The sequence below is a fragment of the Bos indicus genome, chromosome 7 (assembly GCF_029378745.1).
Source record: "Bos indicus isolate NIAB-ARS_2022 breed Sahiwal x Tharparkar chromosome 7, NIAB-ARS_B.indTharparkar_mat_pri_1.0, whole genome shotgun sequence".
In the NCBI taxonomy this organism is placed as follows: domain Eukaryota; kingdom Metazoa; phylum Chordata; class Mammalia; order Artiodactyla; family Bovidae; genus Bos; species Bos indicus.
This window is the reverse complement of record NC_091766.1, coordinates 9,027,303-9,099,391: the sequence shown is the minus strand read 5'-3', so window position 1 is coordinate 9,099,391 and position 72,089 is coordinate 9,027,303. Positions and strand designations below refer to the sequence as shown.

The window sequence follows — 72,089 nt, the reverse complement described above, 5'->3', positions numbered from 1 at the left end:
CGTTGCGTTTTTACCGTTCTTGAAATAATAAAGAATAGAATTCTGAGAATGTTGCATTTCTCTTCCATCTTCAATATTAAAATAGCTACACAAAAATTCACCAGTTTTGATGTTTTTCTAATGCATGCTGATATGATATCTGTCACAATATAATCGAACACAATTGTTTCAAATGACGTTAAAGACAAATGAGTGCTACTAGATCCATCTTACAGGAAAAAAAACAATGAGCAAATCTTTTGGCCCACCCAATACATGAACTATTTAAAAATATACTGTGAATAGGACAAAAAATTTTAATAACAGGTGAAATGGGGTATACCCTCAAGGACAATTTATCTATATATATCATCTTAACATCAACTTCTTGCCAGCAAAATAGAAATTATAGTAGTTCAGTTATGTAAATTATGCCTGTTCAAGTGAAAATTATTCTTGGTATTTTCTTTTTCCCAATAGTCACTTCCACCACATGGAACCAAGGAACAATACAAAAATTTCAAAATTTCTTCTTCTGGGACTTGCAGAAGAAATAGAACTACAACCCCTCATATTTGGACTTTTCCTCTTCATGTACCTGATCACTGTGTTTGGAAACCTACTTATCATCCTGGCTGTCAGCTCAGACTCCCACCTCCACACCCCCATGTACTTCTTCCTCTCCAACCTGTCCTTTGTAGACATCTGCTTCATCTCCACCACCATCCCAAAGATGCTATGGAACGTCCAGATGCAGAGCCAAGTCATAACCTATGAAGGCTGCATCACTCAGATGTATTTTTACATTCTCTTTGGAGCATTAGATGACTTCCTCCTGGCTGTGATGGCCTATGATCGTTATGTGGCCATCTGCCACCCTTTGCACTACACAGTCATCATGAACCCATGGCTCTGTGGATGTCTGGTTCTGGCGTCCTGGATAATAAGTGCAGTGTACTCATTGTTACACAGCTTAATGGTGTTGCATTTGTCCTTCTGCTCAGACTTGGAAATACACCACTTTTTCTGTGAAACCAAACAGCTTGTCCAACTTGCCTGTTATGACACTTTCCTCAATGACACAACGCTGTGTTTTGAAGCTGTGATTATGGGTGGTGGTCCCCTGACTGGTATTCTTTACTCTTACTCAAAGATAGTGTCCTCTATCTGTGGAATCTCATCAGCCCATGGAAAGTATAAAGCATTTTCAACCTGTGTGTCTCATCTCTCCATTGTCTCCTTATTTTATTTTTCTGGCTTAGGAGTGTACCTTAGCTCTGCTGCTACCCACAGCTCCCACTCAAGTGCAACAGGCTCGGTGATGTACACTGTGGTCACACCCATGCTGAACCCCTTTATCTACAGTTTGAGAAATAAAGACATAAAGAGGGCTCTGAAAAGATTCTTTGGGATGGAAAGTTTTATAAAAGGTCCATTTTCTCTTGGGCTGAAGAAATGTCCATGATACCTGGGCTGAAAGCCTCAGAGCCAAGTATTTTGACTCTTTGATTGTTTTGTGATTCTAGCAATTGTTTCTTCAATTGACTGCTTGGTATTTACTTTTCTTTGATTTCAACTTCTCTATACTTCTGTTCTCTGTCATGAATAGTTTTTATTTTGTCATTTTTTGACTCTCCAATATTGACTCAAAAATGTGAAATATATGTAAATTGCCAATTTCTTAAGAATAAATTCTTCTGATATAAAATACTTTACACTGAGTCATTTTTTTTTCACTTTACTAAAAGTATAATCATGAATTGTGCTACTTATATGGAAAAAAGAAAAAAATATTGACAACAAAAACAATTACATAATTCCATAGAAGAGACAAATATGAAACCAATTTATCATTTTTTAGTTCAGTATAACTTGGAACATCACTACAATAATTACTCTATCTGAAAATGTATTCATAGACATTAGCAGGGAGTGTGTTTCATAACTGGTCATCTGATTTTACTCCCTCACAGTGTACTGTTCTCCATTTAGCTCAGTGTCCATGTTGCCTACAGGAGATACTGGCCAAACGGAGCATGAGATGTATGTCTCCAAATTGTCTATCTGAAGCAAATTTCAATAAAGACTTTGACATTATAAGGTCTTGATTCAAAGAGGATTTTAAGCATGATGTAGCAAAACTTTATGTCAGATTATTACCATGCCAAATAGTTTTTCATGGTGTTCATTCATGAAAGGGTTTATTGTTGGGGTGAAGTAGTGTTTGGTTTAATTATATCTTTCTGTTTCTGCTTGAAATTTTCCATTATTGCTTACAAATATGATTCCTTCCATTGCTCTAAATGAAGTATTTCCCCCATTCCAAGTTCTGTCATTTCCACAAAAAGAGTAGTCAATGAACAATATAAGTCACTCAGTTGTGTCCAACTCTTTGTGACTGTATAGTCCATGGAATTCTCCAGGCCAGAATACTGGAGTGGGTAGTCTTTCTCTTCTCCAGCAGATATTTCTGACCCAGGAATCAAACTAGGATCTCCTGTATTACAGGCAGATTCTTAACCAACTTAGCTATCAGGTAAGTCCTAATAATATAAATATCATATATATATATATACAAAGTGTGGCTCACTAGACAACTTAAACTCCTATCCAGTCCTGTGGTTCAGTCACAAGTTTTGTACAAACAAGTATATCCTTTTAAACTTTCTTGCTTACCTAAAAGGAAACCTCAGTGGAATCCCTCTTTAACACAACTGTATGAAACAAACTTGAATAACAGGGAAATCATGAATGCTATTCAAAGATCACAATTGCCTAGGAAAAAAGCAGTATGTTATTATAACTTCCCTCAGTTTTGTTCACATTGCTTATTGTATCAGTTAGCTCTTGCTACATAGAAAATTATCCTAAAAGCAAATGGTCTAATATAATGGATTTATGATCAAATGGATTTCTATGATGGGGATTTTATCTGAGTTCTGATTTGTCTCCTCATGGGTCTACTGTCAGCTGTCAGGCTCTATGTTGTGTTACAAAGGCTCATCCATGATGTGTGCAGTTGTAATGCTTCTTTGTTTTAAAACACTTTATGTCAAATTCTTCCTTTTATATATGTAGGTTAGTTTAACAAGAAAAAAATGGGTTTCTCAAATGTTAACTGTTTTATCTAAATTTCACCATTACTATATCCGTAAGTGATATTTTGTTTCTTCCTGGTTAGAGGATCTGGTGGGGTTTAGTCAGTAAGTTGTGTTTTGTGACCCCATGGACTGTAGCCCACTAGGCTCCACAGTCCATGGGATTTATCAAGCAAGGATACTGCAGTGGGTTGTCATTTCTTCCCCCAAGGGGTCTTCCTGACCCACGGATCAAACCCAGGTTCCCTGCACACTCTTCACTGGCTGAGCCAATGGAGCTGACTACCACTAGAGCACTTAGAGGAGCTTTCTCTCACCAGTTTTACGTTTGACTCAACTACATGTGCTTGTCATACTATGCTAAACAATGTACCAATGAAATGTATAATTTTTTTCTTTAATTTGTTTATTTTAATTGGAGGTTAATTACTTTACAATATTGTATTGGTTTTGCCATACATCAACATGAATCCACCACAGGTATTCATGTGTTCCCCATCCCGAAACCCCCTCCCTCCTCCCTCCCCATACCATCCCTAATTCTTAACTAACTCATTAAAGTGTAGTTACATATAATAAACTGCACATTTTTAAAATATACAATTTTCTGGATTTCAAAAAATAAAGACATTATTTAATTTGTGTATGATTTCAGAAGGTGCACAAGATGTTTTAATTAATTTTTAATGTTATTGTTAATAATACAATTTGCTCTTAGCCTCAGTTTTGCTTATTTCAGAAGAAATTGTGAGATGATTAATTCTAACTCACTTGAAAGTTGTGAAAAATGAATGAAATCTATAGAAATACTTCGCTGAGTCCACAATTTTCAAGTTTAGAAGTATATGTATGTATTTGTATACACCTTTCTCTCAAACAGCCAAACTCATCCATACATATACATGGACACAGTCTCATTTGTAATCCCATCCTTTTTTTTTTTTTTTTTTTGCCTTTTTTTAAAATTTAATTTAATTTTATTTTATTTTATTTTATTTTCAATTTTATTTTATTTTTAAACTTTACATAATTGTATTAGTTTTGCCAAATATCAAAATGAATCCTCCACAGGTATACATGCGCTCCCCATCCCGAACCCTCCTCCCTCCTCCCTCCCCATACCATCCCTCTGGGCCGTCCCAGTGCACCAGCCCCAAGCATCCAGCATCATGCATCGAACCTGGACTGGCGACTCGTTTCCTACATGATATTTTATATGTTTCATTGCCATTCTCCCAAATCTTCCCACCCTCTCCCTCTCCCACAGAGTCCATAAGACTGTTCTATACATCAGTGTCTCTTTTGCTGTCTCGTACACCGGGTTATTGTTACCATCTTTCTAAATTCCATATATATGCGTTAGTATACTGTATTTATGTTTTTCCTTCTGGCTTACTTCACTCTGTATAATAGGCTCCAGTTTCATCCACCTCATTAGAACTGATTCAAATGTATTCTTTTTAATGGCTGAGTAATACTCCATTGTGTATATGCACCACAGCTTTCTTATCCATTCATCTGCTGATGGACATCTAGGTTGCTTCCATGTCCTGGCTATTATAAACAGTGCTGCGATGAACATTGGGGTACACGTGTCTCTTTCCCTTCTGGTTTCCTCAGTGTGTATGCCCAGCAGTGGGATTGCTGGATCATAAGGCAGTTCTATTTCCAGTTTTTTAAGGAATCTCCACACTGTTCTCCATAGTGGCTGTACTAGTTTGCATTCCCACCAACAGTGTAAGAGGGTTCCCTTTTCTCCACACCCTCTCCAGCATTTATTATTTGTAGACTTTTGGATCGCAGCCATTCTGACTGGTGTGAAATGGTACCTCATAGTGGTTTTGATTTGCATTTCTCTGATAATGAGTGATGTTGAGCATCTTTTCATGTGTTTGTTAGCCATCTGTATGTCTTCTTTGGAGAAATGTCTATTTAGTTCTTTGGCCCATTTTTTGATTGGGTCATTTATTTTTCTGGAGTTGAGCTGCAGGTGTTGCTTGTATATTTTTGAGATTAGTTGTTTGTCCGTTGCTTCATTTGCTATTATTTTCTCCCATTCTGAAGGCTGTCTTTTCGCCTTGCTAATAGTTTCCTTTGATGTGCAGAAGCTTTTAGGGTTAATTAGGTCCCATTTGTTTATTTTTGCTTTAATTTCCAATATTCTGGGAAGTGGGTCATAGAGGATCCTGCTGTGATGTATGTCGGAGAGTGTTTTGCCTATGTTCTCCTCTAGGAGTTTTATAGTTTCTGGTCTTACGTTTAGATCTTTAATCAATTTTGAGTTTATTTTTGTGTATGGTGTTAGAAAGTGGTCCAGTTTCATTCTTTTACAAGTGGTTGACCAGATTTCCCAGCACCACTTGTTAGAGATTGTCTTTAATCCATTGTATATTCTTGCCTCCTTTGTCAAAGATAAGTTGTCCATATGTCCGTGGGTTTATCTCTGGGCTTTCTATTTTATTCCATTGATCAATATTTCTGTCTTTGTGCCAGTACCATACTGTCTTGATAACTGTGGCTTTGTAGTAGAGCCTGAAGTCAGGTAGGTTGATTCCTCCAGTTCCATTCTTCTTTCTCAAGATACCTTTGGCTATTCGAGGTTTTTTGTATTTCCATACAAATTGTGAAATTATTTGTTCTAGCTCTGTGAAGAATACTGTTGGTAGCTTGATAGGGATTGCGTTGAATCTATAAATTGCTTTGGGTAGTATACTCATTTTCACTATATTGATTCTTCCAATCCATGAACATGGTATATTTCTCCATCTATTAGTGTCCTCTTTGATTTCTTTCACCAGTGTTTTATAGTTTTCTATATATAGGTCTTTAGTTTCTTTAGGTAGATATATTCCTAAGTATTTTATTCTTTCCGTTGCAATGGTGAATGGAATTGTTTCCTTAATTTCTCTTTCAGTTTTCTCATTATTAGTGTATAGGAATGCAAGGGATTTCTGTGTGTTGACTTTATATCCTGCAACTTTACTATAGTCATTGATTAGTTCTAGTAATTTTCTGGTGGAATCTTTAGGGTTTTCTATGTAGAGGATCATGTCATCTGCAAACAGTGAGAGTTTTACTTCTTTTCCAATTTGTATTCCTTTTATTTCTTTTTCTGCTCTGATTGCTGTGACCAAAACTTCCAAAACTATGTTGAATAGTAATGGTGAAAGTGGGCACCCTTGTCTTGTTCCTGACTTTAGAGGAAATGCTTTCAATTTTTTACCATTGAGGATAATGTTTGCTGTGGGTTTGTCATATATAGCTTTTATTATGTTGAGGTATGTTCCTTCTATTCCTGCTTTCTGGAGAGTTTTTATCATAAATGGATGTTGAATTTTGTCAAAGGCTTTCTCTGCATCTATTGAGATAATCATATGGTTTTTATTTTTCAATTTGTTAATGTGGTGTATTACATTGATTGATTTGCGGATATTGAAGAATCCTTGCATCCCTGGGATAAAGCCCACTTGATCATGGTGTATGATCTTTTTAATGTGTTGTTGGATTCTGATTGCTAGAATTTTGTTTAGGATTTTTGCATCTATGTTCATCAGTGATATTGGCCTGTAGTTTTCTTTTTTTTGTGGGATCTTTGTCAGGTTTTGGTATTAGGGTGATGGTGGCCTCATAGAATGAGTTTGGAAGTTTACCTTCCTCTGCAATTTTCTGGAAGAGTTTGAGCAGGATAGGTGTTAGCTCTTCTCTAAATTTTTGGTAGAATTCAGCTGTGAAGCCTTCTGGACCTGGGCTTTTGTTTGCTGGAAGATTTTTGATTACAGTTTCAATTTCCGTGCTTGTGATGGGTCTGTTAAGATTTTCTATTTCTTCCTGGTCCAGTTTTGGAAACTTGTACTTTTCTAAGAATTTGTTCATTTCTTCCACGTTGTCCATTTTATTGGCATATAATTGTTGATAGTAGTCTCTTATGATCCTTTGTATTTCTGTGTTGTCTGTTGTGATCTCTCCATTTTTGTTTCTAATTTTGTTGATTTGATTTTTCTCCCTTTGTTTCTTGATGAGTCTGGCTAATGGTTTGTCAATTTTATTTATCCTTTCAAAGAACCAGCTTTTGGTTTTGTTGATTTTTGCTATGGTCTCTTTTGTTTCTTTTGCATTTATTTCTGCTCTAATTTTTAAGATTTCTTTCCTTCTACTAACCCTGGGGTTCTTCATTTCTTCCTTTTGTAGTTGCTTTAGGTGTAGAGTTAGGTTATTTATTTGACTTTTTTCTTGTTTCTTGAGGTGTGCCTGTATTGCTATGAACTTTCCCCTTAGGACTGCTTTTACCGTGTCCCACAGGTTTTGGGTTGTTGTGTTTTCATTTTCATTAGTTTCTATGCAAATTTTGATTTCTTTTTTGATTTCTTCTGTGATTTGTTGGTTATTCAGCAGTGTGTTGTTCAGCCTCCATTAGTTGGAATTTTTAATAGTTTTTCTCCTGTAATTGAGATCTAATCTTAATGCATTGTGGTCAGAAAAAATGCTTGGAATGATTTCTATTTTTTTGAATTTACCAAGGCTAGCTTTATGGCCCAGGATGTGATCTATCCTGGAGAAAGTTCCATGTACACTTGAGAAAAAGGTGAAATTCATTGTTTTGGGATGAAATGTCCTATAGATATCAATTAGGTCTAACTGGTCTATTGTATCGTTTAAAGTTTGTGTTTCCTTGTTAATTTTCTCTTTAGTTGATCTATCCATAGGTGTAAGTGGGGTATTAAAGTCTCCCACTATTATTGTGTTATTGTTAATTTCTCCTTTCATTCTTGTTAGCATTTGTCTTACATACTGTGGTGCTCCCATGTTGGGTGCATATATATTTATAATTGTTATATCTTCTTCTTGGATGGATCCTTTGATCATTATGTAGTGACCTTCTTTGTCTCTTTTCACAGCCTTTGTTTTAAAGTCTATTTTATCTGATATGAGTATTCCTACTCCTGCTTTCTTTTGGTCCCTATTTGCATGGAAAATCTTTTTCCAGCCCTTCACTTTCAGTCTGTATGTGTCCCCTGTTTTGAGGTGGGTCTCTTGTAGACAACATATGTAGGGGTCTTGTTTTTGTATCCATTCAGCCAGTCTTTGTCTTTTGGTTGGGGCATTCAACCCATTTACGTTTAAGGTAATTACTGATAAGTATGATCCTGTTGCCATTTACTTTATTGTTTTGGGTTCGAGTTTATACACCGTTTTTGTGTTTCCTGTCTAGAGAATATCCTTTAGTATTTGTTGGAGAGCTGGTTTGGTGGTGCAGAATTCTCTCAGCTTTTGCTTGTCTGAAAAGCTTTTGATTTCTCCTTCATACTTGAATGAGATCCTTGCTGGGTACAATAATCTGGGCTGTAGGTTATTTTCTTTCATCATTTTAAGTATGTCTTGCCATTCCCTCCTGGCTTGAAGAGTTTCTATTGAAAGATCAGCTGTTATCCTTATGGGAATTCCCTTGTGTGTTATTTGTTGTTTTTCCCTTGCTGCTTTTAATATTTGTTCTTTGTGTTTGATCTTTGTTAATTTGATTAATATGTGTCTTGGGATGTTTCTCCTTGGGTTTATCCTGTTTGGGACTCTCTGGGTTTCTTGGACTTGGGTGATTATTTCCTTCCCCATTGTAGGGAAGTTTTCCACTATTATCTCCTCAAATATTTTCTCATGGTCTTTCTTTTTGTCTTCTTCTTCTGGAACCCCTATGATTCGAATGTTGTAGCGTTTAATATTGTCCTGGAGGTCTCTGAGATTGTCCTCATTTCTTTTAATTCATTTTTCTTTTATCCTCTCTGATTCATTTATTTCTACCATTCTATCTTCTAATTCACTAATCCTGTCTTCTGCCTCTGTTATTCTACTATTTGTTGCCTCTAGAGTGTTTTTAATTTCACTTATTGCATTATTCATTATATATTGACTCTTTTTTATTTCTTCTAGGTCCTTGTTAAACCTTTCTTGCATCTTCTCAATCCTTGTCTCCAGGCTATTTATCTGTGATTCCATTTTAGTTTCAAGATTTTGGATCAATTTCACTATCATTATTCGGAATTCTTTATCAGGTAGATTCCCTATGTCTTCCTCTTTTGTTTGGTTTGTTGGGCATTTATTCTGTTCCTTTATCTGCTGAGTATTCCTCTGTCTCTTCATCTTGTTTAAATTGCTGAGTTTGGGGTGTCCTTTCTGTATTCTGGCAGTTTGTGGAGTTCTCTTTATTGTGGTGTTTCCTCACTGTGTGTGGGTTTGTACAGGTGGCTTGTCAAGGTTTCCTGGTTAGGGAAGCTTGTGTCGGTGTTCTGGTGGGTGGAGCTGTATTTCTTCTCTCTCCTTTCGAAGAGTTGGGTTGCTTTTCTGGGTGCCTGATGTCCTCTGCCGGCATTCAGAAGTTGTTTTGTGGAATTTACTCGACGTTTAAATGCTCTTTTGATGAATTTGTGGGGGAGAAATTGTTCTCCCCGTCCTACTCCTCCGCCATCTTCAAATTTTATTTTATTTTTAAACTTTACAATATTGTATTAGTTTTGCCAAATATCAAAATGAATCCGCCACAGGTATACATGTGTTTTAGAAGAAAACTTGAGAGAAAGTTGGAAGGATAGTCATGAAAGAATAAATGCTTGAATTAACATAAATAGAATATAAAAAGTTTGACAGGAAGATGTAAAGTAGAATGTGTGATCTTAATTTTGATAATGATTTACTTTTTTTTAATTTTTAATTCTTCAAGACCTTAAAGTCAGAGCCATATTTACATTTGTTGTTATTGTTTAGTCCCTAAATTGTGACTGACTCTTGTGACACCGTGGACTGTAGCCCTATAGGCTCCTCTGTCCATGCGATTTTCCAGGCAAGAATAATGGAGACAGTTGCCATTTCCTTCTCCAATATTTATATTGGGGATTGTGAAATTCCCTGTATCAGCTAATAGGGGAAAATTTCTCCAAACTGACTCTAATTTCCTTATATTTAAAATAGGAATTCAACACAGAATGCCTTTTAAGGGAAACTGAAAGACTGTATTGAAAAGCTTAAACTCAGCTCAGAGGGACAATATCTGATTGAACAAATATCTGTATTAGATTCATCTTGCTCCTGTAATAAGTTAACACACCAGTAGTTTAGAATGAGTGTCTATCTTGAAATTCTAGAAGGTCAGGAACCTGAAATGGGTCTCTTTGGGTAGAATTGAAATGTTGGCAGGTCTTTGATCCTCATGGACACTCCAGAGGACAAGTATTCCCTTTCTCATTTTATTTACATTGGCCACCAGCATTCCTGGGCTCATGGTCCTTCCTCTATCCTCAAACCCAGTGCATAGCATTTTTAACTGCCTATCTCACTTCACTTCTTCTTTCCCACTTTTAAAGGGTTATTGTGATTACATTAGTCCAACTTGGATAATCTGTGCTAATCTTCTTATATCAAGATTAATTAACAATCTCATTACATCTGCTATTGTAATTTTTCTTGCAGTGCAAGCTAGGATATTTAAAAGTTCTTGGGAATATGATGAGGACATAGTTTTTGAGGATTTTATTCTGCCTGTGTTTTGTTACTTTGACTCTTTACAACCCAGTGAACTGTAACCCAACAGGTTCTTCTGTCCATGGAAGTGTCCAGGAAAGAATGTTGGAGTAGCTTGCCATTTCCTGCTCTAGGGGATCAACCCAACCCAGGGACTGAAATTGCCTTTCTTGCTTCTGCATTGGGAGGCAGATCCTTTACCACTAGCACCACCTGGGAAGCTCCTTTATTCTGCCTACTGCAAAGTATTTTTCAGACAGAAATTATTTGATGTTACTCATTTATTTTACATAAATAAAAAATCAAATAAATTTACCACTAGAAAGTAAGTGAAACTATTTTCTTTCAAAATTACATACACAAAATATTTTTGGTAAAGACCTAAGACTACCAACACATGAGTCAAATTCAGGACCACTGTCTTGCTGTTCAAATTGTGGTCCCCAGACCAGGATCTTCAGCATCAATAACATTTAGCATCTTGATAGAAATGCAGAGATCCTGGGCTACATGAATCAGACTTATTGAATCATGATTTGAATTTGAACTACAACCTTTAGCAATTTGTGGAAATAGTGAATTAGAGACATGCTGGTCTAGAATAAATTTTCTCACCATCTCACTGTTGACATTTGGGGCAGTATAATCATATGTGTTGAATGCTGTCCTGCACAGATTTTCAGTGACAGCCCTACAGACAAGCCAAATATCACTAGTTGTAAAATGGTCTTTGGTTGACAATCACTGTCTCAGAGTTTGAGAACTGGAAGCATCCTGAGAGAGTCCAGTCAAGATGCATTCTCTTATTTGTTTAAAACTTTGACCAGAACATTAAACCTGTCTGAATCTCTTTTGTACAACAGAGAATGAGGTGCATAAGAGGACAACATCACAGAATGAACTTCTATAAATTTAAAGCAAACTGTAATTTCCAAGGAAGGTAATGGTATATAAAAATATCTAAATATGTCTCATAATAACAAACATTTTGTAATGAGAGGCTAAATGATGGCTCTAACTTCTGAAACCAAGTATGAAATTCCTAATAGCTTTGGGAAAAGATTCAGGAAGGCAAGCAGTGTAGTGCCCAAAGTTTTATATGAAAGGACAATGTTATTCCACTTGTAAAAAGGGGAATAACAATTTTCTAGACCTATCAAGAGCTGTCTAGTCAATGATTGGTATATTCGAGGGACCTAACCAAGAGAGAATTCACAGTCTTAAACTTTGAGGAAATTTTAACTCAGACTGGGAAAATGTGCTGAGAGGTTTATACCTCCAGATGCAGGAGAGTTCATGAAGAAGGAGGAATAAAATCTAAATTCAGCTTCCTTGTAACCTGGTCTCCTAGGAGCAGAGAGTCAGCTGGAAATATTTCCTTCTGTCCAGACCTGTGTTCCACAGGGAAATCATGACATATATGTGGGTTACAACAGAAAAGATACCTAATGAGATTACGAAGTGAGCTATAAAACCCCTCTGCTGCAATTCCCTCAGTCTGAGAAATCTTGGACTTCATAGGATGTGGTTCCTTTGGAGACCTAAGTCTGGCTGGTCTTCAAGTCCTTCCTGCTGTTTTGTGAGACACAGCTTCAGTCTCCAATATCAACCCTCCAGGAGGCATTCGAACTTCCACAGGGAGACCTTTCTCTCAGTTCCCATCCAGGTGTCTGAGAGCTCAGTAGCTATTGCCAGAGAGGATTGGTGTTGGTGCTAAGTCGCTGCAGTCATGTCTGACTCTTTGTGACCCTATGTACTGTAGCCCACCAGGCTTTTCTACCCATGGGATTCTCCAGGCAAGAATACTTGTTGCCATCTCCTACTCCAGGTGACCTTCCCAATCCAGGTATCAAACCCATGTTTTTTGTGTCTCCTGAGATGTTTTACCACTGCACCACCGGGGAAGCCCATGGGAGAGGACTAGAGAAAAAGAAATCCCTGAACCTCTATCAAAGGTCACCTGAGAAAAAGAAATCCCTGAACCTCTATCAAAGGTCACCTGTGAGCCAATCCAGTCTAGTTCAGATATCAAAGGTTATTGGCCAGAGAAGCAAATATTGGCCTCAGTAAGGCAGGCTCAGTGTTGACAATTCAATGATAAAAACATGTCCATTAAGAAGAGGGAATGGGAGGCATAAAATGCTCCTAGTAAAAGTGGAACATAAGTTTTATGATATTACTAAATAACAAGAGTAGAAAAATAACTTTATTAGTGGTTGAGTGACATACAGTGAAATGAGGGCATTTCATTTTATTTTAAGATGGACATTTTGACAGTTTCCATATTAATTAGAAAGATCCTAACCAGGGGATTTATGCAAATATATCCCTACAACAGCATTTTTTGTAACTTATGTATCATAGTATCTCTTCTCTCTCTTTCTGGATACTCACATAAAAAACATGTGAACATGGGCAAACTAAAGAGATTTACTTTGCAGTTATTTTGTTATCTGTGAGGTTGTATATATATTTCCATTTGTTAACCATTTTCTTTCTCCATGAGAAGTTGTCTGTGGGAACCCTTAGCTTTTGTATAGTATTGCTGGATTATAAGCATAAAAAATAATTTGAGGTTTTACTTTTTCACAAAATTATTGTCTGCAGTTCAGTTATTTTATGTATCTATAGATATATTTATGGGGATATTTGAGATTCTAAACTATGTATGGTTAAATTATCAACCATATGGTGTTCTTCCCATTGCTTATAATTTAAAAAAATTTTTTTCTGACTGAAATAACTGACCTATCACTTTATATTCTTCATGTGCAAAACCTTGTTTTAAACAAGAATAATAATAAATGTTCTCATGCATACTCTGAATAAATAAATTTGTACACATATCTCTAACTTTATTTATTTTTCTGTATTGTTCCATTCAGCGTTTGTGATTAAATGCATTTCTAAAAGTTATATTACCTTTGGGCATCATGTAGAGAACATTCTTCTTTATCTTTGGAATAAAAAAGGTCACCTTAATCTTCCATAGGGATTTCCTGGTGGTTCAGGAGGTAAAGAATCTGCTCACAATGCAGGAGATCCAAGCTCAATCCCTGAGTTGGGAAGATCCCCTGGAGGAGGAAATGGCAACCCACTCCAGTATTCTTGCCTGGGAAATCCCATGGACAGAGGAGCCTGGCAGGCTACAGTCCATGGGGTTGCACAGAGTCAGACAAGACTGAACAATTAACACTTCACTTCAATCTTCAGTAAATGTATTTGAATCCACATATCTTTATATGAGAATAAATTATAACTAGACTATTCCTCTGTCCTCACATTTTAAAATCTGTTCTGCTATAATCTTTTATTTCCAAGTCTTTGACAATTTAATATTGAACTGTGGCCCATGTTAATGTCATTAAATTATTCCCATTTTATATCTTTATATAAATGAACTGTAGACTTTCATTCAGTTTTGTTATATTCAATTATTTTGAAATCGTCATACTTAATTTCATTCTCATTGACATTTTCACATAGGTTCTTGGTTTCTTTTAAAATTTCTCTTTCTGTGTTATGTATGCATATCTATTCATACACTTTTCTACAAATGCATAAATGCTCTTTATATTTCAGTACAGTCTTTTTTCTACCTGTTTCCCATTTTCCTTATTTATCAATATGCACCAGGGGCTTTCTTCCTGTACAGTACTAGTTTATTATTTTCAATAGCTGTTTAATAATTCATGGTAGGGGATGTGCTATTTACACTATGAATGATCTTCCATAATCTTTGCCTTTAAAGTGCTGTTGTATCATCGCTGCAAAAATATTTGAGATTGTTAAGTTCTAACTGTTGTTCTGACTGGGAGAAGCTATGTTTCCAGAGAACACTGAGGAATGCTCGTACAAATGTCTGTCTGTCACACTGAGGAGGGATGGCTGGAGGCCAGGGATGCTCTAGACATCCTATAAGTCACAGGACAGACCCCGCCACAGAGAACACCTGCTTGAGAATGTCAATAATGCTGAGACTGAGAAACTTTGAGTTAAAGAACTTCTATACTTGTAATATCTATACCATTCTTCAGAATGTTTTCCCAACATTGTAACACTATAAATTTCTGTCAGCAGGAATAGATAGTACCTGTTTGCTCCTTGTTTCAACGTACCACTGCAAACAGCCTGATGGCTCTTTAAGTGTTTTCCAAGGCTGTGGGGTGTGGAAAACATTGTTGTTTTCTAAACTAGTACTGAATTTGATCAGATTCACATGTTTGATCACCATTCTAGTTTGCCTGTTATTATCATATGGTGATATATTATATGTATATTGCTTGTGTGTGTGCTTAGTCACTGTTGTGTCCGACTCTTGCAACCCCCTGGACTGTAGCCCACCAGGCTCCTCTGTCCATGGAATTCTCCAGGCAAAAATCCTGGGGTTATTTGCCATTTCCTACTCCAGGGGATGTGAAATATTTTTATGGCCAAATATTTATGTTTATGTATACATATACATTATATGTTTATTACTCTACCATTATCAGCCTTTCAAATCAGTTTTTAAAAGCTAGTGTTTTTCAGTTGGCATTTGGAGGATGTTCTGGCTGTACAAATATTTCACCTTTTATTTAGTTAAATATGGTTATCTTTTTACTTGTCAGTTTCTTGCCTTAATTAAAATTCCTTGCTCCACCTATAGATTGTAATATGTAGTTTTCTAGATGTTCACCCAAAATTATTACTCTTACAGTGAATAGATAATCCCTGTGATTTTTTTGGTAATATGAATGAGGGAGGGGGAAAACTTCATTTTCTTCCAGGTACATATCCACTTTTACCAGCTTGTATTCAATAATCTAGCCTTGCCAAATAAACTGAAATATAACCTTACCATATATTCAGTGTACATCTATACTGAGACCTAATTCCTGATTCAGTCAACAAATAATAGCTGAGCATCTACGATATGCCACTATTTCTAGGAACATTGTCTACTATATTCACTTATGCCTATAGCTTTGCCAATTTAATTACTAATCCATGTGACATCATTAAGTCATCACAATTTTTGTCACCTTTTTTTTTATAAATTTTTGCCACCTTTAGTTTTTTTATTGAAATGTATTTGATTTACAAAATTATATTCATTTTAGATGTATGACATGATGACAGCATTATTATAGATTATACACCATATAAAGTTTTTATAAAATGCTGGCTATATTCCCTATGCTGTACAAAGTATCCTTGCAACTTATTTATTTTATACATAGTAGTTTGTGCTTCTCAATTCCATGCTTCTATCTTGACACTTCCCTGTTCCTTTTCCTCAGTGGTGACAGACAAAGCAAATGTTAATGCTTATATGTAGAATCTAAAAAAAGAAAAAAAAAATATACCCAACAGACTCACAGATGTAGAGAATGAACCACTTTCTTGGTTAGGTTTTGATGCTCCATTAAATCTTGTTTAATATAGTTGCTCTGAAACTAATCTATTTAACCTGGCTTCATTCTATCTGCCCTTCTTTTTATTTCATAATTTCACATTTACTTAAATGTTTTCTGTGTAAGTACAGATATAGTCACACATCTTTCTGAAAATAAGAAATGAAAAAGTAGGTGAAGTCTCTAATGATTAAGATCTTACATTATAGTGGCAACATTAGGCATGCTAAATTGCTTTAGTCATGTCTGACTCTGTGATCCTGTGGATGGTAGCCCACCAGGGTCCTCTGTCGATGGGATTCTCCAGGCAAGAATACTGGAGTTGGTTGTCATTTCCTCTTCCAGGGGATCTTCTTGACCCAGGGATGGAACCCGCATCTCTTATGTCTCCTACATTGGCAGGCAGGTTCTTTACCACTAGCGTCACTTTATTTTTAGATGGCAACATCATAGTACAGTGAAATAAGCATGTGTGTGACATAGTGTTCTTGGGCTTAAATCATTTGAAGAAAGTTATCCACAATAAGAGAATGGATATTCAGGATGTGCTCAAGATTTACAGAGCAGAGTCTGGAAAAGTCTTTGCATTTTGGACAAAGACAGGAACCAGGATTAAAGTGTACCCATGTATTTATAAAAGGAAAATCAGACAAAATATTAAACCCAAGGATAACAGACAAGCAATCACCTATAGTCTATAAATTCATTAAATGCATAACAAAAAAAGGGCTTTATTATTCTTTATAAATAACATCAAGTTTCATAACAATGATTAAACACCTGGCCTCTGGACTCAAACTCTTTGGGTTAAAATACCAACTGTCTAGTTTTGAGACCCTGGGAAAGTCATTTCACTGCTCTGTGCTTCAGTTTCATATCATGAAAAACTCAGATAATAATGAAACTGCTTCATAAAGTTATTGTGAAGATTAAGTGAAACAATCCATTTAATGCATTGATTCATGTTAAATATTCAGTTAAGTGTTAGCCATTTGTTGTTGTTAGCCATAAGTCATGTCCAACTGTTTTGCCACCCCATGGACTGTAGCCTGCCAAGCCCCTCTGTCCAGGGGATTTCCCTGGCAAGAATATTGGAGTAGGTTGTCATTTCTTCCTCCAGAAGATATTCCTGACCCAGATATTGAACCCGAGTTTCCTGCATTGGCAGGCAGGTTCTTTACCACTGAGCCTCCAGGGAAGACCTAAATGTTAGACATTAATATCTTTTATAACATCATGCTCAATAGATATTTATTAAATAAATGAACAGTGAGATATTAAATTCATGTTTCAGGTTTATCTGTATTAGATCAATGCTATTTGAAGATATTTAATATGAAAAATATTTACTAAAAATGTTAATTAAAAACATGCTTACAAAAACAAACAAAAAAAGCAGTGCCCTATAAGAAAACTGAGACAGGGCTTGCTTCACTCCATATCAGACTGTTTTCAGAGAGACAGTAGTCTTGAAGCAGGATCTTATTTCCCTGTCCTTGTATTGAATTTAGCTGTTAGTCCACCAAGAAGTGAAAGTGAAAGTGATTCAGTCATGACCGACTCTACGGAATTCTCCAGGCCAGAATACTGGAGTAGGTAGCGTTTCCCTTCTCCCGGGGATCTTCCCAACCCAGAAATCGAACCCAGGTCTCACGCAATGCAGGCAGATTCTTCACCAGCTGAGCCATAAGGGACGCTCAAGAATACTGGAGTGATTAGCCTATCCCTTTTCCAGCAGATCTTTCTGACCCAGGGATCGAACGGGAGTCTCCTGCATTGCAGGTGGATTCTTTACCAACTGAGCTATCAGGGAAGCCCTAGACCACCAAGGCTAGAAGCAAAGTTCCCTGATTCTTACCCCGTTTGAAAGCAAAAATGTTTCAAGGAGGCAAAGACTGAAAAACAGGCACAAAGTTTATTATTAAGAGACACAGCACAATAAATGGAAGGATACCCAGAGAAGCAGTTTATTTATTTAAATCAGCACAGAAATACACCCCCAGAGAGGAGTGCTGGTGTCCTGAATGAGGAGCACAATAAAAAGGTGATTTAAATCATATACATAGGACAGTCCTTCTGGGTCTTTGCTTACACTCGGCCAGTTAACTTTTTTCTTTTATCACACCTGATTGGTCCTAGGACCCTGACCAAGACACATACACAACTTTTTGCTAAGATGGATCCCATCACAGACCTGTGGGTGCGTGTCCACACTTATTTTGGGATGGCACCCCCTCCCTTCTTGACTCCCAAGGAGCCTCCCTGCACATGTGGAGACACAGAAGTCTTCCTTGACCTCAGGAGTGGGCACTTTATCTCTTTACTTCATCAGAAATCAGCTTCTGCCTCTAGCTTTGTCCTTGGAGTATCTGGATGAGAATAAAATTTCAGTTTTACTCCACTTGACCAACACCAGCCATCCAGTCCAGGGGCTGGGCTCATCTATCTCCTACTTCAAGACCACAAAAAAGAAAAAGTCTAAAAATATGGAAAGTCTCAGGACAAATCTTATACTGCTTAATATGAGACATACTAAACTCTTTTTTTTTTTTTCCTTTATTTCTCATGTGTTCCCCATCCTGAACCCTCCTCCCTCCTCCCTCCCCATACCATCCCTCTGGGTCGTCCCAGTGCACCAGCCCCAAGCATCCAGCATCGTGCATTGAACCTGGACTGCGTTTCATACATGACATTTCACATGTTTCAATGCCATTAATGTGTCTGTATATACCCTTTTGTGAACTGTTGATTTATTCCTTTTGCTTATTTTTTCTTGGATATTCAATCTGTATGGTCTTTCACATCATATACATATCACTGTCTATATTGTTGGGATAAAAGTACTTTTTCCTCTTGACATCAAGGAAATCTTACAGAGGCTGGAATTTTACCAAACTGAAGAAGTTATTCTTCATCACATTGTCTTAGAGAACATTTGAGCTTAGTAGATCATTTTCCCACAATATCCATTTCATTTCTTTTAGCCTCTCTTGTATGTGTGTGTGTGTGTGTGTGTGTGTGTGTGTGTATATATATATATATATATATATATATATATACACATACATATATATATATACTTTATGGCACTGCTAGTGCAGAGGCACTACTACTCTTCGTGGTGGCACCGCTACTCTTCGTTGCGGTGCACTGGCTCCTCATCTTGGTGGCTTCTCCTGTTGCTGAGCACAGGTTCTAGGCGCACAGGTTTCAGCAGTTGTGATGAATGGACCTAGTTGCCAAGTGGCATATGGGATCTTCCGGGAGCAGTGCTCAAACCTGTGTCCCTCAGGTTGGCAGACAGATTCGTAACCACTGGACCATCAGGGAAGCGCTCTCTCTTACTTTTTATTATTAAAAATACATGGCAGAAAGACTCATACGTAAAAGGAACCCCTAGTTTATTGATCCATGGAAAGCTTAGAAAGTGGAATTTCTGGGTACCATTTATACATTCTTTAGGAGAAAGATAATCTGATTTGACCAGCCTCAATTGTAATGACACAGGCAGGTAGTTCTAGGTGAGAAGTGCATGGTAGTAACACAGCCCAGGAGGATTTGGTATGTGTCTGTGCCCTGTGGCTTGATAGCAGTTCCTAAAGCAGAGGCACCTGGGCTTATATATTAAAGTGACATAACACAGAGATCAGAATTCAGTCAACAGATAGTATTAAGAAATTTGTTTGAATTCACAGGAAGCCTTGGCAATAAATTAATCAAATGCAAGAAAGTACATACAAAAAGGGATTCTCTGTGGACTGAAGTGCAATATGTAGCAGGGAAGCCAGCTTGTTCCTCAGCATCCCTGACACCATCTCTAATCACTCCCCATCTTGCTTATCCCTCTGCCCCAGTGGCTTCCTTGTTTGCATTTGAACATGTGGAACAAATATCTTCCTCAGGTCCATGGCAGTGGCCATTCCCTCTGCCAGACACACGCTCCTCCTGACATCATACTACACCATTCTCTTTCCTTCTTGAGGTACCTGCTGAATTATCACCTGTTTGCCAGCCTTATTTGAACACTCAGCACAAGATAATATCTCCTACCAAGATTTTTTTTTTTAATACATGGATTTGTTTCCTTCATAGCATTTGTCACCACCTGACATACTTATTTGCATATCATTTTCACCTTCATTGGATGGTGGGGTATTTTTTTTAATTTTATTTTATTTTTAAACTGTACATAATTGTATTAGTTTTGCCAAATATCAAAATGAATCCGCCACAGGTATTTATTTTTAAGCACCCTATGCTTATTGCCTATGTGTTCTTGAAACGTGGTTGGCACTTGAAATATGTTCCTCAAATACATGCAAGAATTTCTTCTTACAGTTGCAACATGTATGCTATTTTTGAGAATATGCTGACAATGGGGCAAAATTTCCTATGCAGAAATGAAATGAGTGGGGCATAATCTCAAGAAGAACTTATCTATAATCAATTAAAATCAATATTGACTGCAAAATAAAAATTGTCCAGGTTAAGTAATATGGATAATGCCCATTGGTGTGAAAATTATTCATGTTCTGTTTTGACACCTTTCTTAATAACTCAGTGATGTATTTTGCATCAGTGCTGCTGGCTGGTGATCCCCTTGTTAAATTAGTATCCTCCGTATATGCAATCTCTTCACCTCAGTGAAAGAATAAAGCATTTTCCACCTGTGCATCTCAGCTCTCAGATGTCTCTTTATTTTATTGTAGGAGCTTAGGAATATACCTTAGTTCTGCGGCTACCCACAGCTCAAACTTAAGTGCAAAAGCCTCAGTGATGTACATAGGTGTCACACTCATGATGGGCCCATTTCTCTAGAGTTTGAGGAATAAAAACATAAATGAAGTTAAGAAGAGTCCCTGTGTAATGACAAAAATAAAATGGACATATATCCTGGGTGTGATGAAGTACTCTCGACTGCACAGTTCAAAGCCTTGGAACTAAAAATTGTGGTACTTTGATCATTGTAGAATCAGCTTTGCCCTGTCCATTTACTTCCTGGGATTTTTTTTTTTTTTTAATTAAAATTCTTTATGCAGTGTCAGTAACTCATTTTATTAAGCTTTCTCCTCAGTCTAATATAAAGCAGGTTTTTTTTTTATTTGTATATTTTTAAATTTACAAACTTTGCCCATCTTTGCATAGAAATATATGGAAATTTTCAATTCTTTATAGGGTGAGACATCAATTTCTCAATGATAATTTCTGTTCTAACGTTTTTCTTAATAACATGGTGATGCATTTTGAATCCCAAGTAATTTTTTCTTGTTTTCCTGAAAGAGTAGTTGTTGTTATATTACTCATTTAAAAAAATACAATTAAAAACCAAAATAATTTGTAGAATTTTTTACTAGAGGAAAATCTGAGACCATGATTTTTTTTCACCTTTGTGTAAATCATTCCTTTGCATGTCATATTTTAACTGTTTGTTCTGATAAAGTAAAAGTGTTAGTCTCTCAGTCGTGTCCAACTTTTGTGACCCCATGAACTATAGCCTGCCAGGCTCCTCTGTCCATGGAAATTTCCAGGCAAGAGAACTAGAGTCGGCAGTCATTTGTAGACTTAAATAATAGTGTGTGTATATGTGGGCATTGAGTTTTATTCTCCTCAAAATGATCCTATTGTCTTATTCAGCTCCATGTCCACAGTGCCTGCTCGAGTGACTGCTGAAATGGTCACCAAATACACATCAGCAGGTGGAGTCTACACTGAAACAAATTTGAGTAAATAAAATTTATTTATTTAATGCTACTTATTATACTTAATATGGCTTTTGAGTTAGGGAAAACATGAATACAAAGAAAAATTTTTTTTTTTCCTTTTTTTAATTTTATTTTATTTTTAAACTTTACATAATTGTATTAGTTTTGCCAAATATCAAAATGAATCCACCACAGGTATACATGTGTTCCCCATCCTGACCCCTCCTCCCTCCTCCCTCCCCATACCCGCCCTCTGGGTCGTCCCAGTGCACTAGCCCCAAGCATCCAGTATCGTGCATCGAACCTGGACTGGCAACTCGTTTCTTACATGATATTTTACATGTTACAAGAAAATTTTTAAATTTGCTTTGTATTACTAAGTGAAATATTTATCATGCTATACGTCCACACATTGAAGAATGGAAGATCGATGTCCCTGTGAAAGGATGTGTTTCACTGGGGTGATGGTTTGTTATGCTTAAGTTGTTTTTTATTGAATTTTCTTCCTGATTTCATCTTGAAATATTTCAATGATGCCTGTAGATGCTACTATTTCCATTGCTCTAAACAAAATTAAAATTTTTATGATCATTAAATGTTCAGTGATTAACAATATAAATGTCATTCATTATTACATATAATAAATATATAATATATACTATATAATACACACTACATATTGCAAAATACATATTATATAGTATATATACCATATACAATATGTACTGAATAATGTATTATATATTATAATATATAATATATATCATAATATATAACACATAGTATTGTTTATATTTGTGTGTGTGTGTGTGTGTGTGGTGTGTGTGTGGTGTGTGTTTGCACACTCAGTTGTTTATGACTCTTTGCAATTCCATGGACTACAGCCTCCAGGTTCCTATGTCCATGGAATTTTCCAGGCAAGAATACTGGAGTGGGTTGCCATTTCCTTCTCCAGATGATCTCCCAACCCAGGGATTAAACCCAAATCTCCTACATTCCAGATGGATTATTTACCACTGAGCCACAAGGAAAGCAGAGGCCCTGTGAGTCCCACCTATATCACCTTGATCCTTTACATTTCTGAGGTTTTCAGTACAACTGCCAACAGTTAGCTCCTAAATCTCTTTACCTGGGGGCTTTACCTGACCAACAAAATCTCTCTGCCTACTTGCATGGTTATCTGACAGTGACAGTGGTATAATAATTGCACCCTCAGGAGAGGAATTCTACATTTTCATTTATTTTCTTGGGCTCCAAAATCACTGTGGATGGTGATTGCAACTATGAAATTAAAAGATACTTCCTCCTTGGGAAAAAAGCTATGACAAACCTAGACAGTGTATTAAAAAGCAGAGACATCACTTTGCTGACAAAGGTTCCTATAGTCAAAGCTATGGTTTTCCAGTAGTCATGTACAGATGTGAGAATTGAACCAGAAAGAAGGCTGAATACTCAAGAATTGATGCTTTAGAACTGTAGAGCTGGAGAAGACCCCTGAGAGTCCCTTGGACTGCAAGATCAAACCAGTCAATCTTAAAGGAAATCAACCCTGAATATTCATTGGAAGGACTGATGCTGAAGTTGAAGCTCCAACATTTTGCCACCTTATGCGAAGAGCCAACTCATTAGAAAAGACCCTGATGCTGGGAAAGACTGAATGCAGGAGGAGAAGGGGATGACAGAGGATGAGATGGTTGGATGGCATCACTGACTCAAGGGGCATGAGTTTGAGCAAACTCTGGGAGATAGTGAAGGACAGGGAAGCCTGGAGAGCTACAGTCCATGGGGTCACAAAGAGTCAGACATAAGTTAGCAACTGAACAACAACAACAATATGAACTAGATTCTCCTGGCATCTAACCTGGTCTCCTGGGAACAGAGCATCATAAGAATAATTTCTTGTCTAACTAGACCAGTGCCCACAGGGAAGTGTTGTGCTCAGAGGTGGGAGTAACAATGGAAACAGTGCCTAATAAGCAGACACGGGGAGCAGTAAGTATCTCCTCTGCTGCAGTCCCTCAGTCTAAACAACCTAGAGCTGCACAGGACACGGGTTGTTGGTTTTGAAGTCCTACATCTGAATAAGGACCAATGCTTCCCTCTTTCCTTCTGACCTGCCTGGGAACAGAGCTCCAGTCCATCATTCACCATCCAGGGAGGAATTTGAATATCCACACAGGAACTTTCTTCTCATAGTCCCCATCTAGGTGAGTGTGAGAGTTCTATAGGTACTTCAAGAAAGGTTCAGAGAGAATGGAAGTAGAAAATTTTTACCTGAGGTCACCCGAGTACCTAATCATCTTATACCAGAGCAGAGATATTAGTCATGCTGCTTTGCTAGGTTGACTAATTATAATTTGCTTATTTAATGTTCAAAGGAGAAGTGTCTGATAGACTCAGCAACACAAGAGTCTTTGCTGACAATTAAGCGATGGGAATGGAAGTCTGATTCGGAGACCTGAATGAAGGAGGAATTGGGAGCTCAAACTGGGTCCGGTAAAGTAGAGCAGATTAGAAGTTCACAGTTACAGAGAAAAAGAAACCTAGGTTTGGAGGCATGAGCGGTGAAACATACACCTTTTTTCAGCATTCTAAGATGGGATATATTGGGCATCTTCCATTTTTTTTCCACACCGATTGAATTAGGTACTGCCTTGGAACAGAGCTCTTGAGACATACATTTCACAGTATCTTCTCTCACATTGAGTATTCACATGAAAAAGCTGTATTTGATATGCAAGATGGTATACTACGGAGCTTTAGTTTGCAACTCTTTGTTACCAAGTGGTGAGAAGGCAATGGAGACATTTGTGAGGTAGAAGAAAATAATCAGCCAAACTCATCACAAGTTATAATCATTCACTTAGTGACATGAAACAAGTATGTTAAGTTTTCTATACACATTGAGTAAATTTGTCTACCAACTTAGAAGAATGGATACCTCTTCCCTCACATTTTGTGTAAAGATATTAATAGTTAGAATGGGTCTGTAGTCTCACTAAGTACAAACAGCTGATAGACGATAGTTCTGAGATTCAAACGGGTTTTCTGACTCAAAAACTTTTCATTTAAAATAATTTAGAACCTCTATACCACTTACATTTAAAATCCTCATCTGTTGTTGAACATTGTATATTTTCTGTTGTAAATTGTGGGCTAATTCCCTTTGCTCCTTTTTCTAGGAGAGTTCAGTTAGTAAAATGTGTTATCATTACAAAGATAATGATTCATGTTTCCCTGATAAATTCCTTTAGGGTACCTTATTAAGTATTCTGGGCATCAAGGGAGTATAACTGGGTTTGGGATGCTGCTGAAACCAAGGAGTCTCTCTTTTTCACTGTCTCCCAGAGACTGCCTGAGCTTAATAGATCTTGTTTTGCAAATAAAGGGGTTCAGCATGGGGGTTACCATAGTGTAGATCACTGAGCCGTCAGACTTATCCAAGAAGATGAAATACCTGCAGAACTGAGATACACATACTCCAAGGACAGTGCCCTAGAGCAAGGCAACCACCAAGAGGTGGGATCTATAGGCAGTGTTTATTTTCTTCCACATGTTCTATTCTTTCTTCTCTCTCAGTTTTTTTTTTTTTTTTTTTTTTTTAATTGCTTGTCCAGGGATCAAACCTGGGTCTCCCGCACTACAGGTAGATTCTTTACCATCTGAGCTACCAGGGCAGCCCAACATAAATTTTCTTTTCAGAGAAGGCAAAAAAAAAGAGCTCATATTAAATGGAATGCCACTTCCTCAAGAGGCTTTCCAGCTTTAATTTAGGTACTATTTCTACATTCTTTATGGCAAAGATAATTTGCTATTAATAGATAGCAAAATGTCCTAATTATTGTTACTGGAAGTAGGAAAAGCCAAGAAGTAACAAACCCAGCAAACCATAATATGCTGTATTTGTGTGTGTGTGTGTGTGTGTGTGTGTGTGTGTGTTTGCAATGAGCATTTCTCTGGGCAGTGATGCCTGAGTTTATGTACTCCAAAATGGACAAATCCTGCAATGTTAACAGCAGAAGGGCATAAGGAGTGAATCCACTTCTACTCAGAGGAATGAATCAAAACAAACCAAAAAATGTGAGAGGAACAACATGTGAATTAAGGTCTCACCTGTAGCAGGGAGGTCCCCGTGTTCCTCAGCAGCCTCTGACACCATCTCTCCTAACTCTCCCTCTTGCTTATTCCCCTAGACACTTCGGCTTTCTTTTAAGTCTAGAATTTGAAGCAAGTGACATACTTAGGACCTTTTCACTGACTCTTTCTGCAACAGGGCACATTCTTTCACCAGGTAATTTTGTGTCTCTGCTTTATCTTTCTTCAGGCTTCTGTTCAAATTTCTCCTAGTTTGCAGATCTTCTTCAACTTGCATTCAAATGTAACACCTCCATTCACTCTATTTGTACTTATTTTTCCCCTAAAACCTATCACTAGGTATATGCTTTTTGTTTGCTAATTTATATTCTTTCTTTATTATTTATCATTGGGAGTCTCATTGTCAGCACCCTATACTTTTAGCCCAGAATACAGTCAATTGTTGTTTAATAGTTAATTTATGTCTGACTCTTTTGCAGTCTCATGGACTATAGCCTGCCAGGCTCCTCTATCCATGGGATTTCCCAGACAAGAATACTGGAGTGGGTTGCCATTCCTTCTCCAGGGGATCTTCCTGACCCAGGTATTGAACTCTCATCTACTGCATTGGCAGGTGGATTATTTAGCACTGAGCCACCTGAGAAGGCATACTATTCAACATAAAATAATTTTGCATTTAAACTGTGTCATAAGATTACCTGTTGGTGGAAAACTTGCCTATGGGAATTTCTATTCATTGTTGTCACAGCTTCCCTGGTGGCTCAGACCATAAAGAGTCTGTCTGCAATGCAGGAGACCTGGGTTCAGTCCCTGAGTCAGGAAGATCCCCTGGAGAAGGGAATGGCAACCCACTCCAGTATCCTTGCCTGAAGGATCCCATGGACAGAGGAGACTGGTGGGCTTCAGTCCATGGGGTCGCAAAGAGTCAGACATGACTGAGCAACTGAACTGAAATGAATTGATAACACTTATGATGTTACGGAAGGCCATTTAAAATGACTGAATACAATTTACAGCATTTCACTATGCTAAGGTCTATATGTATAAAAATTAGTCATTTTTCCTTCTGTCCTAGTAGTGATCACTACCACAGGGTACCAGGCAACAATACACAAATTTCAGAATTTATTCTTCTGGGATTCTCAAAGGAACCAGAATTTCAGCTCCTCATATTTGGCCTTTTCCTATCCATGTACCTGATCACTGTGTTTGGAAACCTGCTCATCATCCTGGCTATCATCTCAGATTCCCACCTCCACACCCCCATGTACTTCTTCCTCTCCAACCTGTCCTTTGTAGACATCTGCTTCACCTCCACCACTATTCCAAAGATGCTGCTGAATATAATAACTCAAACCAAAGTCATTACCTACGAAGACTGCCTTACCCAGATGTATTTTTCTTACTGTTTGTACAGTTGGACAACTTTCTTCTGACTGTGATGTCCTATGACCGCTTCATAGCCATCTGCCACCCCCTGCACTACACGGTCATCATGAACCCTGTTCTCTGTGGACTGCTGGTGCTGATATCATGGCTAATAGATGCCTTGAATTCCTTGTTACAAAGCTTACTGGCATTATGACTGTCTTTCTGTACCATCTTGGAAATCCCCCACTTTTTCTGTGAATTCAAAGATGTGATCCAACTTGCCTGTTCTAACACCTTTCTCAATAATGTGATGATGTATTTTGCAATTGGGCTGTTTGGTGGTGGTCCATTCACTGGGATATGTTACTCTTACTCTAAGATAGTTTTCTCCATACGTGGAATCTCATCAGCTCGGGGGAAGTATAAAGCCTTTTCCACCTGTGCATCTCACCTCTCAGTCATCTCCTTGTTTTATTGTACAGGCTTAGGAGTGTACCTTAGCTCTGCTGCTACCCATGGCTCACACTCAAGTGAAACAGCCTGTGTGATGTACACAGTGGTCACACCCATGCTGAACCCCTTCATCTGCAGTCTGAGAAATAAAGACATAAAGAGATTTCTAAGAAGATTCTTTGGGATGGCAGCTGTAAAAGGGCCAATTGTCCTGGGGCTGAAGAAGTGTCAGTTATTACAGCACTCAAATCATTAGAGGCAGAAATTGTGATTCTTGATCAGATTGCAGAAAGAGCTCTTATTCCTTACATTTATTTCCTGGTCTTTCTATTTCTTTGATTTCAACTTCTCCATATAATTTAAGTAAGTCACTTGATTAAGCTTTCTATTCTGTCTGGTATATGGATACCTTTCCTTACTTCTCTAAGTTTCTTATTTTTTTCTGAAATTGGATAAGGAATATTTGAAAATTTCCATTTACTTCATGGGAAAATTTTTGTTCCTCATTTTTTCCCTTTAAGTGAGAGCTATCTTCCCAAGTATTTTTTTTTTAATTTTCCATAAAGAATTGTCTTGAGCTGTATCACTCACATAGAAAGACCACACTTAGCAGCTAGAGTAACCTATATAATTCCACTGCAGAGTGAAATCCAAACCAGTTTGTTATTTTGAGTCTCTCATTTTTTGTCTATATTATAACTTTATTTCCATGATATCTTGGTAATATCAACTTTATTCATACTGTTGAGTTTTATAACTGCTCTTCTGGGGTTATATGCTGCTTGTTCAACCTGTGTCCCTAGTATCTACCATGCTGTTGCTGCTAAGTCGCTTCAGTCGTGTCCAACTCTGTGCGACCTCATAGACAGCAGCCCACCAGGCTCCCCCATCCCTGGGATTCTCCAGGCAAGAACACTGGAGTGGCTTGCCATTTCCTTCTCCAATGCATGAAAATGAAAAGTGAAAGTGAAGTCGCTCAGGTTGTCTACTTGAAAGTTACACAGTCGTGTCTGACTCCTAGCGACCCCATGGACTGCAGTCTACCAGGCTCCTCCGTCCATGGGATTTTCCAGGCAAGAGTACTGGAGTGGGGTGCCATTGCCTTCTCCGAGTATCTATCATAGTCACCTATTAAAAATCATCATCAAATGTGTATCTCCCAGTAAAATCTATATTGAAATGCAAATGTGAATAAATAGACCGACCTAATATGGTCTTTGTGCTCCAAAATCATTTCTGATGGTAACTGCAGCAATGATATTAAAAGACTCTTGCTCCTTGGAAGAAAAGCTATGAAAAATCTAGACAGCATATTACAAAACAGAGACATTACTTTGCCAACAAAGGTCCATATAGTCAAAGCTATGGTTTTTTCAGTAGTTTTGTATGGATGTGAGAGTTGAACCATAAAGAAAGCCAAGCACTAAAGAACTGATGCTTTCAAACTGTGGTGTTGGATAGGACTCTTGAGAGTCCCCTAACTGCAAGGAGATCTAGCCAGTCAATGCTAAAGAAAACCAACCCTGAATATTCACTGGAAAGACTGATGCTGAAGCTGAAGCTCTAATACTTTGGTTACCTGATGTGAAGAGCAGAGTCATTGGAAAAGATCCTGATTCTGGGAAAGATTGAAGGCAGGAGAAGGGGATGACAGGATGAGATGGTTGGATGGCATCACCAACTCAATGGACATGAGCTTGAGCAAATGTTGGTATATGGTGAAGGACCGGGAAGCCTGGCCTGCCACAGTCCATGGGGTCACAGAGTCAGACCTAACATCAACTGAACAACAGTAACAGTATGGTCCTATTGTCACAGATAACCTTAAATATGTCATAGCAAATTTTCAACCTTACATGTAAAAAATTTCTGTCTATATATCTACTCATTGAAAAGTGGAAAATTGGTGTCCAAGAGAGAGGGAGTCTATACACTGGAGTTAGTGATTATTTGGTGTGTTTTATAATTGTTTTCCTGGATCACTCAATTTTGACTTTAAAATTTCCTGTCCTGATTACAGTTATGACTCCTCTGTTGCTCTGAACGAAGGATCTTCACTTTTCTAAATTTCATCATAACCACTAAAGAATCATGAGCAGTGAATGAACAATATCAAGCTGAATGATTTCATTTGTCCTTCCTCCTCAGGAACCTTCATTCTTCATGATCAAAGGATGACTCACAAGCAAGCTGAAATTTCTACCTAGTCATGTGATTCCAGATCACCATTTACTTTGGCACAATGTGCATATCCTTCCAACCATTCCAAGTTTCTTAGAACAAGTTCCTCATTAAGGAGAAACCAATGAACCAACTGATAATCTAGTTATCTGAAACAAGTTTAAATAATAATCATGAATATTGTCCCCAAATCAAGATGTATGCCAAAAATAAAAAGCAGTGGATTTTTATGCGTGCTCTCATTACTGTTTGCTTGGTTGTTTCACTTAGCTATTGCTGCATAACAAGTTATCCTAAATCATATAGTTTATTACACTGCCTTTCTTATCAAGTGAAATTATATAGCTGGAGGTGCTCTGATCACTATTCAGATGCTCATAAGTCCATATAGCTGAGTACAACATTGTGTACATTGTGTATGATCCTATCATCCCAATGTGCTCACTCCATACCTGTGTGCTCACCTCACATCAATAAATTCAAGAATAGTAGATTTTCAATAAATCCCCAAGGGATGAACCATGCTATTTATATCTGTATTAGATACTGGTGTGTCCCACATTTATCATCTTGATTATTTTCATATATGAGATTTCTCAGCCCAATTACAAACTGCCAGTTTCTGGAGTTCTTTGCCCAAGAGCTTTATTTGACAGTCAACTTTGCCTGGTCTGCCAACTTGCATGACTATCTAGTAGTTGCAGTGAAATAATACCCTGTGCAATGTACTTCTTCTCATACAGCAAGTCCATACCTGACCTCTAGAAATTGATTAATATTTTATGCAAAAACATAAAATATTACATTTTTTGCTGCTTCTGTTAGTCTTTTCCAGGCAAGTTGTTTCTCACATTCTCATTCATGACTCTCATTGAGGGTGTCTGTCTTTCTTTATGTTTCAAGTTAGCTAGTTTCTCTAGCATCATGCCTCCCCTGAGGTGGAACAGGTCAATGTCATGTGCAACATTTGGTCCTGTGGTCTCTCCCACAAAAAAAAAGTGAAAGCATATGAGTGAGAGTCAAGCTTCCCCAGCTGTGCAGGGGAACCAGTGACTAAATGTCCATCCAGAAAACTGACATAAACTTCATGAGAAGGGGGTGGGGAGAGATTGGAATAACAGCAGCCAGGACCCTTGAAGGGAATCATAGATAAGCAGATTCTAACAAATGCATCATGAATTCTATCAGGAAATGTTCTAAAACTATTGATGGTTGTAGATATCTAAGAATTGCTAAAAAAAAAATTGAATTGTACATTTAAAATTGGTAAATTGTATGGCATGTGAATCATATCTCAATAAAGCTATTTTTAAAAGTTAAAAAATCTTTAAAGAAAGAAAAAAGGAAGCTATAGTCCAATATATTGGATGAATATACATGAAAAATTTCTAAACAAGATCCTTGCAAACCAAGTTCTATGGAGCATTAAATGGATCATAACCGAGGATCACATGGGGTTAATCTCTGGGACACAAATGTGGTTCAACAAAAGCAAATCAATCAATGTAATACACCATATGAATGGAATTAAATAACCATAGATGCAGAGAAATCATTTGACAAAATTCAACATTCTTTCATGATAAAAATTCTACCAAAGTGAATATAGAAGGAATGAAGCTCAGCAGTAAAATGACCATATATGAAAAGCCCACAGATGACATTATACTGACTGGTAGAAAATTGAAAACATATTCTTTAAGCTCAGACACAAGACAAGAGGGTCCACTCTTACACTTCTATTCAACATAGTCCTGAAAGTTCTAGTTAGAGTACCTAGGAAAGAAAATAAAGGCATCCTAATTGAAAAGAAAAACATTAATTTGTCTGTTTGAAGAAGATAATTCTCTATATCTATCTATCTATCTATCTATCTACATGAAAACCTAAAGGCTCCATCAAACAATATTAGAACACATAAACAAATTCAGTAAATTTGCGGGATAGAAAATCAATATGTAAAAATCAATTATGTCTATATACACTAACAATGAACAATCTAGAAAAGAAAACTCTCAATTATAATAGCATCAAAAAGGATGTAAAAGTATTCAGAACCAAGAGGTCAAATTCCTATACACTAAACCGTTTTTAAGACTTTCATGAAAGAAGTGGAAGTAGGCACAAATAAGTGGAGCAATATCATATGTTCTTGGATCAGAAGAATTAATATGTATAAATAGTAGACAACATATTAAATAATTACTTTTCCTATATTAGTGTCTCAGGGACATCACAATCTAAAGCACATTTACATTTATGCAATGAGAAAATCTCTATCATCTAAAAAGTGAATATTTCCCAAATTGAATTTAAATTTCCTCTTCTACTTAAGATGAGATTACAACACAGTATGTCTTTCCCCAGGGGAAGTTAAATGTATAAATTCAGAAATGTAATCTCAGTTTCTTGAACAAAATTTTATTGGCTAAATGTCTATGGTGTTGGTGGTGGTTTAGTTGATAAGTCATGTCTACTCTTCGTGACCCTACGTATTGTAGGCTTTTCTGTCGATTGGATTCTCCAGACAAGACTACTGGAATGGGTTGCCATTTCCTTCTCCATTTGATCTTCCTGGACCAGGGACTGAACTGGTATCTTCTACATTGTAGGTAGATTACCGACTGAACCACCAGGGAAGTTGAATAAATATCTATAGCCAATTCCCAATGCAAATGTAAAATTACCACACTAATGATTTAAACAAACACATTTACATTTATGCTCCTACAATTCTGGAGGTCAAAAGACTGAAATGAGTCTCACTGGGTAAAGTCAAAATGATTGTGGTGCTGGAATTCTTCTGGAAGCTATAAGGAAGAACATATCTACTTTCCTATTCTGAGTAAATATTATAGAGGGGAAAAAATCCAAATATACACCTTACAATTAACAAACATTTCAATGTGAGGGACTAAATGACAATTCTTAACTTGTGATATAATTATGAAATTTCAAATGATTTTGAACAATGTGGCATGAATCTGAGGTGTGCAGAGCTCAAGGTTTATATCAAAGGAATAAAGTTCTCCTCCTTGACCTTATTAAAGAGAAGAGAAATTTTCTCTAGACATCAGGGGCTGTGTCTCTACTACAAAATACTTTATAGACTCAAGGAATCTAATCTATGCCAAGTATGTAATGTAGTCTTAAATTTTGAGAAAATCTTAGGTCAGGTTTGGGATGAGGTGCTGGAAGATTAGACTGAATAATTCAGAATGTACACGAGGAAGAACTATGATAATAAGCTCTGGATTTTCTTGACTCTAACCTGGTCTCTTGGAAACCCAGAATCTCCAGGATATTCCCTTCCGTCTTCAGACTAGTGTCCCACCGGGAAATCATGTGCTTAGAGTTTGGTGTAACAAGACAGAAATGTGCTGATGAGCGGACAAGGGGAACTATAAATATCTCCTCTGCTGCATCCCTCAGCCTGTACAACCTTTGATTGCATGGGGCGTGTAGTTGCTCTTGGAGTCCTAAGTCTGGCTGGGAGACTCTCACCACCCTCCTCCCTGCTGTATTTTGAGGAGCCAGAGATTCAGTCTCCATCATTAACCATCCAGGAGGAGTTTGGAGTTCCCCTCAGTGACCTTCCTCTCAGAGTACCCATCCAGGTGAGTTGGCGAGTCCAGGAGATACTGTGGAAAAGGATCAGAGAAAATCAAATCCAAGAACATATCCTTGAGGTCACCTGATAGCCACTTGCTGGGCCCAACGCTAAGAGATTGCTAGTTGTTTGCTTTTCTGATTAACTAATTAATACATTTATTTATCATGCTGAAAAGGGATGTGAGCATGAACCTTCACAGGGGTGACTGTTGACTATGAAGTGAAGGTAACCCATTAGAGTCAAGAATGGCTGGCATACCGTGCTTCTAGTAAAAGCAGGACTTATCTAAGGGGTTTTGGAGAAAAAGGAAGTAAATAAAAATCGTTTGGTGTGGAGGTAGTCTGACAAATTGTGGGTATTTCTTTTTTTTTAAATTTTTAAGATGGGCTATTTTTGAAACATTTCTATATTAGTAAGAAAGATCCAGACCAATGTATTGCTTGCAAATATTACTTTGTAATAATTAATGTTACATTAATTACATTAATGTAATGTAACATTACATTAATGTTACATTATCTCTTTTTCACTCTGGGGATTCAGATTAAAAAATGTCTTTGAGAATTAAAAAGCAGTATGCTGAATAGCTTTATTTTGCAAGTATTTTTCTGTGAAGCTGAATACTATCTGTGGATTACTTTTTCATTTGTATTCTCTATTATAGTCTATACAAAATCTTTACATTTGTGTAGGAAGGGTCGGAGAATTTTTATTCTTGTTTTTGATTACATTGTTCCAAACAAGGAACTGGAGTTTTTCTACCAAATCTCTGTTTAAGACTGAGTTCTTTTATGAATGTACAGGTGTATATGTAAGGGGTTGTGAGTGTGTGGTCGAATATATCACTCATTCTATCCGGTTTTCTCCATATTTTTCCTTACTGAAAAATTGAGCTGTCACTTTAGTATTCTTGAAGATCTTTGATAGAAACAAAAGTGAAAGTGAATATTCTTCTGTATGTGTGCAAGCGTGCTCAGTCACTAGGTCACCTCTGACTCTTTATGACCCTATGAACTGTAGCCCTCCAGGCTCCTCTGTCTATGGATTACCCTGACAAGAATATTGGGGTGGGTTGCTATGCCCTCCTACAGGGAATCTTCCCAAACAAGGGATCAAATCCTCATCTTTCATGTCTGTTGCATTGCATAAACTTATATGACAGTATATTCTTATATAGGATGAAAATAAAACTAGGCACTGTACTGCCTCTTCCATGAGTTTAAAAGACCTTCCCTTATATCCTTACATTTCCAAGTCTTTGGAAATTTAATCTATAGCCAGAGACCCATAATGTTACTGTCAAATTTTTATTATATTATTTTGCTGTATAAGTTAGTTTTGGATTCTTATTCAATTTTGCTTCATATGGTTGATTCAGTTCAGTTCAGTCACTCAGTCATGTCCAACTCTTTGTGACCCCATGAACTGCAGCATGCCAGGCTTCCCTGTCCATCACCAACTTCTGGAGTCCACCCAAACCTATGTCCATTGAGTCAGTGATGCCATCCGACCATCTCATCCTCTCTTACCCGCTTCTCGTCCTGCCTTCAATCTTTCCCAGAATCAGGGTCTTTTCAAATGAGTCAGCTCTTCACATCAGGTGGCCACAGTATTGGAGTTTCAGCTTCAGCATCAGTCCTTCCAATTAATATTCAGGACTTATTTCCTTTAGGATGGACTGGTTGGATCTCCTTGCAGTCCAAGGGACTCTCAAAAATCTCCAATACCACAGTTCAAAAGCATTGATTCTTCGGTGCTCAGCTTTCTTTATAGTCTAACTCTCACATCCATACATGACCACTGGCAAAACCATAGCCTTGACTAGACAGATCTTTGTTGACAAAGTAGTCTCTGCTTTTCAATATGCTGTCTAGGTTGGTCATAACTTTCCTTCCAAGGGGTAAGTGTCTCTTAATTTCATGGCTTCAATCACGATCTGCAGTGATTTTGGAGCCCAGAAAAATAAAGTCAGCCACTGTTTCCACTGTTTCCCCATCTATTTGCCATGAAGTGATGGGGCCAGATGCCATGATCTTAGTTTTTTGGATGTTGAGCTTTAAGCCAACTTTTTCACCCTCTTCTTTCACTTTCATCAAGAGGCTCTTTAGTTCTTCTTAACTTTCTGCCATAAGGGTGGTGTCATCTGCATATCTGAGGTTATTGATATTTCTCCTGGCAATCTTGATTCCAGCTTGTGCTTCCTCCATTCCAGTGTTTCTCATGATGTACTTTGCATATAAGTTAAATAAGCAAGGTGACGATATACAGCCTTGATGTTCTCCTTTTCCTATTTGGAACCAGTCTGTTGTTCCATGTCCAGTTCTAACTGTTGCTTCCTGACCTGCATAGAAACCACTAATTCTAGTCTAATTGAATTCTTACTGACACTTTCTATATTATAAATTCTTTGTTCTTTTTAAACTTCTTTTCCTATAGATGTATAATCTATATATAATATAGATTTGCATATATATTCATATAATTTTATTCAAATAAATAGAATTATGTGCATATCATACACACTCTTTATATTTTAGTGCAGTCTTGTTTCTTCTTTGTGTCCACTGTTCCTTCTTATTCATTAGTACCTCATGGACTTGCCTCCAGTTCACTAGTGTTTTGTTCATTCACTATTTCAAAGTCTGCCTAATATTCGATGCTATGGCTGTGTTACTCACATTTTGAAAAACTGGATGCTTCACTCCTGGACACTCTTTCACACTTTCTTTCATCATTTTCCCCTTTGCACATTCATCTTGCAGTGTCAGCTTCCTATTTATTGCTTAAACATTACATCAAGCAGCTTTATCTTTGTCCTGTCATCCACAGGACTGAACGTGGTGACTCATCACCACTGACAACCATTCTTTTGCAAATAGGAAGGTGAGGCTAATCTTTTTGTATATATTTTCAGTCACCTCAGGAAGATAAATACCATGCTTCCCATTACTTGGGTAAACATGTAAAAATATAGAATGATTAAATTGCCTCTTATAGTTTAAATAGATACTTGTGATAGATCCAAGATTTGATGAAAGGTTTCCTAATTTTAAAAGGATGTGTTTAATACAATTTAGAAGTGTCTTTTACCATTTCCCTATAAAATCCTTTCACTATTTTTGTATATTGTACATTCCCATTAGCAAGTTCTGGGTTTTTTCTCTTCACTGATCTTTCTAGTGGGATGTTGAATTGATAGGATGACTTGCTATCATAAAGATATAACTTTTTTTCAATCTGGAGATGTATATACATATATTTCCTGGTGGCTCAGACAGCAAAGAATCTACCCTCAATGCAGGAGACCTGGGTTTGATCCTTTGGGTCTGGAAGATCCTCCCCTGGAGAAGGGAATGGCTACTCTTTCCAGTATTTTTGCCTGGAGACTTCCATGGACAAAGGAGCCTGGCAGGCTGCAGTCCATAAGGTCATAAAGGTGATTGAGAGACTGTGTAAGTGTAAGTGTAAATGTAATGTGTAAGTATATATGAATATATGTGTTTATATACTATACACACATATTTGCTTTATTAGTTATTCTGAGCATAAAGCAGATTTACAGAGCGCAAGGAACAATACACTGGATGATGGATTCCCCGTGTCTTGAAGTTTTAGCAATAGCACAGAAGTCACTTTATTTTTCAGCATCCTCTGACACAACCCTTCATCACCCTCCCTCTTACATTTCCCTGAACACTGGCTTACTTTTGAGCTTAAATATCTAAAAAAAGATCTTCAGTATCATTGCAGATTCTTTTACCAACAAGACATGTACATGACCTGATAAACTATTGTCACCTGTTGCGTCTTCCTTAAATTCTGTTTTCAAACATCATCTAGTTAGCAGATTAACTGATTAATAAATATAGCTCTCAATGAAAAATAAGTGCCAGCCACTCACTTTTATACCTGCATATTTTCTTTATTTGTAGCACCTAAAACCACCCAGTGTGGTACATATTTGCTTATAGTCTTTCTCTGTGATTGGACTATAGGGATTTTATTTATTTTTTCTTTTCAAAATATGTTTTTTTTAATTTATTTTATTATTATTTTTTTAATTTTTAACTTTACAATATTGTATTGGTTTTGCCATATATCAATATGAATCTGCCACAGGTATACACGTGTTCCCCATCGTGAACCTTCTTCCCTCCTCCCTCCCCGTACTATCCCTCTGGGTCGTCACAGTGCACCAGCCCCAAGCATCCGGTATCATGCATTGAACGTGGACTGGTGACTCATTTCATATACGATATTATACATGTATCAATGCCATTCTCTCAAATCACCCCACCCTCTCCCTCTCCCACAGAGTCCAAAAGACTGTTCTATACATCTGTGTCTCTTTTGCTGTCTCATATACAGGGTTATTGTTACCATCTTTCTAAATTCCATATATATGCATTAGTATACTGTATTGGTGTTTTTCTTTCTGGCTTACTTCACTCTGTATAATAGGCTCCAGTTTCATCCACCTCATTAAAACTGATTCAAATGTATTCTTTTTAATGGCTGAGTAATACTCCATTGTGTATATGTACCACTGCTTTCTTATCCATTCATATGCTGATGGACATCTAGGTTGCTTCCATGTCCTGGCTATTATAAACAGTTCTGTGAGGAACATTGGGGTACACGTGTCTCTTTCCTTTCTGGTTTCCTCAGTGTGTATGCCCAGCAGTGGCATTGTTGGGTCATAAGGCAGTTCTATTTCCAGTTTTTAAAGGAATCTCCACACTGTTCTCGATAGTGGCTGTACTAGTTTGCATTCCCACCAACAGTGTAAGAGGGTTCTTTTTCTCCAGACCCTCTCCAGCATTTATTGCTTGTAGACTTTTGGATCACAGCCATTCTGACTGGCATGAAATGGTACCTCATAGTGGTTTTGATTTGCATTTCTCTGATAATGAGTGATGTTGAGCATCTTTTCATGTGTTTGTTAGCCATCTGTATGTCCTCTTTGGAGATATGTCTATTTAATTCTTCGGCCAATTTTTTGATTAGGTCATTTATTTTTCTGGAATTGAGCTGTAGGAGTTACTTGTATATTTTTGAGATTAGGTGTTTGTCAGTTGCTTCCTTTGCTATTATTTTTCTCCCATTCTGAAGGCTGTCTTTTCTCCTTGCTTAGAGTTTCCTTTGTTGTGCAGAAGCTTTTAATTTTAATTAAGTCCTATTTGTTTATTTTTGCTTTAATTTCCAATATTCTGGGAGGTGGGTCATAGAGGATCCTGCTGTGATGTATGTTGGAGAGTGTTTTGCCTATGTTCTCCTCTAGGAGTTTTGTAGTTTCTGGTCTTACATTGAGATCTTTAATCCATTTTGAGTTTATTTTTGTGTATGGTGTTAGAAAGTGTTCTAGTTTCATTCTTTTACAAATGGTTGACCAGTTTTCCCAGCACCACTTGTTAAAGAGATTGTATTTAATCCATTGTATATTCTTGCCTCCTTTGTCAAAAATAAGGTGTCCATACGTGCATGGACTTATCTCTGGGCTTTCTATTTTGTTACATTGATCTATATTTCTGTCTTTGTGCCAGTAGCATACTGTCTTGATGACTGTGGCTTTGTAGTAGAGCCTGAAGTCAGGCAGGTTGATTCCTCCAGTTCTATTCTTCTTTCTCAAGATTGCTTTGGCTATTTGAGGTTTTTTGTATTTCCATACAAATTGTGAAATTATTTGTTCTAGCTCTGTGAAGAATACCATTGGTAGCTTGATAGAGATTGCATTGAATCTATAGATTGCTTTGGGTAGTATACTCATTTTCACTATATTGATTCTTCCAATCCATGAGCATGGTATATATCTCCATCTATTAGTGTCCTCTTTGATTTCTATCACCAGTGTTTTATAGTTTTCTATATATAGGTCTTTAGTTTCTTTAGGTAGATATATTCCTAAGTATTTTATTCTTTTCGTTGCAAGGGTAAATGGAATTGTTTCCTTAATTTCTCTTTCTATTTTCTCATTATTAGTGTATAGGAATGCAAGGGATTTCTGTGTGTTGATTTTATATCCTGCAACTTTACTGTATTCATTGATTAGTTCTAGTAATTTTCTGGTGGAGTCTTTAGGGTTTTCTATGTAGAGGATCATGTCATCTGCAAACAGTGAGAGTTTTACTTCTTCTTTTCCAGTTTGGATTTCCTTTATTTCTTATTCTGCTCTGATTGCTGTGGCCAAAATTTCCAAAACTATGTTGAATAGTAATGGTGAAAGTGGGCACCCTTGTCTTGTTCCTGACTTTAGGGGAAATTTTTGAAAGGCAAAGTCCAAGACAAAAATTCATAGACAAAGAAGTCATAGAGACCCATTTAATAGGGTGAATTCCTGGCAAATATATATATTGGCAACCCACTCCAGTGTTCTTGCCTGAAAAGCTCCCTGGACAGAGGAGCCTTGTGGGCTACAGTTCATGGGAGTCGCAAGAGTGGAACACAGCTGAGCCACATGCACACACACACACACACACATATGTAGCTTACCTTCAAAATATTAATTGCAAAATTCCACCTATTTTAGTAATGCCCATTTGTATGAAAATTAGTCATATATATATATATATATATATTTTTTTCTTTCCTAGTTTTCACATCAACCTTATGGACCTAGTAATAATACACAGATTTCAGAATTTCTACTTCTGGGATTATCAAATGAACCAGAACTGCAGCCCCTCATATTTGGACTTTTCCTCTTCATGTACCTGATCACTGTTTTTGGAAACCTGCTCATCATCCTGGCTGTCAGCTCAGACTCCCACCTCCACACCCCCATGTACTTCTTCCTCTCCAACCTGTCCTTTGCAGATATCTGTTTCACCTCCACCATCATCCCAAAGATGCTGTGGAACATCCAGACTCACAGCAAAGTCATAACCTATGAAGGCTGCATCATCCAGATGTATTTTTTGTTACTCTTTGGGGCATTTGATGTCTTCCTCCTGACCATGATGGCCTATGATCGGTATGTGGCCATCTGTCACCCTCTGCACTACATGGTCATCATGAAACCCCAGCTCTGTGGTATCCTGGTTCTGTCATCTTTTATTATGAGTTTCCTATATTCCCTGATGCAAAGCTTAATGGTGGTGCAGTTGTCCTTCTGTACAAAGCGGGTAATCCCCCACATTTTCTGTGAAGCCAACTTGATGATCAAACTTGCCTGTTCTGACACCTTCATCTGTGACATGGTGGTATATTTTGTATCAGTGGTGCTGGGTGGTGGTTCCCTTGGTGCTATTCTTTACTCTTACTCTAAGATAATTGCCTGCATAAGTGGAATCTCATCAGCTCAGGGGAAGTATAAAGCATTTTCCACCTGTGCATCTCATCTCTCAGTTGTCTCCTTATTTTCTTGTTCAGTCCTGGGAGTGTACCTTACCTCTGCTGATACTCACAGCTCACACTCAAGTGTGATCGCCTCGGTGATGTACAGTGTGGTCACACCCATGCTGAATCCCTTCATGTACAGTCTCAGGAATAAAGATATTAAAAAAGCTCTGAAAATATTTGGGAAGGAAACTAATAAAGAGTTAAGTGTCCTGGGGCTGAAGAACTGCCACTGATTGCAGGGCTTAAAACTCAGAGCATAAATGGTGAATTTTTTAAATTTCATTTTGAAGGTAGAACTTGCTCTTTCTATTTATTTATGGAATTTTTATGTATTTGGTTTCTGTTTATCTATACAAGTTAACTCACTTTATTAAGCTTTCTTCTCTCTGTGATATTGAGAGTTTTCCCCTTTGTTGTCTTCCTATTAATTCTAATTTATTTGCCATCTTGGAAAAGAAATATTTGGACATTCCCATTTATCTCATTGGACTATATGCAATTCTTAATACTTTTTCTCAAATGAAAAATGTAATCCTACGCAATATTTCCTTAGGTTTCCTAAGAGTACTAGGTTGTACAAACTCTATGAAAAAACACACTTGGCAACCGAGAGTTGATGAGTTTAAAAGTTCAGTTCAGTTTCTCCCTCGTGTCTGACTCTCTGTGACCCCATGGACTGCAGCATGCCAGGCTTCCTTGTCTATCACCAACTCCCAGAGCTTGCTCAAACTCATGTCCATCGAGTTGGTGATGCCATACAACCATCTCGTCCTTTGTTGTTCCCCTCTCCTCCTGCCTTCAATCTTTCCCAGTATCAGGATCCTTACCAAAGAATCAGTTGATAAGTTTATATGACAGGAAAATCTGAGACCACAGTTTTTCACTGTATTTCCACTAATCATAGTATATTACTAACTTAGTTGTACTTCATAATATAAATTAACATAGTGTCTTATAGCAGGCTATTTGTTTTTATTCTCCTGACTAGGGTACTCCTCTTCTCTAACTCACATCTGTATACACAGCTCCAACACTAGCTCTTGATTAAAATCGATTATCAAATACATGTCTGTTAGTGATTTCTGCACAGAAACAGAAATTAGAATAAAAAGGTGAATTGATACTACCTTGAACTGTTGTTGTTGTGTAGTCACTAAGTTGTTTTTGACTATTTTTTTTTTTGCCACCTTTAACCCAAAGTCTTTTAATTCTTCATGTCTTTTGTATCCATTCTTTACATTTTAACCATCATCACATTGTATAGATTCTTCTTCTTCTTCTTCTTCTTCTTCTTCTTCTTCTTTTTTACTTTACAATATTGTATTGGTTTTGCCATACATCAACATGAATCCGCCATGGGTGTACACGTGTTCCCCAACCTGAACCCCCCTCTGACCTCCCTCCCCATACATCCCTCTGTCATCCCAGTGCACCAGCCCCAAGCATCCTGTATCATGCATCGAACCTGGGCTGGGGATTCATTTCATATATGATATTATACATGTTTCAATGCCATTCTCCCAAATCATTCCACCCTCTCCCTCTCCCACAGAGTCCAAATTACTGTTCTATACATCTGTGTCTCTTTTGCTTTGACTCTTTTTTTTGACCCAAGGACTGAAGCCTGTCATGTTCCTTCTATTGATATTGCTGATAATATGGCTCCTCCTTGCATTGCTTTAAATGAAATAACTCCCTGATTTAAAGTGTTGCCATAACCACTAAAGGTATCATGATTAATCATTATCAGTATCTTTCATTATATATCCCCTTTACGATCAGAAATTTCTTCATCTTTCTGGTCAAAGAATACCTCAAGCAAGAGCTTGAATTCCTGTCAAAGCATATAAACCAGGTTCACCAGTTTTCCTACACAAAAAATGCATATCTGGGATGACCCAGAGGGATGGTATGGGGAGGGAGGTGGGAAGGGGGTTCAGGATTGGGAACACGTGTACACCTGTGGCAGATTCATGTTGATGTATGGCAAACCCAATACAGTATTGTAAAGTAATTAGCCTTTAATTAAAATAAATAAATTTAAATTTAAAAAATGCATATCCTTTCAATCGTTCTTGGTTACCGGGAAAGGAATCCCAATAAGATAATCTTTTTAATACAGCTGTCTGAAAAGAAGCAATGAATGTTTTCTTCATATATAATAGCAAGGCAAAAGTAAGCAGCAGCAGATTATTATCACTGCCCTCACTTCTGTTCACTTTGATTAGATATAAGTTAGCTAAAGTTGTGCCAGATATCCAAAAATCCATTGATCAGATTCTATGGTGAAATGTTGTCATGACCTCTGCTGTTCTCCTCTTGAGTCTATTTGGGTCTCTACCCTGTGCTTGTACATCTCATTAATGATGTAGGATGTGGTCATGATGCTCTTCTCTCTTGAACAAATATATTATCAGTTTCTGGTATTCACCTATTTTACCTTTTATTTTATTGGAAAAAAAAGTGCAACAAGTATGAATTGCCTTAATTTAGTACTAGAGTTCCTATATCTACATTTTCCTTTTTCACAGGCAGAGCAGACATCCACTACCACTGCTCAGTGTGAATCAGGTACCCGGGGTTCAGGTTCCTCTTTGATCCATGCCCCGCTGTATTTTATTTCCTGAAGGCAATGGCACCCCACTCCAGTACTCTTGCCTGGAAAATCCCATGGACGGAGGAGCCTGGTGAGCTGCAGTCCATGGGGTCGCTAAGAGTCAGACATGACTGAGCGACTTCACTTTCACTTTTCACTTTCATGCATTGGAGAAGGAAATGGCAACCCACTCCAGTGTTCTTGCCTGGAGAATCCCAGGGACTGTGGATACTGGTGGGCTGCCGTCTGTGGGGTTGCACAGAGTCAGACACGACTGAAGTGACTTGGCAGCAGCAGCAGCAGACTTATTTAGTCATGTATGGATGTGAGAGTTGGTCCATAAAAAAGGCTGAGCGCCAAAGAATTGACACTTTTGAACTGTGGTGCTGGAGAAAACTCTTGAGAGTTCCTTGAACTGCAAGGAGATCAAACCAAATCCTAAAGGAAATCAACCCTGAATAATTCATTGGAAGGACTGATGCTGAAGCTCCAATACTTTGGCCACCTGATGCAAAGAGCTGACTCATTGGAAAAGTGGAAAATTCACTTGATGAGAAAGATTAAGGGCAGGAGGTGAAGAGGCAACAGAGGATAAAATGGTTGGATGGCATCATTGACTCAATGGACATGAGTTTGAGAAACCCCATGAGATAGTGAAGGACAGATGAGCCTGGCGTGCTATAGTCCACGAGGTCACAGAGAGTGGGACAAGACTTAGTGACTGAACAACAATGATAGACTCACTGGCATTATTCACATCCTATAATCTGCACATAGTTAAAATGCACTTTTTAACAAAATATAGAAGTCTTACAGAAATAACAGGATACACTGCACAGTTCTGTTTATGTATAGTTCAAGAAAGTTCACAATAACTCTAATATCATTTTTAGGAAACTGTCAAAAATTTAATCTCCTGGGTCTTACTGTCCTTGTTTCTGAAGAAAATGTGAGATAGTAAACATAACTTCAGACAAATGTTGTAAGAAATGAGATGTGTGGATATATTTTGATGGGTCCAAATAAAACCTTCAAAGAAGACAGCCATGTGTATATGTATTCATTTATACAAATTTTTATTTCAAATAAACATATGCACATTGATTTGTACACAGCCTCATGTTTTATGTTACAAGGAAATGTGTGAGAAAGATGGAGAGGATACATGTAAAAATAATGAATGCTTGACTGAATATAGTGTAAATGGTAGACAACAAATTAAATAATTACTTTTCCTATCTTAATGCCTCAAGGACATCACAATCTGAAGCAAGTTTACATGTATGCCATGAGAAAATCTCTATCAGATAAAGAGATTGAATATCCCCAAATTGAATTTAAATTTCCTCTTCCCAATTAAGATGGGATTATAACACAAAATATCTTTCCCCAGGGGAGGCTCAATAAATGAACTGAGAAGTATAATCTCCATTTCCTGAACAAAATTTTACTGGGAAAAAAATATCTGTATTCAATTTCTAATGGTAAGGAATCTCCACACTGTTCTCCATAGTGGCTGTACTAGTGAAAGAGACATGTGTACCCCAATGTTCATCACAGCACTGTTTATAATAGCCAGGACATGGAAGCAACCTAGCTGTCCATCAGCAGATGAATGGATAAGAAAGCTGTGGTACATATACACAATGGAGTATTACTCAGCCATTAAAAAGAATACATTTGAATCAGTTCTAATGAAGTGGATGAAACTGGAGCCTATTATACAGAGTGAAGTAAGCCAGAAAGAAAAACACCAATGCAGTATACTAATGCATATATATGGAATTTAGAAAGATGGTAACAATAACCCTGTGTACGAGACAGCAAAAGAGACACATATATATATAGAACAGCCTATTGGAGTCTGTGGGAGAGGGAGGTGGGGGGATGATTTGGGAGAACGGCATTAAAACATGTACAATATCATATGTGAAATGAATCGCCAGTCCAGGTTCGATGCAGGATACAGGAAGCTTGGGGCTGGTGCACTGGGATGACCCAGAGGGATGGTATGGGGAGGGAGGTGGGAGGGGAGTTCAGGATGGGGAACACATGTACACCCGTTGTGGATGCATGTTGATGTACGACAAACCCAACACAATATTGTAAAGTATACAAAAAAAAAAAAATTCTAATGTCAAGATAAAATTACCACACCAGTGATTTAAATAATTTATGCTCTGACAATTCTGGAGTTTGGAAGCCTGATATGGGTTTCTCTGGACTAAAAATCAACATGTTTGCAGGGCTTGATTTCCTCGGGAAGCTAAAGGGAAAAATCTATTTCCCTATTTTTCATTCAGACTATTGTAGGAAAAGAATATAAATATATTCATTACAATGAACAAACATTTCAATATAAGGGATTAAATCAGAACTCAACTTGTGATAGAATTAAGAAATTCCTAGTGATTTTGGACTATGTGGCACCAAGCCAAGCTGTACAGTGCTCAAGGTTTATATCAAAGGAACACAGTTCTCCCCCTTGTCCTTGCTGAAGAGGAGAAGAACAACTTTTTCTAGACCTCAGGGGTTGTGTCTTTACTACAAGTCAATATTTGAAGAGTCAATGGATCTATTCTAGGAAGGTATGTAATCTATTCCTAAACTTGGAGAAAATCAGGTTTGGGATGAAGCATTTTTCAAAGGTTAGACTGAAGAAGTCAGCAAAGTGCATGAGGAAGAACAATGATAAATAGCAGTTGATTCTCTTGACTCTAACCTGGTCTCTTGGGAACACAGAATCTCCAGGACATTCCCTTCACTGTTCAGACCAGTGTCCCATAGGGAAATCACGGGCCTAGACGTTGGAGTAGAAAGAGGGAAATGTGCTGATTAGTAGATGGAGGAGCTGTAAATATCTCCTCTGCTGCTCCCCTTAGTCTGTACAACCTTGCACTGAATGGAATGTGGTTATTGCTGTTAGAGTCCTAAGTTTGGCTGAGAGACTCATGCAAGCCTCATTTCAGCTGTATTTTGTGGGGCCAGAGCTTCAGTCTCCATTATTAACCATCCAGGAGGAGTTTGGACCTTCTCACAGTGATCTTCCTCTCAGAGTTCCCAACCAGGTGAATTGGCGAATCCAGGAGGTACTGCAGGAAAGGGTCCAAGATCAAATCCATGCATGTGTACCTGAGGTCACCTGAGAGCCACCTGCTGGGCCCAGGGCCCAGAGCCCAGACCTTGCTAGCATTGACCTATATAAACTGTCAAGAGAGGTAATTGGGAGCTGCTATATAACACAGGGACCCAAGCCCAGTGTTCACGCTAATCTTTTTAAATAGATTATCGACCACCTTCTTAGGAGAATAGGGGCTTCCCTCGTGGCTCAGATGGGAAAGAATCTGCCTGTGATCTGGGAGAACTGGGTTCGATCCCTGGGTTGGGAAGATCCTCTGGAGAAGGGAATGGCAACCCACTCCAGTATTCCTGCCTGGAGAATTCCATGAACAGAGGAGCCTGGCAGGCTACAGTCCTTGGGGTCACAAAGAGTCAGACACGACTGAGTGACTAACACTTTCAGGAGGATAAATACCCCTATTCTCACTATTTGGGTAAAGATGTAAGTTTTTGAATGGTTCAGTTGCCTCTCAAAATTCAAACAGCTAATATGTGGTAGTTCCAAGATGCAGTGTCAAGTTTTTAATTTCAAAAGTTGTTACTAATATAGTTTAGAAGTTTATTTTACCATTTCAGCTTAAAAATCTCCCACTATTGTTGTATATTATGCATTTCCTTTTCTAAATTGTGGATTTATTCCCTTTGCTTATTTTTATAGTGGGATGTTGAATTGATAAAGTGACTAGATATCATAGTGATATCTCTTTTATCATTTACATATTTTTCTGCTTTATTAGTTAATCTGGGTATCCAGGGGATACACAGAGTGCAAAGAACACATGGACAAGGAACTCCCCGTGTCTTGAAGTTTTAACAATAGCAGGGAAGCCACTTTATTCTTCAGCATCCTCTAATAAAACCCTTCATCACCTCCTTCTCACATTCCCCCAAACAATGGCTTAAGTGTGAAACTTGGATATCTGGGGGGAAAAGACCCTCAGGTTTTTTCACAGGTTCTTTTCCCTTAAGGACACACATACTACCCTGATAACCTCTTGTCACCAGCTGTGTCCTCCCTTAAGTATCTTTTTAAATATCATTTTGTTTACAGGATTCCTGAATTCCCAATAAAAAATAACAGCCCTCTCTCTTATGAAAGTGAAAGTGTTAGTCACTCAGTCATGTCCAATTCTTTGCTACCCAATGGACTGTAGCCTGCCAGGCTTCTCTGTCCATGGGCTTCTCCAGGAAAGAATACTGGAGTGGGTAGCCATTCTCTTCTCCACGGGATCTTCCCAAGCCAGGGATTGAACCGAGGTCTCCTGCATTGTAAGCAAAATTCATAACCATCTGGGTGAACACTTCATAGCAGCTGCCACCACCTGGCATGAAATATATTTGCTAATATTCTTTCCTCATTCATGATTAGATTGTAGGACTTTTGTAGGACAAAGCTGAGACAAGAATTCATATACAGGGAAGCCACAAAGAATCCTTTAAGGGGATGAGATTCAAACTCTATGTGTGTGTGTGAGTGAGCTTAGTTGCTCAATTGTGTCTGATTCTTCTGAAACCCTTTGGACTGCAGCCCACCAGACTCTTCTGTCCATGGGATTTTTCAGGCAAGAATACTGGAGTGAGTTACTATCTCTCTGTTTCTACAAAAATCTAGATATAGATCTCTCTTTCTCTCTCTCTCTCTCTCTATATATGTGTGTGTGTATGTGTGTGTGTGTGTGTGTGTGTGTGTGAGTTGAGCTTCCCAGGTGGCACCATTAGTTCTAAAGAACCAGTCTGCCAATGCAGGAGACATAAGAGATGCAGATTCGATCCCTGGGTTGGGAAGATCCCCTGGAGGGCAACCCACTCCAGTATTCTTGCCTGGAGAATCCCATGGACAGAGGAGCCTGGTGTTCTACCATCCATAGGGTCACAAAGAGTCAGACATGACTGAAGCGATTTAGCACGCATGTAAGTTTTCAGTTAAGCCATATATACAAGTGCTGCTAGGTAGTGGCTTCTTCATTGGTGTGTGTGTGTGTGTGTGTGTGTATGGCTTAATTTAAAACTTTAATATATACAAGCTATATATATATATATATATATATATATAATTGTAATATTTCACCTAGCTAGTAATGCCCATTTGTATGAAAATTAGTTATATTATTTTTTTCTTTTCTAGTCATTACATCTACCTTATGGAACCAGTAATAACACACAGGTTTCACGATTTCTTCTTCTGGGATTGTCAAAGGAACCAGAGCTGCAGCCTCTCATATTTGGGCTTTTCCTCTCCATGTACCTGATCACTGTGTTTGGAAACCTGCTCATCATCCTGGCTGTCAGCTCAGACCCCCACCTGCATACCCCCATGTACTTCTTCCTCTCCAACTTGTCCTTTGCAGACATCTGGTTCACCTCCACCACCATCCCAAAGATGCTGTGGAACATCCAGACTCACAACAAAGTAATAACCTATGAAGGTTGCATCATCCAGATGTATTTTATATTACTGTTTGGGGGACTGGATGGCTTCCTCCTGACTGTGATGGCCTATGACCGGTATGTGGCCATCTGTCACCCTCTGCACTACATGGTCATCATGAAACTCCGGCTCTGTGGTCTCCTGGTTCTGCTATCTTTTATTATGAGTTTCCTGTATTCCTTGCTACAGAGCTTAATGGTGGTGCAGGTGTCCTTCTGTACAAACAATGAAATCCCTCACTTTTTCTGTGAACCCAGTCAGGTTGTCCTGCTTGCCTGTTCTAACACCTCCATCTGTGACATGGTGATGTATTTTGCAGGAGTGCTGATCAGTGGTGGTTCCTTCACATGTATTCTTTACTCTTACTCTCAGTCTCCTCTGTATGTGGAATCTAATCAGCTCAAGGGAAGTATAAAGCATTTTCCACCTGTGCATCTCACCTCTCAGTTGTCTCCTTATTTTACTCTTCAGTCCTAGGAGTGTACATTGCTTCTGCTGATACCCATGGCTACAGTCAAGCGTAATCACCTCGGTGATGTACACCGTGGTCACACCCATGTTGAACCTTTTCATCTACAGTCTCAGGAACAATGACATAAAAGGAGCTCTGAAAATATTATTTACAAAGGAAACTATAAAAGAGATAATTGACTTGATATTGAAGAACTGCTGTTAATTGCAGGGCTCACAACTCAAAGCCATAAATTGTGATTATTTGAATCACATTTTGAAACTAGAACTTGCTCTTTCTATTTATTTCTGGAATTTTTATTTCTTTGGCTTCCATTTATCTAAAAAACTTTAACTACCATTATTATGCTTTATTCTCTCTATGATATTGAACATTTTCTCCCTTTTTTGTCTTCCAATTATTCCAAATTTATTCCCAATCTCAAATATTAAATATTTGAAGAATCTCATTTGTCTCGTGGGACAATATGCATTTCTCAGTATTTTTTTTTCTCAAATGTCATATATAATCCTATGTAATTTTCCATTAGTTTTCCTAAAAGCATAACTCTAGGCTGTACTAAACCTATGGGGGTAAAGAAGAACACATTTGAGAAAACAAGGTCATTTATATAAGTTTATAGGAGAGCAAAATCTGAGACCAGCATTTTTCACTATATAAGCACAACTGCTTGTGTATCAATAACAGTTGTTTTTCATAATTATATAGATTCAACATATACTGCTCCAGTGTTCTTGCCTGGAGAATCCCAGGGACATGGGAGCCTGGTGGGCTGCCGTCTATGGGGTCGCACAGAGTCTGACACGACTGTAGAGACTTAGCAGCAGCAACATATAGTGCGTTTAGCTAATCATTTGTTTTCATTAATTAATTTCAATTAATTAATACCCAGCAAGAATACTGGAGTGAGTATTCTTTTTCTTATACACCCTATGTGCACAGTGCCAACACTAGCCCCTAACTTTGTCTACCAAATACATGTCTCCTAGTGATGTCTCCATGAAAACAAATATTTGAATAAACTATTGGATTCATATGACCTAGAATATGATGAAGCAAGCTTTAACTTATACTTTGTATCACTCTGCATAATATTTATTTTTCAAAATATACACTTACTTTTTGAAGTAAGATATACATCACTTGTTTAAGGGGGGTTTATTCTTTGGTGTGAAGTTTTGGAAGGTATGTTTTAAGGTTTTTCATTGAATTACTGTTTTTTTGTTTTGTTTTGTTTTTCTTGAAATCTTCCAGTGATGCATACAAACATGATTCTTTCTATTGCTCTAAGTAAAATAACTCATCCTTTTCTAAATTTCATTATGAACACTAGAGGGACAGTGAATAACCACAATCATCTATTATATATCTCCTATACAGGGACATTTCTTCAATCTTTATTATCATAAATGATTCCCAAGACAATGTGAATCTTCTTAGTCATGTGATTCAGGGTCAGCCGAGTTTCTGCACCAACCTACATGTCCTTCTGAGTTCTCCTAGGTAACTGGAAAGGATATCAGTGTAGTCATTTTTTACTACTGTTACTTGTGAAAGTGAAAGTCTCTCAGTCGTGTCCAACCCTTTGCAACCCCATGGACCATACAGTCCATGGAATTCTCTAGGCCAGAATACTGGAGTAGGTAGCCTTTCCCTTCTCCAGGGGAGCTTCCTGACCCAGGGATTGGATCCAGGTCTCCTGCATTGCAGGCAAATTCTTCACCAGCTGAGCCACAAGGGAAGCCCAGGAATACTGGAGTAGGTAGACTATCCCTTCTCCAGCGGCTCTTCTAGACCCAGGAATTGCAGGCAGAGATTTGTATCATAAATAATGATACAATCAGAAATGCTATCTTCAAATATCAGAATAAATGTCAAAAATAAGATAAGGTAGATTATTTTCATTGCCTTCAGTTCTGTGCCTTTGGGTTATTGTATCAGTTCTTGTATCAGTTATTGCAGCATAACAAGCCAACATAAAATAAAATAACTTATCACAATGACTTTATTATTGAATGAGACAGTATGATAGGGAGTGGTCCTGAGCCCTGTTTGCCACTTGATGAGTCTTTATTCAGCTGGAAGTCTCTTCATTGTGTTTCTAAGGCTCATCCACGAAACTGTGTGACTTGTGTTCTTTTGCCTTGAACATATTTATGGTCAGTTCATTCCTTGTCTATATCCAGTTTATCCATTTACAGAAAAAATGAGATTCTGAAATGTGAATCCCTTTACCTAATGCCACAATTCCTATATCCATATATAGCACTTTGCTTTCTTCCCAGTTAGAAGACCTATATTCCATACTTCACTCTAAATATTATCTGACTTATTAATTTTTAATTAATACTTCAAATTTAATTTTTTCCTTTTAACTAACTTATTAGAGTATCATGCTGTCTGCTCAGTTGTGTCCAACTCTTTGTGACCCAGTCAGGCTCCTGTGTCCATGGGATTATCCTGGCAAGAATACTGGAGTGGGTGGCCATGTCCTCCTCCAGGGTGTCTTCCCAACCTAGGGATCGAACTCACATCTCCTGAAGCTTCTGAATTAGCAGCTGGATCTGTTTACCATTAGTACCACCTGGGAAGCCCTATTAGAATATAATGATATACATTAAACAACACATATTTTTAAAGTATAGGTGATAGATGGAGGAGAATGATTTTCCCTGAGTAATGTCAGTAATACAGTATATGAAGGTGTGTGTGTGTGTGCGCGCGCACTCTAGTCATTCAGTCATGTCTGACTCTTTGTGACCCCATGGACTGTAGCCCACTAATCTCCTCTGTCCAGGGGATTCTCCAGGCAAGAATAGTGGAGTGGATTGCCACGCCCTTCTCGATACGAGGTATATAGGGATTTCAAGCATTCTTCCACCACTAGAAACATCAATTTGAATAACTGTCTGTATACAACAATACACTTGTAAGTGTCAGGATACTAGGCTGTTGATTATACTACATTAATAAGAGAAAAAATTAGTAAACACATTTTTATGTTATCCTCATTACAACTTTTCCACAAGTGGGCAACAAAGCATGGAGACAGACACCCTCCCCCTGACAGAAAGAAGTTGAAGTGTTTGTCTGACCTCATTGTAACCCATACACCAGGCTACCCCCTGCAGTCTCAGGCTCCAGGCAGACTTCCCCACACTGAGACTCCGGTAGAACAACGTCCATGCCCCCAAGCCTGAGGACATCCTGCATTGACCCTATCTGTAAGCCTGTCCTAAGAATAGGATACCATATGATTGCTGAGACCCTAGGCTCCAAGCTTATCTAAGCACCAAGTCAGCATGACTCCTGTTAACCAGAGCTTTCAGTCTACCCCAGCATGAGGCCAGCTCTTGCAGCCCAACTGCCAGGCCCATTCCAGTGTTCCCTGATGCCTCATCAACCCCTATAAACCAAAAATCCAGGTCTATCCCCAGGGCCCCAAGCATCAGGCCTTATCAATCACCTGCCCAGACAAAGATCTTCCCATTTTAGGACTCCAGAAGGAAGCTGACCAAAAGACATAACCATCTGGCCCATCCAGAAACATAACAGGCTATCTGGTGAAGGACTTTCTATGCCAAGACAGGAAGAGATATCAACTTCTTTAAATGCACACTGATGCAAGGCTGTGAGGATCACAAGTACTCAAGGAAAAAAAGAAACTACTTAGAGGACTTCACAGGTGGCACTGTGGTAAAGAATCTACCTGCCAAGTCAAGAAACACAGGAGACATGGGTTCATGCCTGTATCCAAAAGACCACTGGGTAGGAAATGGGAAACCACTCCAATATTCCTGCCTGGAAAATTCCATGGGCAGAGGAGCCTGGCATGCGACAGTTTATGGGGTTGCAAAAAGTCAGATATGACTGAACACACACAAACTGCAAGAAAACTAATAGAGCTCCTATGAATGCTCCTAAAGAAATAGAGATCTGTAAACTGTCTAACTAAATATATATAATAATCCTCTTAAAGAAACTTAAGAAACTGCTTGAAAACAAAACACAGAAAAAATCAAACAAGGAAAACAATGACTGTTTCTTTTCTGTGCAGAAGTAACTGGGCTTATATTTTCAAGATGACCCTTAATAATACAGAGACCAGAACTCAACCAACAGATGGTAACAATTCATGGGATGTCTTTGCAACCATTATTAATAAGGTGTAAAGCTACATGGTGTTGAGGAGGGACACCTGTGACTTGAAATTAGTTCATCAGGGAGGTCACCTTGTTGCTCAACATTCTCTGACATCATCTCTCATCACCCTCCGTCTTTCTCATTCCCCTACCAGACACTGCCTTCCTTTCCAATACATGACTGATTGAAACAGGCACCTTCCTCAGGACTTTTACAGGGGCCATGCCTTCTGCCAGTCATACACTTCCCCAGATGAGTTCATTCCCCCTGCTGTCTCTTCCTTAAGGTCTCTTTTGAAACATCATCTTGACTGCAGTCCTGCCAGAACACCCAATAAAAAATAGTGGCTGCTCTTCACTCTTTCTTTTATACCTGCTTCTGTTTTCTTCATTACACTTGTCACTATCTGACCTATTATATCATTATTTTATTTGTTTGTGTTCTTTCTCTGTTACTGGATTGTATAGATGTTTTTTTCTCAGTATCCAATACTCCTTGCCTGAGTAGTGCCTGAAAAATATCTGATAATATATATTCCTCAATTAAATGAAAGATATTTTTAATAAAAATGGTATAAATTATGCTTGAAAAAGATCCTGAGACTAGTAAAAGAATTCCTAGCAAGAAATGGAAATGGAAATGGAATGTCCTAAAGGGGCTTCTGCTGCTAAGTTGCTTCAGTAGTGTCCGACTCTGTGCAACCCCATAGACGGCAGCCCAACAGGCTCCTCTGTCCCTGGGATTCTCCAGGCAAGAATACTGGAGTGGGTTGCCATAACAGCACTGATTCATAAAGAAAATATTGAAATGAAACTTCTCTGCTTTCACTGTTTATAATAGCCAGAACATGTAAGCAAACTAGACATCCATCAGCAGATGAATGGATAAGAAAACTATGTGGTACATATACACAGTGGAGTATTACTCAGCCAGTAAAATGAATACATTTGAATTAGTTCTAATGAGGTGGATGAAACTGGAGCCTATTATACAGAGTGAAGAAATCCAGAAAGAAAAACACCAACACAGTATACTAATGCATATATATGGAATTTAGAAGGATGGTAATGATAACCCTGTATATGAGACAGCAAAAGAGACACAGATGTATGGAACAGTCTTTTGGACTCTGTGGGAGAGGGAGAGGGTGGGATGATTTGGGAGAATGGCATTGAAACATGTATAATATCAAGTATGAAAAGAACTGCCAGTCCAGATTCGATGCATGATACAGGATGCTTGGGGCTGGTGGACTGGGATGACCCAGAGGGATGGTATGGGGAGGGAGGTGGGAGGGGAGTGTAGTATGGGGAACACGTGTACACCCATGGCAGATTAAAGTTGATGTATGGCAAAACCAATACAATATTGTAGAGTAATTAGCCTCCAATTGAAATAAATAAATTTATATTAAACAAAGAAACCTCTCTGCTTTAAAATTATATGACAGTGACTGGAAAAGGTCAGTTTTCATTCCAATCCCAAAGAAAGGCAATGCCAAAGAATGCTCCAACTACCGCACAATTTCACTCATCTCACATGCTAGTAAAGTAATGCTCAAAATTCTCCAAGCCAGGCTTCAGCAATATGTGAACCGTGAACTTCATGATGTTCAAGCTGGCTTTAGAAAAGGCAGAGGAACCAGAGACCAAATTGCCAACATCTGCTGGATCATGGAAAAAGCAAGAGAGTTCCAGAAAAACATCTATTTCTGCTTTATTGACTATGCCAAAGCCTCTGACTGTGTGGATCACAATAAACTGTGGAAAATTCTTCAAGAGATGGGAATACCAGACCACCTGACCTGCCTTTTGAGAAATCTGTATGCAGGTCAGGAAGCAACAGTTAGAACTGGACATGGAACAACAGACTGGTTCCAAATAGGAAAAGGAATACGTCAAGGCTGTATATTGTAACCTTGTTTATTTAACTTACATGCAGAGTACATCTTGAGAAACACTGGACTGGAAGAAACACAAGCTGGAATCAAGATTGCTGGGAGAAATATCAATAACCTCAGATATGCAGATGACACCACCCTTATGGCAGAAAGTGAAGAGGAACTCAAAAGCCTCTTGATGAAAGTGAAAGTGGAGAGTGAAAAAGTTGGCTTAAAGCTCAACATTCAGAAAATGAAGAACATGGCATCCGGTCCCATCGCTTCATGGGAAATAGATGGGGAAACAGTGGAAACAGTGGAAACAGTGTCAGACTTTATTTTTGGGGGCTCCAAAATCACTGCAGATGGTGACTGCAGCCATGAAATTAAAAGATGCTTACTCCTTGGAAGAAAAGTTATGACCAACCTAGATAGTATATTCAAAAGCAGAGACATTACTTTGCCAACAAAGGTTCATCTAGTCAAGGCTATGGTTTTTCCTGTGGTCATGTATGGATGTGAAAGTTGGATTTTGAAGAAGGCTGAGCGCTGAAGAATTGATGCTTTTGAACTGTAGTGTTGGAGAAGACTCTTGAGAGTCCCTTGGACTGCAGGGAGATCCAACCAGTCCATTCTGAAGGAGATCAGCCCTGGGATTTCTTTGGAAGGAATGATGCTAAAGCTGAAACTCCAGTACTTTGGCCACCTCATGCGAAGAGTTGACTCATTGGAAAAGACTCTGATGCTGGGAGGATTGGGGGCAGTAGGAGAAGGGGACGACAGAGGATAAGATGGCTGGATGGCATCACTGTCTCGATGGACATGAGTCTGAGTGAACTCCGGGAGTTGGTGATGGACAGGGAGGCCTGGCATGCTGTGATTCGTGAGGTCGCAAAGAGTCGGACACGACTGAGCAACTGAACTGATCTGAAATGAACTGAACATGAGCTTGTGTGAATATTAATCTTTAAAACACTTTATTGGCAGTCACTTGTACCACATGGAACCAGAAAAAGTTACCTGAATTTCAGAATGACTTCTGGAATTTTCAGAGGCACCAGGAGTGTAGCCCCCATATTGGGACTTATCCACTCCAAGCACCTGATCACTGTATGCATAAAACTGCTTGTCACTGCAATCATCAAATCAGATTCTTATTTCCATACCCCCATGTACTTTATCTCTTGCTGACATTTATCAACATCTGTTTCACCTCAACAATGTTTAGAGTCAGTATGTAATTAAGGAAGAAAGTCATGACCTATTCAGGCTGCATTATCCAGATGTATTTTTTTCCACAGTCTTTTCAGAGTTGGGCGATATTCTCCTGAGTTTGCTGTCCTGTGACTGGTTTGTGACCATTGACTACTTTGTGACCATCAGATTACATGCGTCTTTTCAAATTATGGTTTTCTCCAGATATACGCCACAGAAGTAGGGTTGTGGGATCATATGGTAGCTCTATTTATAATGTGTGTATATATATATATATATAATATATATATATATTATATATATAATATATATTATATATTATAATATATATTCCTTTATATATAATATATATATTCCTTTATATATATAATATATATTCCTTTATATATATATATATATAAAATAATATATATTCCTTTGTGTATATATATATAAAGGTATCTTCATACTACTCTACATAGTGGCTGTACCAATTTACATTCCCATTAACAGAATTGGGGCTTCCCAGGTGGTGCAGTGGTAAAGAATCTGCCTGCCCATGCAGGAGATGCAAGAGACACGGTTTTAACCCCTGGGTTGGAAAGATTCCCTGGAGGAGGAAATGGAAACCCACTCCAATATTCTTGCCTGGAAAAAGTCTCCTGGACAGAGGAGTCTTGAAGGCTACAGTCCATGGGGTCCCAAAAAGTCGGACATGACTCATCGACCAAACTACATCAACAGTGTGCATGTGTCAATCTCAATCTCCCAATTTACCCCTCCCTTCCCCCCCGGTATCCATAAGTTTGCTTTTCACAAATAAGTTCATTTGTACCATGTAAGTGATACAATATGATGTTTCTCTACTGATTTACTTCACTCAGTATGATAATCTCTAGGTCTATCCATGTTGCTGCAAATGGCATTATATCATTCTTTTTAATGACTCAGTAATATTCCACTGTGTATATGTAGCACATTTTCTTTATTCATTCCTCTGTCTATGGATATTTAGGTTGCTTCCATGTTCTGGCTATTGTAAATAGTGCTGCAGTGAACATTGGAACACATTTATCTTTTCTTTTCTTTCTTTTTTTTTGCATTAGTTTTCTTTTTTTTTAATTTAATTTTATTTTTTAACTTTACAGTATTGTATTGGTTTCAAATTATGATTTTCTCTCTATATATATATGCCTAGGAGTGAGATTCCTGGATAAAATGATAGTTTTATGTTTAGTTTTTTAAGACACCTCCATGCTGTTCTCCATGGTGGCTGTATCAATATAAATATCAATTTATATTTCCACCAACAGGGTAAGTGGGTTCCCTTTTCTCCAAACCCTCTCCAGCATTTATAGTTTGTAGATTTTTTTTTTAATGATGGGCATACTCACTGGTCGGAGAAGGCAATGGCAACCCACTCCCGTACTCTTGCCTGGAAAATCCCATGGATGGAGGAGCCTGGTAGGCTTCAGTCCATGGGGTCGCTAAGAGTCAGACACGACTGAGCGACTTCACTTTCACTTATCACTTTCATGCATTGGAGAAGGAAATGGCAACCCACTCCAGTGTTCTTGCGTGGAAAATCCCAGGGACAGCAGGGCCTGGTAGGCTGCCGTCTGTGGGGTCGCACAGAGTCGGACACGACTGAAGCAACTTAGCAGCAACTTAGTATACTGACTGGTGTGAGGTGATACCTTATTGTAGATTTGATTTGCTTTTGTCTAATAATTAGCTATGTTGAACATCTTTTTTATGTGTCTCATGGCTATCTTTATGTTTTCTTTGGAGAAATGTCTATTTTTTAAAATTTTATTTTATTTTTAAACTTTACAATATTGTATTAGTTTTGCCAAACATTGAAATGAATCATGCATACTTTATAATAAGGAGCTAAGCCACAGCTTTTTTTTTTTTTTTTTTTTTTTGATTTTTTTTTTTCTTTTTTTTTTTTTATTTTATTTTTAAACTTTACATAATTGTATTAGTTTTGACAAATATCAAAATGATCTTGTGATATAACTATGGGTTTTCTAATTGCTTTGGTCAAAGTGTCAGGAAGCCAAGGAGTATACTGCCCAAGGTTTTATATTAAATTTTACAATCTGTCCCTTTTGAAAACAGAGGAATAATAATTTTGTGAAGTTTCAGGGACAATATCCCAATCAAAAATCAATGTGTGAAGTTCCAGGGAACCTAAACAATACAGAATCTTCAGTCTTAGGCTTTAAGAAAATGTTAACTCCAGGTTTTGATGAGGACCTTAGGGTTTAGACTTCTGGAAAGAAGAAGAGTTAATGGAGGAGTGATAAAGCCAGAATTCACCTGGCTCATAAGCTGGTCCCCTAGGAGCAGAGAATCAGCAGAAAAAATTTCATGCCCTCTAGATGAGTGTCCCACTGGGAAATCACCTACATGGGTTTGGTAGTAAAGGAGGGAAATATACTTAATGAGCAGAGAGAGAGCTGTAAACACCTTCTCACTGCAGTTTCCCATGAGTACAAACTTGGATTGGGTGGGGCACAGTTATCACTATTGTTGTCCTTAGTCTGGATCAGGGAAGAATGCCTGACCCTTAACAGCTGACTTGTGGGGACTGAGTTTCAGTCTCCATCATCCATCACCCAGGGAGGACTTCCACACAGAGAGTTTCCATCCAGGTTAGTTCTGATACCCAACTTATAGAGAAGGTATCAGATAATATGGAAGCCTACTGCTTATCTGAGGTCATCTGAAAGCCAATCCAGTCTAGCCCAGTGTCCAGAGATCATTGTGGTTGTTCGCTTGTTTGATTGATGTGTGTGTGTGTGTGTGTGTGTGTGCACACGTGTGTGTGTGCATGCTGTGCATGCACCCAGTCACTCAGTCGTGTCCGACTCTGTGACCCAGGCTCCTCTGTCCATGAGATTTTCCAGGCAAGAACACTGGAGTGGGTTGCCATTTCCTGCTCCAGGGGATCTTCCCAACCCAGAGATGAAACCTGACTCTCCTATGGCTCCTTCATTGGTAGGCTGATTCTTTACCACTGTGCCACCTGAAAAGCTGTTTGATTAATAGATCAATGTATTTTTATGATGCTGTAAATAAACATGAACATTGAACTCAGCAATTTGAGGGTCAGTGATACCAATTAAATCTTAGTGATGGAAATCAAATTAGAGGGGGGAATGGGAGGTGTGATGTACTTTGAGGAAAGTGAAATTTATGTCCAAGAACTTATTAATTAATAGAAGTAAACAAATAGATATTAGTTGTGGAGAGATGTTCAGGGAAGTGTGGGGTTTCCTTTCATTTTTTAAGATAGTACCTATTTGACTATATACCCATATGATAAGATGATCAAGACCAAGGAATGACTGCAAATGAATATTTACAATAGCATTTCATGAGATACACGTTTCAGAATATCTTCTGTCACTCAGGGTGTCCATGTGAAAAAGAATTATTTTATATGTCAAAGAGGTATGCAACCAGATTTATTCTGCAACTATTTATTACCTTGTGAGGCTGAATATATATGTGGATGTTAGACATTTACTTTCTTGACACAAATTATATGTATGTGGCATTTGATTCAATACATTTGGTTGGACTATTTTAATTCCTGCTTTTCACTGAGTTCTTTCAAAGAATTAAAGTTTTTCCACAAACTGACTACTTGCCACTTAGCTCTTTTACATATTATAAATGTGTCTGTGGGCCACTGTGAGTGTTTACAACTTTTTGTGATCAAATCAATCCATCAGCCTTAGATTTCTCCCTCCATTGCATTTTAATTTTTTGTTTTCATTGCTGAAATATTTGAGGTGTCACTTTAACATTCTTCAGTCTTAAATCATTGATTTAAACAAAAATATTAGTGAAATTTCCTCTATCTCATTAGTGCTAATAAATTACTTGTGTACCTATTTCCAATGTGGCAAGAAGATCCCCTGGAGAAGGAAATGGTAACCCCCTCCAGTATTCTTGCTTGGAGAATTCCATGGACAGAGGAGCCTGGTGGGCTATAATTCATGGGGTTGCAAAAAGTCAGACATGACTGAGTGACTAACACTTTCACTTTCCAGAGCTGAAGTTATTGAATTGTAGTCTCTTTCTAATTATTTCTGATGAAACTCCATTCTGTTTTATATAATGGACATTTCACAAATTACACAGATTTTGCAAATTATATTAACACCAGTAGTGCACAAAGTTCACTTTTCTCCACATTCTTATAATCACTTCTTAGCTCTAATATTTTTGACAATCACCATTATAACAGGAATAGCTGATATTTCTCATTCAGTTTTGACTTGAAGTTCCCTAATGAACAGCATTGTTGTGTGACTTTTCACACACTTGTTGACCATTTGAGTATCTCTTTGGAAAACATCTACTCATATCCTTTCCCTATTTTTATTTATTTATTCCCTATTTTTTATTCAATAAATACTGGGTTGTATGTTCAGTAGTCTCAGTTGTGTCTGACTCTTTGCAACACCATGAACTGTAAGTCTCCAGGTTCCTCTGTCCATAGAGTTTTCCAGGCAAGAATACTGGAGTGGGTTGTCATTTCCTCTTGCAGGAGATATTTCTGACCCAGGGATCAAACCCACGTTTCCTCTGACTCCTGCATTGGCAGGCAGATTCTTTATCATTAAGCCACCAGGAAAGCCCTGCTAGGTTGTATGAGTTCCTTTTATAGTTTGAATATTAACTCCCTTTCAGATATCTTGTTTGAAAATATTTTTTTCCAGTTCCATATCTTTTTTTGTTTTTGTTTTTGGTCATGCTGTTAGTTTGTTTTTTATTTTTTCCTGTGGATGCTGTCTAGTTTGATGTAGTACCACTTGGTTATTTCTTATTTTGATACTTTGTTGACATGTCAAATCCAAAATAAATATTTCCAAGAACTATGCTAAGAAATCATTTCCATATGTTTTTCTATAGGATTTTAATGGTTTTAGGTCTACTTATGTCTTTAATTCATTTAGGAGGAATTTCTTTGACTACCATAAAGTAGTGGTCCAATATCAATCTGCTCTACGTAGCTGGACAATTTTTCCAGTATTACTTATAGAAGAGGTCATATTTTCCCTATTTTATATTAATGTGTTCTTTGCCATAGATGAATTAACCATCTAAGTGTCATTTTATTAATGGGATACCAGTTTTGTTACATAGTGATACATGTCTGTTTTTATGCTAGTACCCTGCTGTTATGATGACTGTAGCTTTGTAGTATATTTTTGAAAGCAGAAGGTGTGATGACTCTAGCTCTGTCCTTCTTTCTCAAGATTATTTTGGATATTTATGGTTTTGTGATTTCTTATGAATTTCAGGATTGTTTACCTGTTTCTGTGAGAAATGCCATTGAAATCTTGACATGGATTGCATTGAATCTGTATATTTGCTTTGACTAATATAAACATTATAAGAATAATATTTTTTCGAATCTAGAAACATGGGATACTTTCCATTTATTTGTATCTTCTTCGATTCCTATCAACGATGTCTTGTAATTTTCAGCATAGAGATACTTTCCCTCATTGGTTGAACTTATTCCTAAGCATTTGATTGGTTTTAATACTATTGTAAATACTACTGCTTTCTTTATTTCCTTTTTGATAATTTGATATTGTAGAGTAACTAGCCTCCAATTAAAATAAATAAATTTAAATTAAAATAATTGTTACTTATTTTTATATGTTAGTTTTGTATCCTGCATTTTAATGAATTTTTTTATTAGCTGTAACATTTTTCACATTTTTTTTTTAGGATTGTATTATAGGTATGTCATCTGCAAACAAAGACAGTTTTGCTTATTTTCCAAGTCTTACATGTTTTATTTCTTTTTTGTTCTTTAATGCTCTGACTAGGGACTTCTAGTACCATGTGGAATAAGAGTGGTGAGAGAGGGTACCCTTGTCTCGCTCCTGATCATACAGGTAAAACTTTAATTTTTTTCACCATTTATTATGAAGTTAGCTGTGGGTACATCATATGTGATGTTTTTATGCATGTTAGGTGCTTTTGCTTTTCATCTTCTTACACTCAAAGACTAGACAGTAATAGGAAAATTGTCAGCAAACAATATGAATTCTAGAAATAAATGATAGAATTTTTAATAAGGGTGGAACATAACATGGTGACAAAAAAGCTAAAAATGGGAAAATTTCCTAATCAGGGATAGCAATAGGGAATCCCACAGAGGATTAGGTTCATACACAAAAGTATTGATGTTAATTTTGTTACTGCAAAATATAAACTAACCGTTTCAATTTTGTGGGTGAAAGCCATTTGTGTAAAGATAACTAATGATAGTTTTCTCCTTTCTTATACTCAACTTCAACAAATGGAAGAAGAAAATCTTACAGTAGTTTCAGGATTTCTTCTTCTGGGATTTTCAAATGAACAAGAATTGCAGCCCATCACATTCATGATTTTCTTTTTTATGTATCTGATCACTGTGTTTGGAAATCTGGCTATCATCCTAGCCAGATTCTGACTCCCACCTCCACACACCTATGTACTTCTTCCTCTCCAACATGTCCTTTGTAGACCTCTGTGTTACCTCTACCACCATCCCAAAGATGCTGTGGAACATCCAGAACCAGGGAAAGCTTATAAGCTATGAAAGCTGCATTACTCAGATGTACTTTGTCATACTCTTTGTAGGGTTGGATGACTTTTTCCTAACAGTGATGGCCTATGACCGCTTTGTGGCCATCTGTCACCCCCTGCACTACACAGTCATTATGAATCCATGGCTTTGTGGCATTATGCTCCTGGTCTCCTGGATCATCAGTGTCTTGCATTCCTTCTTACAAACCTTAATGGTTTTGCAGCTTGGCTTCTATACACATTTAGAAATCCCTCATTATTTCTGTGAACTTAATCAGTTGATTCAACTTGCCTGCACTGATACCTTTCTTAATGACATAGTGATGTGTTTTGGAGCCCCACTTCTGGGTGGTGGTCCCCTGGTTGGTATCATTTACTCATACGCTAAGATAGTGTCTTCCATTTGTAGATTCTCATCATCTTAGGGAAAGTATAAAGCATTTTCCACTTGTGCATCTCACCTTTCAATTGTCTCCTTATTCTATTGTACATGCTTAGGAGTGTACCTAAGCTCTGCTGTTACCCACAGCTCACACTCAAGTGCAACAGCCTCATTGATGTACACAGTGGTCACACCCATGCTGAACCCCTTCATATACAGTCTGAGAAATAAAGACATAAAGAAGGCTATGAAAAAATATGTGGGGATGGCAACAAGGTGCAACTGTCCTGGAGTTGAACAAGGCCATGTGAGTACAGGGTTCATAATATTGGAGCCAGAAGGTATGATTTCAGCAGTTTTACCTCTTATCATTTTCCTGCTCTCCCAAATTATTTTCTATTTCAAATCATATGACTTTGAATTTATTTAAAATTCTTTTTCTCAAATAAAAAATATAATATCAAGCCTTACATCAGAAAGTGAAGAAGAGCTAAAGAGCCTCTTGATGAAAGTGAAAGAGGAAAGTGAAAAAGTTGGCTTAAAACTCAACATTCCGAAAACCAAGATCATGGTATCCAGTCCCACCACTTCATGACAAATAGATGGGAAAACAGTGGAAACAGTGACAGACTTTACTTTCTTGGGCTCCAAAATCACTGCAGATGGTGATTGCAGCCATGAAATCAAAAGACACTTGCTCCTTGGAAGAATAGCTGTGACCAACCTAGACAGCATATTGAAAAGCAGAGACATTACTTTGCCAACAAAGTGAGAGGGTAACAGGCAGGAAGGCCACGGGTCTCCAAACGGAGGAAATAGGTTGCAAGTGTCAGACATTTTTTTTTTTTATCTCCCTCTTAAGTGTCAGAAAACAAACTAGTGATATATTTTTCCCCTTCTGTATACAAATTTAAAAAGATGTTTCTCTTAAAATACTATGTTGCCATAATGACACCTGGTTCCACCTGAACTTAACTTTTCTCAAATCTTGAGCTAACCAACGCATTTTTCTTCTGGAAATGTTTGTCTTAAGCTATGTTAACGTACTATGCATTTACCCCAAACCCTGACTTCAAGTAGTTTCCCCCTAAAGGCTCAGAACTGACTTGACAAACCAGTATGTTATCCTCATATATTGTTCTCCTTATCCATGTAAACGGAACTATTTGTATGGTAATCTGCCATTCTACAAGATTCAAGTCAATCAGTTTATGGCCCAGGATCACCAGCCTGGTGCCAAGATTATCTCAAAATGCATCTTGTGGGTGAGGGGCCTGGTGCCATTCTCTGAGTTTTTAGGCATTTCTCTTTCACTAACAGACTGCTAGTAACTATATGACATCCAGCATATAAAAACTAGCTATAAAAAATCTAGCAGGTGGGTATTCTTTCTGTCCCCTTCTGATGTCTATGTCAGAAGCTTTCTCTATCTCTTTTATACGTTAATAAAACTTTATTACACAAAAGCTCTGAGCGATCAAGCCTCGTCTCTGGCCCAGATTGAATTCTTCTCCTCCAGAGGCCAAGAATCTTTTCATCTTTCCTGGTTCAGTAACAACCTTTCAAAAGGTCCATCTAGTCACAGCTATGGTTTTTCCAGTAGTCATATATGGATGTGAGAGTTGGACTATAAAGAAAGCTGAGCACCGAAGAATTGATGCTTTTGAACTGTGGTGTTGGAGAAGACTCTTGAGAGTCCCTTGGACTGCAAGGAGATCCAACCAGTCCATCCTAAAGAAAATCAGTCTTGAATATTCATTGGAAGGACTGATGCTGAAACTCCAATACTTTGGCCACCTGATGCGAAAAACTGACTCATTTGAAAATACCCTGATGCTGGGAAATATTGAAGGCAGGAGGAGAAGGGGACGATAGAGGATGAGGTTGGATGGTGTCACTGGCTCATTGGGTATGAGTTTGTGTTGGCCCTGGGAGTGATGATGGACAGGGAGACCTAGCATGCTGAAGTCCATGGGGTCACAAAGAATCGGACACAATTGAGGGACTGAACTGCCTGAAGCCATGTTTTGTTTTGTTTTTTAAGTAAAAGATTAGTCATGAGTTGTACACTCCCTTGGAAAGAAATACACTCAGAAACGATCACATTTATATGTTTATATACGATTTAAAGGAAAGTCTCAGACAATTTTTTTTCCTTTTGAGGCCATCATTTTTCTATATCTCTATAGTAATTTATACAATATATATTGTATTTTATATCCAGTCACTGACTTTTATTCTCCTCACTAGGATCCTATTCTCTTATTCAATTCCATGTCCACAATGCCTGCCATGGCCACTGGCAAAAAATAGGTCATTAGGTATATGTCTCCATGTGGAGTATTTATTCAACACAACTTAGAATAAACAAATTCACTTAATATGTCCTTGGAGTCATTGTTGCTGTTCAGTTACCAAGTCGTGTCTGACTCTTTTTGACCCCATGGACTGCAGCAATCCAGGCTTCCCTGTCCCTCACCATCTACAAGAGGGTGCCCAAGTTCATGTCCATTGAGTAGATGATGCCATCCAACCATCCCATCCTCTGTTGCTCTCTTCTCCTTCTCCCTTCACTGGTCTTTTCCAGTGAGTCAGCTCCCTTGCATCAGGTGGCCAAATGATTGGAGCTTTAGCTTCAGCATCAATCCTTCCTATGAATATTCAGGATTGATTTCCTTTAGGATTGACTGTTTGATCTTGTTGTCCAAGGGGTTCTCAAGAGTCTTCTCCAGCATCACAGTTCTTTGACACTCTACATTTTTTATGGTCCAGCTCGCATATCCATACATGACTACTGGAAAGACCATAGCCTTGACTATATGGACCTTTTTTGGCAAAGTGATGTCTTTGCTTTTTCACACATGTCTAGGTTTGTCATAGCTTTCCTGCAAAGAAACAATTGTCTTCTAATTTTATGGCTGCAATCACCATCCACAGTGATTTTAGAGCCCAAGAAGAGGAAATCTGTCACTGCTTCCACCTTTTCCCATTCTATTCACCATGAAGTAATAGGACCAGTTGCCATGATCTCAGGTTTTTTTTCCAATATTGAAACATAGGTGACCCTAAATATGACAAAGCAAAGTTTAAAATTATACATTGTATGCAAATATTTGCTTTTCAAGTTGTAAATCTACTTATTGACATATGGAAGATTTGTGTTTATCTTTTAGAGGGTTTATATAATGGAGTGAAAGACTTGTTGGATTGTTTCATGTGTTTCAATGGGATTGGTCATCTTCCTAAATCTGTTTGAAAATGTTGTGCTGCCTACATATATAAATCCTTCCATTTCTCTAGATGATATGCCTCAATCTTTTCTAAATTGCAACATCATGTCTAAAGGAGTAGTGGACTAACATATTATTCATTCCATGTCTACTTGTAGAATGAACAAGATGTTAATCTTCATGAGATGTTATGACTCACAGGAGAGTTTGAATTCCTTTGCAATCATGTGATTCAGGGACAGCTGATTTTCTGCATGAAAATGCAACTCCTTCTCACCTGTCCAAGTTCCCTGGAACAGAACCTCACTTTTTAGTAGAGTTGTCTGAAATAAACTATATCAGAGTTATCATGAACAGTGTCCTCAAATATCAGAACAGAGATCGCTGACATGAGAAGTAGTGAACTCTTAGAACTGTCCTCAGTTCAGATGACTTTGTTATATCAGTTAACTATTGTTATATAATAGATCTTCAGAAAATCAAGTGGTTTAATTGAATGCCTTTATTATTAAAAGGGGCTACATGATGTGAACTTATTCTGAACTCTAGTGAGTTCCTTATGAATGTGGAGTCGGTTGTCAGGCTCTGTGGTGGGTTTTAAGGCTCGTCCATGCCCCATGTGTGTCTATAGTGCCTTTTGGTCTTGAACAAATTTATGGTCAGTTTACTTCACTTCTATTTTTAAAATTTTATTTACAGAAAAAAAACATATTTAGCATATAAATTACTTTGACTTCAATGCACTGATCCTATATGTTTGTGACATTTTGCTTTTGTCATAGTTAGAAAACATACCTTCCACTCATTTTAAGGGTGAATCAGCTACCTTTGTGCTTTCTAGATCATACTTCAACCATGAGATTTTTTTCATTTAAAGAATTCCAAATAAATAAATTAATTAATTTACAAAAAATAAAGAATTCATTGGCATATAATGAACATAATAAACTGCACCTGTTAAGTGTAAATTTTGATGAATTAAAGAAACTTTACAGAATCAAGAGGGCATACTGCAGTTTTGCATTTGTACATATTAATAATTCAAGAAAATAAGCTTTAAGGGTTTTATACATAGCAAAAATTTAGTTTCCATAAACCTCAATTTTCTTACTTCTGAAGGTGCAAGCATGCTAAATTGCTTCAGTTGTGTCTGGTTCTTTGCACTCCATGGGCTGTAGCCTGCCAGGTTCCTCTTGTGAGACTTCCCAGGCAAGAATACTGGAGTGGGTTGCCATTCCCTTCTCCAGGGAATCTTTCTGATCCATGTTTCCTGCATTGGGAGGTGGATTCTTTACCACTGAGCCATCTGGGAAGTCTATATTTCTGAAGGTACTGTGGGATTAAAAAAAAAATTCAGAGAGATGCATGGTGAATTAAAAAAGTGTGTGGAAATATTTAATTATATTCAAAGAAAACATTCATGGGAGTGGTCTGTGTATGTGCATTTGTACACATTCTTCTTTCAAATAAGCACAAACATATTTATGTACAATTGCATAGACAATTATGATCTCTTCTTTTACAGTGAAAGAGAATTTGAGAGGAAGTTGAAGACAATAGAAATCAAAGAATGAATGTTTGAATTAGCATGAACAACAGTGCAGGAATTTAGAAACAGAATTAAAATAGGATGATTTTCATAGTAAATTAATTTTCATAGTAAATTATTTTCCTATATTTATTCCTCAAATGCCTCAGAATCAGACCATCAGACTTACATTTATGAAAAGGCCATTTACTGGGTCAGCTAGAGCAGGTAGCCTGTCTCCAGAAGTACTTAAAACAGTCTTCTATTAAGATGGAATTTCAAGGTAACATAGCCTCACCCAAGGTAAGTTAAACAAATGAAATGAGAGGCTTAAACTTAGTTGTCTGAGACAAAATTTTATTTAATATATAATTAAACTTATATAATATATTTTTATAATATATAAACTAACATATTCTAAGGTTTTTTGGATTTGTAGGTAGACATCTTTTGGAAGTCCTTATTTTGTTTACTGGTTTCCCAAGTGGCTTCACTGGTAAAGAATTCACCTGCCAATGCAGGAGATGCAGGTTTGATCCCTGGATCAGAAAGATCCCCTGAAGGAGGAAATAGCAGCCCACTCCACTATTCTTGCCTGGAAAATCCCATGGACATAGGAACCTGGCGGGCTACAGTCCAAAGAGTCTGATGCAACTGAGTACAACACATTTTGTTTACTACACAGTCTTTTCAGAAGTATACTAAATGAAGTCCCTTGAGGTTTGTAATATAAATCATACACAGAATATATGGTAGCCTCTGAATTGGTTGAATATGTTTTTCATTAAAATCTTATATTAGCAAAATATATGGTGAAGAAAAATTTAACACACCTGACTCTTAACACATGACCACAGTCTTGCAACTCAGACAGTGGTCCATAGATTAGGACCTGCAGCAACAATATCATCCAGGAGCTTGTTAGAAGTGCAGAGTTTCTGGGATCACAGGAGACATGCTGAATCAGAATTTACATTTGAACTAGTGTCCTTAGTTCCCTAGTTTACTCCTGTGCACATCAAAAAGTTGAAGTGTTGGTCCAGAATTTATATTCTTACCATTCATATTTGTGTTTGATGATTATTTGTTGGTGTTATTCTCTGCATTGCCAGTGTCACCAGCCTGTCCCTCCAGACAATGTCAAATATCCCCAGGAGGAAAATCATACATGGTTGATAAACACTGCTACAGAGTTTGAGAACTGCAAGCATCCTGACATATTTCTAAATAAGATTCTATTCATTAATTAGACTATAACATGAGCAGATTACTAAATCCCTGTAAACCCCACTCTTGCATGAAGAACAGAGATCCTAATAGTAACTGTTCATAGAGAATAGGACTCCCCCAGTGGCTCAGTGGGTAAAGAATCTGCTTGCAATGCAGGAGACACAGGAGATGCCTCTTCTATCCCTGGATCAGGAAGATCCCCTGAAGGAGAAAATGGAAACCCACTTCAGTACTCTTGCCTGAAAAATCCCATGGAGAGGAGCCTGGCAGGCTACAGTCCATAGTGTTACAAAAGAATCAGACACGACTAAATGACTAATAATGCATAGACAAGACTTTTCAAAACAAAGTTAGACAATATATATAAAGTGCTAAGGCCTAAATATATCTCTTGTAATTAACAAACTTTTAATACTGAATTTTAACTAACACTTCTACTGCTATATAAATATGAAATCCCTCATTATTTTGCAAAAGTGTCACAAAGCTAAGGACTGTATTATAAAAGTTTTATGTATAGAAAAAAAAAGTATCCCCTTTGTTATGAAGGGAAAAATCAAACTTCTAGGAATATCAGGAGTTTTACCCCCATCACAAGTCAAGGCTTTGGAAGTCCAAGAAACGTAAGCAAGATGAGTCACTCAACATTATAAACTGGAAAAAACAACTTAAGGTTAGACCTCTAGAAGTCAGGAGAAGTATTAGATAAGGAATAATAAAAATTGAATTCACCTGGTTTATAGCCCAGTTGCATAGGAACAGAGATTCAACAAGGAAATTATTCTTTCTGTTCAGACCAGTGTCTGGCAAGAAGATCAATTATTTAGAAGCATTTGTAACAAGAGAGAAATGTGCTAATGCGCAGACAGGGAATTGTATATAGTTCCCTACTGCACCCCTCAGGATGGACAGGATGTGGTTGCTTGGTGAAAATTCAAAGTATTTTTTAGATGCTAAAAAAGAGACATGAACATTGAACTCAGTAAGGTAATGTTCAATGATAATAATGAGATATTAATAGGAATGAAAGCTCCATCAGAAAAGGGATGAGAGGCAAAAAAGTGCTTCCAGTTAAAGTAGGACTTATGTCCAAGTATCTTATTAATTAACTGGAGTGGAGAAATAGTGTACTAGCTGTGTAGGGGTATAAAATGAAATGAAAACATTTCTTTCTAAGTTTTAAGATGACATATTTGACCATGTTTACTTATTGATAAGAAAGATCCACACCAAGGAATTCTTGCAAATGCATCTTTGCAAAAGTCCTTGTGGTTGTGAGAAACATATTTCACAGTATCTTCTATGAATTTTAGATGTGAGAAGGGGTATGCTAATTATCTTACTTTGCAATCATTTCATTACCTATGAGGGTAGATATGTTTGTGGATTTATTAGCCATTTACTTTCTTTATCTCAAATTATCTGTATGACTCCTTGCTTTGGTAGAGAAGAATCAGAGAAACTTTATTCGTATTTTTGATTGCAAGAGACACGTGTACCCCAATATTCATCGCAGCAGTGTTTATAATAGCCAGAACATGGAAGCAACCTAGATGTCCATGAGCAGATGAATGGATAAGAAAGCTGTGGTACCTATACACAATGGAGTATTACTCAGCCATTAAAAAAATACATTTGAATCAGTTCTAATGAGGTGGATGAAACTGGAGCTGATTATACAGAGTGAAGTAAGCCAGAAAGAAAAACATCAATGCAGTATACTAACGCATATATATGGAATTTAGAAAGATGGTAACAATAACCCTGTATGCAAGACAGCAAAAGAGACACAGATGTATAAAACAGTCTTTTGGACTCTGTGGGAGAGTGGGGGGGGGGGATGATTTGGGAGAATGGCATTGAAACATGTATAATATCATATAAGAAATGAATCGCCAGTCCAGGATACAGGATACAGGATGCTTGGGGCTGGTGCACTGGGATGACCCAGAGGGATGGTACGGGGAGGGAGGTGGGAGGGGGTTCAGGACTGGGAATGTGTGTACAGTCGTGGCAGATTCATGTTGAGGTATGGCAAATCCCATACAATATTGTAAAGTAATTACCTTCTAATTAAAATAAATAAGTTAAAAAATAAATAAATAAAATGCTAAAAAAAAAAAAAAGAATTGGACTTTTTTTTCTCACAAAAAAAAAAGTTTGTGGCTGTTTGTCATTTAGTTCGTTTATCTATATATAATGTATTGGAGGGGAACTGTGGGTGTTTATAAATTTTGTGTGGTCAAACCTATCCATCAATTACACTGTGTGTTCTCCGTTGTTTTTTATTTTTAAGTTTGTTTTTTCCCCTGAAGGAGATGAACTGTCACTTCAATGTTTCCCACTTGCAAATCATTGTTTTAAGCAAAATGATGCTAAAAGTTGTGACTCATTAGTGCTAATATGGGGATTCCCAGGTGGCCCTAGTGGTTAAGAACCTGCCTGCCAATGCAGGAGACATAAGAGATGCAGGTTTGATCACTAGGTTGGGAAGATTCCCTGGAGGAGGACATGGCAACCCATTCCAGTATTCTCGCCTGGAGAATTCC

General features: G+C 37.7%; 3 protein-coding genes and 2 pseudogenes across 3 annotated transcripts; all 5 read left to right on the top strand.

Moving 5' to 3' along the window:
* The first annotated feature begins 472 nt into the window (after positions 1-472).
* Positions 473-1,444, top strand: LOC139183950 (olfactory receptor 7A17-like). The gene has a single exon (XM_070792252.1). It carries the CDS (start codon positions 473-475, stop codon positions 1,442-1,444), a length of 972 nt encoding a protein of 323 aa, XP_070648353.1.
* A 25,357-nt stretch (positions 1,445-26,801) lies between these two features.
* Positions 26,802-27,856, top strand: LOC109560873 (olfactory receptor 7A10-like; annotated as a pseudogene).
* A 5,377-nt stretch (positions 27,857-33,233) lies between these two features.
* Positions 33,234-40,965, top strand: LOC109560871 (olfactory receptor 7A17-like). Its single transcript, XM_019963340.2, has 2 exons — positions 33,234-33,398; positions 39,985-40,965. The coding sequence occupies exons 1-2, from the start codon at positions 33,234-33,236 to the stop codon at positions 40,963-40,965; spliced, it is 1,146 nt and encodes a 381-aa protein (XP_019818899.2).
* Positions 40,966-46,279: 5,314 nt separating this feature from the next.
* On the top strand, positions 46,280-49,353 carry LOC109560870 (olfactory receptor 7A10-like). The gene is made up of 2 exons (XM_070792251.1): positions 46,280-46,417; positions 48,574-49,353. The coding sequence occupies exons 1-2, from the start codon at positions 46,280-46,282 to the stop codon at positions 49,351-49,353; spliced, it is 918 nt and encodes a 305-aa protein (XP_070648352.1).
* Positions 49,354-62,901: 13,548 nt separating this feature from the next.
* Positions 62,902-63,982, top strand: LOC109560869 (olfactory receptor 7A10-like; annotated as a pseudogene).
* The last annotated feature ends 8,107 nt before the right edge of the window (positions 63,983-72,089 follow it).

What these genes read in the sequence shown, in the direction of transcription:
- LOC109560871 (XM_019963340.2), top strand. Translation starts at nt 33,234, where the DNA reads ATGGGGCGTGTAGTTGCTCTTGGAGTCCTAAGTCTGGCTGGGAGACTC. An exon ending in CTCTCAGAGTACCCATCCAG is followed by an intron (nt 33,399 to 39,984) that starts GTGAGTTGGCGA and finishes TTTCTTTCCTAG; the next exon opens with TTTTCACATCAACCTTATGG.
- LOC139183950 (XM_070792252.1), top strand. Translation starts at nt 473, where the DNA reads ATGGAACCAAGGAACAATACAAAAATTTCAAAATTTCTTCTTCTGGGA.
- LOC109560870 (XM_070792251.1), top strand. Translation starts at nt 46,280, where the DNA reads ATGCAAGCCTCATTTCAGCTGTATTTTGTGGGGCCAGAGCTTCAGTCT. An exon ending in TGAATTGGCGAATCCAGGAG is followed by an intron (nt 46,418 to 48,573) that starts GTACTGCAGGAA and finishes TTTCTTTTCTAG; the next exon opens with TCATTACATCTACCTTATGG.